The 72,089-nt window shown below is 37.9% G+C and overlaps 2 protein-coding genes across 2 annotated transcripts; one reads left to right on the top strand and one right to left on the bottom strand.

Annotated features, from left to right (window-relative positions):
* Nucleotides 1–15,796: 15,796 nt before the first annotated feature.
* Nucleotides 15,797–33,486, bottom strand: LOC129258752 (sterile alpha motif domain-containing protein 9-like). Its single transcript, XM_054896982.2, has 8 exons — nucleotides 33,256–33,486; nucleotides 31,267–31,548; nucleotides 30,795–30,932; nucleotides 28,869–29,120; nucleotides 26,074–26,370; nucleotides 24,769–24,846; nucleotides 23,220–23,963; nucleotides 15,797–22,521 (listed from the first exon to the last, which is right to left on the bottom strand). Exons 2-8 carry the CDS (start codon nucleotides 31,430–31,432, stop codon nucleotides 17,993–17,995), a joined length of 6,204 nt encoding a protein of 2,067 aa, XP_054752957.2. The 5' UTR covers nucleotides 31,433–31,548; nucleotides 33,256–33,486; the 3' UTR covers nucleotides 15,797–17,992.
* A 10,801-nt stretch (nucleotides 33,487–44,287) lies between these two features.
* Nucleotides 44,288–51,791, top strand: LOC129258686 (ficolin-1-like). Its single transcript, XM_064098011.1, has 3 exons — nucleotides 44,288–44,380; nucleotides 48,032–48,293; nucleotides 48,842–51,791. Exons 1-3 carry the CDS (start codon nucleotides 44,288–44,290, stop codon nucleotides 49,096–49,098), a joined length of 612 nt encoding a protein of 203 aa, XP_063954081.1. The 3' UTR covers nucleotides 49,099–51,791.
* The last annotated feature ends 20,298 nt before the right edge of the window (nucleotides 51,792–72,089 follow it).

The raw sequence follows: 72,089 nt of genomic DNA on the forward strand, positions 1-72,089 counted from the left end.
GGCACTTGAATAGACTCCAACGTGTTTTCGCCCGTCTTCATCTACATGGTTTGAAGCTGAAACCTAGTAAGTGCAATATTCTCAGAACAGAAGTCAAATATCTGGGACATGTGGTCTCGGAGAAGGGTGTATCTACTAACCCAGACAAGACGTCCGCTGTACGAGATTGGCCAGTCCCTAGGACAAAGGAGGATGTGAGGAGTTTCTTGAGATTCACTGGATACTACAGACATTTCATCAAGAATTACGCCAAGATTGCTAATCCTCTTTTTGCGCTAATAGGCAAGAAGGCAGGTTCTGGAAGGCATAATGTCGAATGGACTGCAAGTTGCCAAGAAGCATTCAACACATTGCAAGAGGCACTAGTGTCAGCTCCAGTTTTGGCATATCCAAATTTCGAGCTGCCATTTATCTTTAATTGGACTAGGAGCAGTACTTGCACAAGTACAAGACGGTAAAGAACGAGTTATCGCCTATGCTAGCAGGAGCTTGTCGTCTGGAGAGGCCATGCAGGTATCCGGCCCATAAGCTTGGATTCAGAGCGTTACATTGGGCTGCTACCGTTCAGAGCGTTACATTGGGCTGCTACCGTGAAATTTCGGGACTATGTAATCGGAAGGAAGGTAACGGCAATTACAGATAACAACCCACTAACATACGTTCTCGGTAAAGCTCGTCTGGGCGCTCATGGTCAACGCTGGGTTAACGATTTAGCACAATGTAATCTGGACATAGAATACCGGCCAGGGAAGTCAAACGACAACGTCGACAGCTTGTCAAGAATCTCTTCAAAAGAAGTAAGGCGCACCTTGGACTTCACTACCACTGAACGTGACATTTGTGGAGGAGAGGAAATTCCTTTCCAAGTGACTGAGAATCACAACATAAACGCTACACAAGAGCAGTATCAATAGAATGAGTGTGAAAGCACAGTGCTACAATGACTAAGTTCGGCAGAGATTGCTCAGTTTCAGAAGGAAGATTTCGTCACAAACCGCGTCATTGAGCTAATCTGCTAATAGGAAGTGGCAGCAAGCCTGGATCACGTCAGATCAATAAAGAAAAGGTTCCTGTTAGAATGCTACTCCGAAGCTGGAATAAGCTAGAGGTTTATGAAGGAGTACTGTGGTACAGAAGAGATGACGATCATACACTGGTAGTTTTTCCAATGGGAATGAGGAAAGCAGCTCTTCAAAAGGCACACCGAGACATGGGTCACCTTGGAGCAGAGAGGACTTTTGCTCTGATGCAAGATAGATACTTTTGTCCTGGAATGAAATCCCGTGTACAAGAATACATCCGACGATGTAAACGTTGCACAGTAAGGAAGACGAGCTCAGTCACTTTGCTCTTTCATTTTCGAAATTTCTCAAACAAAAATTAGGCCTATGCGTTCTGCCGGCCAAGGCCAAGCCCAGGAAAATTTACCAATTGCAATATGGCAAACAAATTATGTAAAAGTCTTTAAACATTGATTGCAGAAAATCAATGGTCAAATTAAGATATGGCTGCTGTCTATCAAATCAACTTTCTGCCCAAAATCAGAAATTAAGATATTCTAATCTAGACCCCGGCCCCATCTCTAGTCTAGGCCTACCCTTGCCCGGGGACCTCGACACGTGTTCGGGCTGCCGCAGTAAGTCCTACCCTAACTAAATACTTACTGAATACTTGGTTAGGTCCAACGCAAAACGATAATGGCACTCTGCCAAACGATGTAACATTGCAATCAGTTTCTCTCAATTGGCTGATTTTTCTTAGAAATTATTGAAGAAAACCATGGAAAATGTAGATAGGTGGCCGTTTATTTAAGCTTTAATTTGGCTTTGGAAATTTGGTTGCTCAATCGACTTTCGACGCGACGCAGCCTGGCTGTGCAGCTGCAGCGCGCAGCCAATGCAATGCATCCGATGCATGGCTTTTTTTTCGCCGTCCATAGTCCCGGACTCTAAATTTAGACCCGGATTGGGGGGAAACAGCGCCTTTATTTCTGATTTATAGATTTAAAAGTCGAATGAAATTAAAAATTTGAAATCTAACCTTGAACAATCATCGTTGATAAACATCAGCCCTGAAGCCATTGCACTTCAAATCAGACCAGGCAAATTAGACGTCATTGTCTATGTTGCTAGAAGATCTATGACGAGTCGCTTGAAGCCCCAGCGCATCATCAACGTCACTAGCTATATAGCTAAGCGACCGGCCCAGACTCGGCGCCCATGCAGGCCAGAAAAATGACCTCGATTATTACGGTGGTTGTCTATGCATTTATTAGTGGTGCAGCGAAATTCAGCAGAAGAAAATAAGAGATAAGAGGTATCCTCGTCATAGACTTAATATTCCAAAATGAGGAAAAATGTCAAAATCATGATTATTTAAGCTAAATATTTTCTTTAAAATCAAAAGTAATATTTTTGATATTTCTACCCAGAATACCCATTCTAATAGTTGTTCATCAAAAAATATTTGAAATTAACAAATGAAAAAAAATCAACTCGACAAATTTCCCAAAACCCCACCTTATTTTTCAGAGTGGTCCATAGAGATGTATACTTATTACGCTAGAGTGCGGAGTCGCCATAGGCGCGCGTACTTAACGTCTGTGATTGCGCGGAGCATGGTCGGCCATTGCTCGATAGGTCTAGATTCGCAAAAGTACCCGGATGTACCCATAGCTCGTACGTTGTAACGCTGTGAAAAGGGATGCTGTCTCCGGCTATTTTATCTTGAAGAAAGGAATCAAACCTAATTACAATTGAAAATATGAATGACAAATTACATTTCAATAAACTATTAGTGTGATTACATGGGGATTAATTTGTCCTTTTATCTGGATTCTCGGGATGAAATTCTCCCGGAAAAGGCAGTGCATTTACGATTACCTGCCACATGCCTATTATAGATAATAATAGATAACAATATTGATAATATGACATAAATAAGTAGAAAAAAATAAAACATACAACATTAAAAGTAAATTTTGACAATCATTTCAAAAGACGGTGAATTAGCCCAACTTTCTTGACTTCCCTATCTTTGGCTTTAATGATACATATGATCCTTTGGCACATTCCTTCATCCAAAATGATTCCGTGTTCTCATGAGTTATGATGGATATAATTTTGTAATTTTGATCCATTTCAACTCTATTCGTTTCACTTCACTTCAATTCATTTCATTTTCATTCAAACATAATACAAAATAATAAATCGGATAGGCCCTAGAATTTTACAGATGAACATTCTTATCTCGTAAAAAAACCCAGTAGGCCTATAAAATTGAGCATAAATGGGCAACTACATGTAACTTGCATTAATTTGTATATACTAGTATTTTTAAATGTACAATAATTTGTATAAGTGTTTTGATCTTTGATAATTTTAGCAAATATAGAATATTCAAAGGGCATCTTATTAATATTAGTATTTTTAGGAATGTGGCAAAGTGATGACTTAATATCAGTGTTATCTGAACAAAGATAGGTGATTTGGTAAATAAAGCTACGATTATGAAGTGGTTTCCCAACTTCCTATTTTGGGGGTGGGTAGGATAAGTGGGTAGGGTTTAAATTATTATTATTATTATGGTTGTTATTTTGTCTTTCAGTTGTGTAACTAACTTGTGTTTATGTGATTTGCAATCACCTAATAATCATTTGTGTATTTTGTGATCTATTTTAATTTGCTATAATAAAAACAGAAATAATAATTTTAAAAAATAGTATTTTTAAATGTACAATAATTTGTATAAGTGTTTTGATCTTTGATAATTATTTTATTAGCAAGTATAGAGTATTCAAAGGGCATCTTATTAATTTTACATCATGGTGAGCCTCCCGTTACATCATCAATGGTAAAACTATATTCGGTTTTCAGTGCACTTGTTAATTTTTTTTTTCTCATAGGAACATGATAAATTCCCTAAATCTGCAAGCCTATATCTTACCGAAAATGAAATATTGATTTAGAAAAAATCAAGAATGTCTTTTTATTGTTCATTTTTTTAAAAATACCCTTCTCTTTAAGTTAGAATCGGTTTATTTTATTCGCTTTTTATTGGGTGGGGTGTAATTAAAGTGACATACGCGCCCAAGAAAATTCACAATCAAAATAAAATACAAGTACAGGGGGCTCGACTGGACCCCTCCCTGACAGGTATCACTTGAGGTTAAATTAGGATCACTCAAAAGCCGACAATAATTGTAATGTCTTATTCCAAGTATTTGTCAGTTTTACAATAGGCGTATTATTGCTTAATATGTTTGGTTTTTGTACTTACAATTTTGCAAAACTTTTTATTTTAAGTTTTATTAAGTTTGCAATACATGTTTCTCTTCCAGGATATATGTTATCAATTGGTTTTACACACTTAGTTGTAGTAATAATATTCTTTGTATATTATAAATTATAATTATATCCCACTCCCGCTCTGTTTCTTTTCCTCTCCTCCTTCTTCCTCTCCTTAATTATTATTCGATCCTTGATTTGTTCACATAATTGTCCAATCAAAGGATCATAAACACCAGCGATAATTATGTCAACAGAGTTTTTCAGCCGATCAGCATATTATTTCAGACGGGGGGAGGGGGGGGGGATCAAGTCTAGATTTTCCAGAAAATCAATTAAAGAGAAACTATTTTATGTTGCGTTAAACACGCATTGTATTTTTTTTTATCATGTTATTTGCAAGGCAATACTGTAAACACAATTTCCCCCATTAGGCCTCCTGTACATCACAAAATTGTACAACTGCATGCGCGTTTTTGATATGCAAATTTTGCTGTCAACAAACTTTTCTACTTTGATTTGCACGTAAGAAAGTAGGCCTAATTAAAATGATCGGATGGTTGCCAACATTGGAAATCTAATTATAGATTCATCAGTTAACTGGACCAATGCGTAAATCATTTTCAAATATTATCAATAAAAATTCATTTTTTTTATGACTAACGAGTTATTGTGATGACGGTTACATCGACGTTTAAACCCATGGGGAAAAGGAGTTATGCCCTATTCTGATTTCTATGTGTCGATCTAGTATTTTTTTTTTTTAATGAAGAAATGAATTATCAGCATCATGGTTATGTTCATCCCTTCCAAATCATTAGAAAATAAAAGTCATAAAAATAAATGTAGCGACCTATCGAAATGTTTAATATGACCAAAGCAAAAACAATAGGGGATCTATCATTGGCCTGTACTATGCGCTATTGATATTCCTATATAGGCATTTTTGTTCTCGTTTTCGGTTAGATTTTTTGTTAATTTAAACTTTAATTCAGTATATTCAAAACTATTTAACTTTTCCATTTGCTTTCGCGCTCTTTATGTCATCATTTTGTTCCGTTTCTGTGCTATCACTGCACATGCCCCATAGGTACTGTCGCGCATGGCAGGCTTCGAAGACCTATCGAGTAATGGCGGCCGGTCTCCGCGTAATCACAGCGATTTGACGAAGTACGCCCTCTAGCGTTATTAGTATATATCTCTATGGAGTGGTCACAAAATTCGAGCGGAGTTGACCTTCCTTAGAGCATGCAACACGCTTGTCAGAGTTGTTGCTGCCCTCTACGTTCGTTGCTGAAAACCTTCTTAACGCGTTCTTATCTCTGTAAGGACTGCCTCCTTCTTATCTTCAACACGCCCATTTTTAAGGATATTACCAATCAAAATGCACTTTATATTGGCAGTTTAACCAATAAAAGCAGTCCTGATATCAAGAGAATATCATGGGCGCTGCTGCGCGTACACTGTTTCTGGCGCATTGCGCGAAATAGGCATTTTATACGCAATGACTGATTATTATTTCGAGACACGTGCACAAAATAAATAAAGAAAGAAAGAAAAAAAAGAAAGTGAAAAAAAGTAAATAAAGCAGGTAAGAATAAAGAATAAAATATGAAGAAAGTAAGTAAGTAGGTAAGTAAGAAGACAGAAAAGCGTCAGAATGAAGCAGAAATTAAAAAAAAAAGATGAAAGGAACAAAGCAGAAAGTAATGAAAGAAATAAAGAGTAAACGAAAGTAAGCAAGCAAAAAGAACTTAAAAACAAAAAAATTGAAGAAAGAAAAAATAATAATAAAAGAAGGAAAAAATAAATAGAATGATTATCAATGATAAAGTAAGGAAGAAAAAATAAAGAAAGAAACTAAATGGAAAAAAAAGTAAAAGGACGAAATAAAAAGATTTAAAAAGGATAAAATGAAGTATTTTTTAATGAATTGAAGTAATAAAGAACCAAAAAAGTTAGAAAAAAACCAAATAAAAGACAGTAAGAAAGAAAGAGAAAAAGAAGGTAAAAAATGTAAAAAGTGAAGGAAGAGAGAAAAAGGAAAATTAAAGCAAAAATAAAGACGACAGAAAGATAAAAAGAAAGAAATGTAAATTCAAAGAAAGAAAAGGAATCAAAAGGGAAAATAAAAAGTAAGGAATTAATCAAAAAACAAAAAAGAAAACGAAAAAACATTAATGGAAAGAAAAAAATAATCAATAGGAGAAAGACACAGAGAGGAAAGTAAAGAAAGAGAGTAAATAAAGAATGAACGAAAAAAGAATGAGCGAAATAAAGAATAAAAAACAAGAAAGAAAGTAAATAAGACACAAGAGTTTTTTTTTGATTGACATTGACTTATTGTTCAGACATGTATTATATGTAAATAGTTTTGTTCTGCTCTAAAGCGCCTTGAGCATCTAATCAAGATGGAAAGTGCGTTATATAAATCTTATGTATTATTATTATTATTATTAAGAGTGCCAGGAAGCAGAAATTAAATAAAAACGAAAGAAAGAACAAACGAATGAACGAAAAAAGAAAGAAAAAGAACCCCCCCCCAAAAAAATAAAAATTAGGGGAAAATAAAAATTATGGGAAGGAAGAAAGAAAGAAAAAGGGGGAAAAGGAAAAGCATATATAAAGACGAAAGAATGAAATAAAAATAAGGAAGAAATAAAAAGATTTCAAAAATGTGAAGGGAGAAATAAAAATGAAAAAAGGGATAGGAAGAAACAAAAGGGGAAAAAACAGAAATACAGACTTATTTAAGTAAAGAAAGAAAGGGATAAAATGAAAGGGGAAAATAAAAAAGGAAGAAAGATGAGGAATAAATGAAACAAAGCAAAAGAAAAGTAAAGAAATTGAAATATTCAAAAGAATGAAACAAAAGATATAAATGAAGAATGAACTTAAAGAAAGACAGACACATAGAAAGGAAGAAAGACAGATCTGTAGATAGAATGGAAGAAAAAGAGAAAATAAAAAAATAAATAAAGAAAAAAGGGATAGAAAAAGGAGACGGGAAAATAAAGGGTGAATGAAAGAAAGGATGGGAGGAATACTTGTGGGTACTTGTTACCAGTGGCGGACCGTGACCGGAGGAGACAAAGCATCGGAGGGGCACAGCATTGTTCACAAACAATACAGTGCCCCTGCAATCAATTGTCTCCTCCGGGTCACGGTCCGCCACTGCTTGTTACTACTAGTGGCCATCGATTTTGAGCAAGAAAGAACGCGGACATCGTGAGATGTGATAACCCTCTAGCTATCTTAAATATTATTATAAATATCGTGAAAGATAAGAGAAAAGATAAGAACGTTTTCAGAATACCACTTATCTTCATTTTGTTCTTATCTTTTTAGCGCGCTTTTTTATTATATGCGCGAGTAATACATTTACGCGCTCAGCATAGGATGTTTAGCAAGATAAGAAAAAGATAAGAACAAAAGATAAGAACCAACGAACGTAGAGGGCAGCAACACACAAGCGTGTTGCTCTAAGGAAGGTCAACTCCGCTCGAATTTTGTGACCACTTTAAAAAATAAGGTGGGGTTTTGGGAAATTTGTCGAGTTGATTTTTTTTTCATTTGTTAATTTCAAATATTTTTTAATGAACAATTATTAGATCGGTTATTTTGGATATAAATATTAAAAATATTACTTATATTTTTAAAGAAAATATTTAGCTTAAATAATCATGATTTTGACATTTTTCCTCATTTTGGAATATTAAGCCTGTGACGAGGATACCTCATATCTCTTATTTTCTTCTGCTGAATTTCGCTGCACCACTAATAAATGCATAGACAACCACCGTAATAATCGAGGTCATTTTTCTGGCCTGGGTGCGCCGAGTCTGGGCCGGTCGCGCAGCTAGCTAGTGACGTTGATGATGCGCTGGGGCTTCAGGCGACTCGTCATAGATCTAGCAACTTAGACAATGACGTCTAATTTGCCTGGCCTGATTTGAAGTGTAATGGCTTCAGGGCTGATGTTTATCAACGATGATTGTTCAAGGTTAGATTTCAAATTTTAAATGTCATTTGACTTTTAAGTCTATAAATCTGAAATAAAGGCGCTGTATCCCCGAAATCCGGGTCTAAATTTCAACTCTGAGTCCGAGACCATGGCATGGACGGCGAAAAAACAACCCATCCATCGGATGCATTGCATTGGCTGCGCGCTGCGCTGCAGCTGCACTGTGATGATGGGTTCAGCGAAGAGCTCATAGAAAATAAGGTGGTTATATTCAATCCCGAAATGCTTTGCGAGTGGTCACAAAATCGTCTCGACGCAAATCACCTAATACAGCCGTCTGGTGAAATCGCTGATAACAACAATCACCGATTTGGTAATGATTTTTGTTTCCTGAAACTTATATTTGTAAAGTTTTAAATATCAAAGTATGTTTTTATATGTATGTATATTCCTCAACATATTTTTTAAGTTATCTTTGATATTGTTGTAGTCATATTCTTTCATATTCGTTTTTTGATCGCTACTAATTTGTTGTTGTATTTGATCGGCATTTGATTTCGTTGGCTTGAACACATTTGAACAATAAAATACGCGCGCAGCTCAGCTGCATGCGCGTATCGAGTTGACCTTCCTTATAGCAACACGCGTGTGTGTTGCTGCCCTCTACGTTCGTTGATAAGAACGTTTTCAGAATACCAATTTGAGATCGTGACGTAGATGAGAACAAAATTAAGATAAGAACGTTTTCAGAATACCGCCCCTGGTTGGCAGCGTTTTTAAGACAATTCAAAGGTAAATGCATTGCACTTCAGGGCCCCGTAGCATTTGCCATCTAACGGTATCTTTTATGGAATCCTTAATTTTCATTGGCTGATGAGCATTGTTACCATAGTAACCATTGAATGTCAAAGTTACCATAACAAACTTGTATGCAACAGGGTCCTGAGGGCTATTAGCTATACCAGTTGCGAAGACTGGTCAGTACAAAATAATCCAAAATATAGCATAAGCATGATGAACGGGCTACTCTACCACAAAATACGAAAAAAAAGTTTCATACCTTTATCTGGCACAAAATACATAATTTCTTATGAATACAGAAGTTACAGTGCTGCACTTAACAAAATCAGATTCCTTAATTACTGAATTCAAGCGCATGCAAGATGTACATGTACATGGATTGCCTCTACTCGTTTGATGAATACGCTATTAAGATCCACTAATTTGTTGTATTTCAAGGACCAATTCTGGCTGGCTGTGATCTTGTTTGCACAATAGTAGGATAGAAGAGGCATATATACAATATTTTTTTATGGTTGACTTTTTTGTCAATTCGAGGGTGCTGATTACGAATCAGGAGGATGCCACTCGTGTAACCTTGAGCATTTTCCGCAAATTGGCAAAATCCAATATGCCCGCCAAAATATGCAAATTACCCATGAAAATCCTAAAATTGTCCGCACATTGGCTATGAAATGCATGAAATCGTGTGGCAGGAGTGAAATACTCTCTGGAAAAATAACTTTTGACAAAATATTTATTTTCCTGATATTCAAAATGGCCGCCAAAGGCCCTTGTATACTCTATTATGTACAATATGAATAGGGAAAACTAATTTTCACAAAAAATTAGCACTAAAGTGCAAAAAATCGCGATGTATGAATGAAGTAATATATGCAAATCATCATTACTAACGAGATATATCATTTATTATTACCTATACGAAGTGTTTCTCCGTGGCAATCATTATCCATATTTTGTTTCTCTGATTTCGCAGCGGTCAATATCGTGCCGTATTTTCTCTCTTCTGGGTTTTCTCATTGACCTGTGTGTAAATTTAACAGCGGGCAATATTCGCAAAATCCGGTTGGAACCAGTTTGTGAAGAGACCGCAGTTGTAGCGCAGCGCGGCTCTATACAGCGCAGCGCATAGTGCGATGCGCATGCATGCCATGCACTAGTACATAGACAAATTAATATGTGCATGCGCAGTGTGTACCAGTATGTGACTTCTAAGAGATTCGCTAGCCTAGTTATGGTGCAGACAAATTTGAAAATATAGTGACAAACAAAGACTCTGAAAATACCAAGATGTCTATGAAACAGGCCGTTGCTGTATTCCGTGAGTATCTGCTTGAAAAATCTCTTCCGGGCGATTTCGAGACACTGGATAAAGAGACCCTTGGAAAGATTTTAGGGAAATTTTATGTGTCAGATTTTGGGGAAATTTATCAACACAGATTTTGGGGATTTTTAAAAATCAATTTACTATATAGGTAATAATAAAAATATTAACTGGCATAGAATGAGATACAAACCTATATTTCCCTCTCTGAATCCAATATTGCCCGCGCCTTTGGCTTGGGCAATATTGGATTCACATCGGGCAATATAGGTTTGTATCTCATTCTATGCAAGTCAATATTATATAATTATCACCCGTATCAGATATCTGAGCTGGTCATTTACAAAACCGTATTGCCCTACATTTTCTGGATATCGGGGAGGGATAGGTATATTGTTTGTATTTTCCTCGGTCTCAATGCGCGTATTGACTTTGCTTGCAAAGACGACGCAGTATACCTTTGTATTTTCCCTGGTCTCACATCCGGGACTTTGAGGATGCGTATGAAGAAATACGCTTCATATTGATCCGCGCACCAACAATCTACGTCATACCGTGTTTACACTTAATCGGCAATTGGTTCTGAACCAAATGCCGATGCAGAATCGGCATTTGGATTGCGTTTACACGTTGTTACAGCTCGCGGTTCAGAACCGCGGGCCGATGCAAAAACCTGAAATGATACGCATACCTACAATATACGTCATAATAAAGACAACGCTGGATCAGTGCGCTTACAATTACGTCACAATGGTAAAGTAATTGAAATGCGCACAAATTGCCGGTGCAGAATCGGCTTTCTGTTTACACGTAGTAAAAAAGCCGATTCTGCATCGGCTCGCGGTTCAGAACCTACTACTTTGGTGGTGCAAATTGCCGGTTCTGAACCGCGAGCCGATTCAAGTTGCTCGCGTTTACACGCTATGAAAAAGCCGATGCTGAATCGGCTCGCGGTTCAGAACCGCGAGCCGATTCAAATGCCGATTAAGTGTAAACACGGTAATAGTAAAGACAATGCTGGATCTGGGCACTTGCAAGTACGTCATAATGGTAAAATGCAGAGCCTAGACCCTGATGTTGACATGAGACAATAGAACTCTATTCTTCAAAGAAATATCACGATTATCATGATTTTTGCTCTAGATATCTGATTTGGATGATAATAAAAATATTGACTGGCTCTTCTTTCGGGGAACATAAAAAAGATTGCCCTTAAAAGACCCATATTGCCCTCGTCTAAAGACTCAGGCCAATATGATTCTTTTGCTGGCAATATATTTGATGTTCCCCTCAAGGCCAGTCAATATTATATAATTATATCATATATGGGAACATTTCTGTATTTTGATATCTGAAATAGCCGCCACTGGCCCAAACAGTATTGCGTACAATGGCAATGGGGGCCAAAAATTCACCAAGAGTGATCACTAAAATGTATATTATTAAGATTAAACGAGTGGGATACTGACTAAAAACATAATTGTTAACGAAATATATTATTAATATGCCATGTATGTGATGAATGCTTTATTTTGATATTCAAAATGGCTGCCAAAGGCCCTAAAAGTATTATGCACAATGAGAAAGAGGAGCAAAGAAATCACAAGAGAGAGCACTAAAATGCATATATATGTGATAAATTAATGGGATACTGTCTCAAAACATATTTTCTAACGAAATATATCATTCAGCTTTCAAGTTTGTGTTAAATACTGTATTTTGACTTTCAAAATGACCACCATAGACATTAACAGTATTATGTACAATGCAAAGTGGGAAACCAATATTCACATGAGTGAGCACCATAAATGCACGTAATAGTGATCAATGTGTAAAATATTGTCTGAAAGCGTAATTTCTATTAAGATATATAATTTATTCTGCCAGTAAGGTGATAAATACTGTTATTGGAAAGTCAAAATGGCCGCTACAGGCCCTTATGGTATTATGCACAATGTGAATGCGAACAAATAATTTCAACAGAAATTGGCTTTGCTTGGCCAAATGGTGATGTATGAGTGAAATATTGTCTGAAAACATGATTTATAACAAAATATATCATATCTTATGCAATTTAGGTGATAAAAACTGTATTTCAACATTAAAAATGGCTGCCATATGCCCATTTTGTGAACATTGTTTGTCTCCACTCAAATTGTATATTTTACGATAAGGGCCTATGGTGGCAATTTTCAATTTAAAAATGCAGCATTTGTCAACTTAATTACACATGATCATGATGATATGATATATCTCGGTAGAAACCATGGTTTTAGACAATATTTCACCCTTTCACAATTCACGATTATATGCAATATTTAGAGTCAAGCAAAGCCAAATTCTGTCAAAGATATATTTCCCATGTTACAATGTAAACAATACTTTTAGGGCATATGGCAGCCATTTTGGATTTCAAAGTACAGCATTTATTACCTCCACGACCAATATGTGATGTATTTAGTTAGAAATCGTGTTTAAGATAATATTTTACTCGTATATCACAGTTATATGCATTTTATGTTTTATCCATTCGCATTGTACATGATAAATATAGGGCCTATGGCTGGCGGCCATTTTGAATGTCAAAATACTGCATTTATCACATAAATGGCATATTAATAGCAATGATGTTTTCAGTCAGCTTTCCACTCGTTTATCTTAATAATATGCATTTTAGTGCTCACTCATGTCATTTTTTTTGGCCCAGGCCATTGCCATTGTACATACTCTTTGGGCCAGTGGCGGCTATTTTAGATATCAAAATACAGCAATATCCCCATATATGACATAATAAATGATATATCTCGTTAATAATGATGATTTGCATATATTACTTCTTTCATACATCGCGATTTTTTGCGGTTTAGTGCTTATTTTTGTGAAAATTAGTTTTCCCTATTCATATTTTACATAATAGAGTATACAATGGCCTATGGCGGCCATTTTGAATATCAGGAAAATAAATATGTCAAAAGTTATTTTTCCAGAGAGTATTTCACTCCTGCCACACGATTTCATGCATTTCATAGCCAATGTGCGGACAATTTTAGGATTTTCATGGGTAATTTGCATATTTGGGCGGCCATATTGGATTTTGCCAATTTGCGGAAAATGCTCAAGGTTACACGAGTGGCATCATCCAGATTCGTAATCAGCACCCTCGAATCGACAAGAAACCATCAAAAAATAGTGTATATATAAAAAACAAGGTTTGGTCAAGTTCCTATGAGGCCTATCCTGGACTATGAAGGAGTATTTGTTCGACAGACATCTGTTGCAGCTGTATAGACATTCAGAATCAATAGTAGAATTGAACAGTATGCAATCAGGGAGCCATTGCCACAGCTCAAACAAGGTGTTTAGGGGGTCATTCAGACACTAAGAAATTATTTTTAAAAATAGTCACCGCACAAATATCCCCCTTTTTAATATGTCACTTGGACAGGTCTCTATTTAAGGGGAACTCCATGCTGAATAGAATATGATTCAAACAGAGGAAAAGCAGTAAACAGAATACTAAAATAAATCGGACAAGGAAAAACAAAGTTTACTGTATATGACAAATAATGATTGACACAGTTGTCTTCATGAACATGCAATGGCGAAATTGCTGATGTCACATCCCAACATGTTCTTTTGTATTTTTATTATATGAAATTATGCTTTCCATTTCAAGAATTTGAAAATGAAATGATTTTTAATGAATTACATTCATATTGCTGTAACTTTTTTTATAAGAGAGATATCATACATAATATGAATGAAAATATGAAATTGATTTTGATGAAATTTTCAGCATTCAGCTTGGTGAATTTTACTGAATTTATTTAGACATAATCATTCTCAGCCTGGAGTACGGTACCCCCTTTTAACCAATATCTCATCTGGTACACAGGTTTTCATGGCAGCTTTCCTTATAAATTTGTAAAACTTTGCTTAAAAATTTGAAGGATCAAATATGAAAAAAAAATGCTAAGTGTCACATTCTCACACACAAAAAAAACAGTTTTGCATGGTTCTCTCTCTCCCCCTTCCCTTTTCCCTCCCCCCCCTCTCTTGCTGCCCCTTCTATTTTCCCTACCTCCCGACCTCCCTCCCTCTCTCTCCCTCTCCATCCCCTCTCTCCCTCTCCGCTCCCCCTTCTTTCAATCAAACTTTGTCCTTGTTGAAAATTTTGATCCCGCTCCCTCTCTCTCCACCCCCCTCTCCGCTCCCCCTTCTTTCAATCAAACTTTGTCCTTGTTGAAAATTTTGATCCCGCTCCCTCTCTCTCCCTCTCCGCTCCCCCTTCTTTCACCCCCTATCTACCCCCCTTCTCTCAGACTGGTGATGGGTGGACTTTAATTCAACCTTATACAGTGCGTATCAAAAAAAGTTTACACATAGAAAAAATCCTGTAAAATTATATATTTGTAATATCCTGACGATTTTTCCACATTTTAGCATTGGTACAGACCCATTTAAGCAAATGATGATTTAACTGTCGAAAAATATTTCCGCTTGAGTGAGCACCACTTACTTTTGAAAAGTTGGTGAAAAATGATTTGCGCAGAACTTTGAAGTAGTTATGCGAATAAAATTAGACCTTAATCATGAAGAACACATGGAATTTAGCTAGTCAAATTGATTTGAAGATATCTTTTACCTTTTTAAACTTGTTTCCTTGCCCAAAACACTTCGAAGAGTGCAGTGCGCCCCACCCCACTCACCCACACACTGAGGCCATCGTGACGATATTTGCTTTACACTGAGCTGTGATTTACATGAAATGGCTTAGGCTTGATTTTCATTTTGTTAATCATTGCCAAGCTTGGGAAAAGTGTGGAGAAACAAGTATTAAATGATAAATGAAATGTAAACCCACTTTAAATGATAAAAACTTAGTGAAAAGTGCGGGAGATGTCTGTTATAAACATTTGTTCACTATGTCCTCAGATCCAGCTGGCACAAAAAGCATTTAAGGGTAAAGGTTGTGCTTACTAAGTGTTGAAATTTAATTTGGGCGGGAAAATTGTTACCAAATGCTTGAATGTATCCATTTTATTTCAATTGGCTAAAAGTGCTAGGGAAATTTATGAGAAATGCTTCGCAGGGTAAGTTTGATTTAGCCCTTTCCCCTTGACACAGCGTGAAAACGAGCATTTCTGCGCAAACAGATTTCTGCGAGCTTTACAAAAATGGACAGTGCTCACTCAAGTGTTACATTCTGTCAAAACTTTTACTTTCATTGGATAGATGATACCCAAACCCAAGATTATATGTGAAAAAATTACCCACATGTTGTATATTTTTTAATTCCCAGGGCTTTTTCAAAGTGTAAACTTTTTTTTGATACGCACTGTATACTTGATGACAACACATCTCAACATCTGCAAAATGAAATAATGGGGTAATAAAAAGGCAACTCCACGAGGATCACTGTGAAATAAAAAAAATATCTTTATTCTGATAAAAATTGATTTTCTTCATGTATACCATTAAAACTATATGAAATCACAATAATTCAAATACTAAAAAAAAAATTATTATCTGAATAACACGTGGTGTAGTGATTGAGTCAATTGCATACTGCATGTTAATAACTTCATATACGTGTCACGTATCCAGATATATCAAATAGTTGGCATTGTAGGAGAAAGTCGTATAAAATTGTATTACATTTTGAATAAAATCATGGCTACTTTTTAAGTCACGATGGATTGATTGCATTCACTAATCAACCAATCACTGAAAGAATAAACACACAAATACAAATATCATAAAGATCAATACACTCACAAACCAAGTGGACCTTACATAAGTCTGTATGTAAACTGAAACAGACATTACTCTTATTCTAAAAGAAGCACATTTTACATCATAATACACCCTGTAGAATCTCATCCAGCAGTATTATTCCAACATTAAATAATAGGCCTATACATAAACTGGATAGCCAATAGGCTACAATACATTTGAAATGTAACAGATATCAAAGATGAATAACACTGGATATAAGGATAATAATGACAATATTAACAAATATGATCAATTAAATCCACTCTGTAGAGTTCTAAAGGCATAAAAATGTACAAAAAAAATAATGTTAAAGTAGATAGGTCCTTCTTCTACTATCTCATAACATTATCCGAGTCACAAATGTCCTTCGTGAAGGAAGGCTCAATTAACATGTCTATCCTACTGATATTTGTGGATAAGTAATTATATGCTTATTTTGTTTATTTATTTCATTTGAGCAGACATCTTTATAACAGTGGCACTCACAGTACATGTACTGCGCCCATAATCACATCAATATATTAAAAAAACACACACAAAAAACAATGTAACAAGCTGTAGAAGACATAAAAAAGTACATTGAATTTCAAAATATAAACATCAGACAACCTGTGTTGCAAAAATAAAAATAAAAAGCGGTAGTTGTATGTAAATCTAGTCAGAACATTGACACATGTGTTATATTACTATTTACAATAAATATTTGAAGGGGATGGAAAGTATCATTGACACCTATTGGCAGTTTAAACAAAATCACATATCATTTACAATACGTTTTGGCTATTTCAGTACACGCTTAATATCTGTATACATTGATGAAGAAGATTTAACATAATATACATAAATGTGTTGCTAGTTTCTGCTGGGTAATAGTAGATGTCTAGATAAAAAGAAAAGAACTTGCTACATTTCTGTATCAATTGACAACAATCCACAGTTAATAAAGGTAAATTCACCCCTCTTTGCCAAATGCATAAATTGATTACTGAAGTTCTTTCCTTTTCTCCCACTGAGTTACATAATTTGCTCAGTTACTCTATCATGTCTATATGCATTACCGGCAAGAATCAGTGTTTGAATTCAAAATAAGTTTCTGATCAAACCATTTGTACATTCTAGATATCTGATTGTCCTTTTATGAAACTCTCCTTACATTACAACAAGCGTTAAATCTACATGTAGAATCTGCCTTTGAACCAATGAAATATGCAAGCATAATACTCATTCCAATCTTAAGAAGTATACTAGATAAACATATTTATAGGAATTATTTCTACTTCTGGAATATCTTGATCAGGAACTCAATCAAAATACTTTTTGATGTAAAATCAGAACATTTCAAACTCAAAACACTGTTTATTTCATCACTGGTTTATAAAGTACTATTCCTATAAGACTTTCCTATAAGACTCTATGTACATGTTATGACATTCATTGGAGAGGGGAGGGGGTTGAGGTTCACTAAAGCATAAATTAGCCTTCATTCAATTGAACTTTTTCGTAAACACTAAGTAAGATTGTATTCAGAGTTAATATTCAGAGAAAGCCTGAAATTTCATCGTATTTGCTCACGCCTTAAAACACAGTGAAGTCATTAAGCAAAGGGGACTATGATGGATGACAGGCTAATCATGAAATACAGCATTTACAAATGAAACACTGAAGCAATTTACATAAAACATATTCAGATATCCTTCATCTTGGTTTCTGCTATGCATAACAAGCCATGAAATTATTCACAGAATGTCTACTCTGAAAGACATAGAGGCATGACAGAGCATAGATGTAAGACACTTTTCTCTGAATCTATAGCAGCCCGTGGTTCTGTAACAGAGAATTTTAGAATTCATAGCTACCAGACCCTTCCTCAATATCATGCAGTTCATTAACATAGCTAGGATAGTTTGCAGAACTCTCCTTTGCAATGAAAGGAGTCTCCCTGTTGTCCTTGTACACTACGTCATATGCCAAGGGGCCAGCAAATGAGAACCCTAGGTAGAACTGAACAGGTTCTTGGCTAGGGAGACCCTTGATGGGTAGGGACAGAGGAATCTTCATTGGTTCTTCTCCATCTGGGTTATACAGGACAAAGTGCTTGCTGTCCAGGACACCATCTAACCTCTTGAGTCTCTTCTTGATAGAATCTTCTTTCCATATGTCATAGGTGATCCTTCCAATAGACTTCCGATGGACAAATCGTGACTTTCTGCTCTCGAGTCCAAGATAAAACTCTGTTGAAGCCTTTAAAGGGCTGTGGTTTTGACGAATTTTTGATCGCCTGGGGAGGTTGTGTCTTGAGTCTGCGAACTCCCTATTGCGGTATCGCTCTTTCCACATGATTTCCAGCTGCTTAATTGTCATTCCGATTGGCACGATTCTTTTTCCGGGTGTTCCATCTGGCCAATTCAAGAGCATCTCAAAGAACAAGCCATAGAACCCACTACCCTGTTCAGCCTCCATCGTCTTCAGGATGTTCACTGACTTTCTTGCATCCTCTTCATTTAACTCTTCATTGGAACAGACAGACAAGGCAAAAATGGTAAAGACATAGTTTCTGATGTCAAAGAGACTTGGGCCACCAAGGTTTTGTCTGAGCAAAGCTTGAACGTTCTTAAGTTTTCTTACTTTCTGCTGCGAGGCCATGTCAAAGATATGTTGGTATCCATCTGCATTCATCATTTTCACTTCAGATCGCCTCATTGCATATGCAGTCTCAACAGTGTAATGCATCTTCTCAGATACAGCAAAGTATTGGTTCCTGGTGGTGTAGATTTTCTCCAATTTATCATCATAGAGTCTGTATGAGGATCCACTGAATCGTTGTTGTGCACACTGAGACAAGTAGTCAGTGAAACGGTCAAGTAATATGTCAATCCTCCCGGACAGTGATTTCATAGTATCACTGAATTCACGAAGTGAAGGTAGGTTGAGCTCTGAAGGGATAAATTCTGTCATTAGATACCTCCTCAGAGTCTCCAACCCTTTACTCCTGTAGCAGAAAGGTCTCACCCTTTGTTCCACAATTTCCAGGAGTTTTGAGATACAGAAGATCTCACCTACAAACCCAGCATAATTTCTTCTTCGTGTTTCCTCTTCCATTGCCTTCTGTGCTTTTTGAAATGCTAAACAAGATTCCTTGAAGACATCCAGCAACTCCTGCATTTCATGGTCATTGAAGAACTCCTGGTCTCCCCTGCGCTCATACTTTATCATCTTCTGCCGCAAAATGATCCCTTTAGTGTCCCACAAGTACGAGTTATTGCTAACAATGCCAAGTGCAATATCAATTGCCTTTTCAGCATTATCCGAGTCATCCTCCCTTTTGCTGTGGAGTCGTGCCTTCTGCTGTGCAATGAATGGATCTTTGAATTTCTTGATACCAACTTCCATGATCTTGAATGCCTTCTCTCTATCCTCTTCATAAACATCTTCAATAAATGGTGCAAAGTCAGTATCTTTATCATCTCCATACTCTTTTTTCAGTCTCCTTACCATCAAATCTCGGCAGACCTTCTGAATGTAGCCTTTGCTGTAAGATAAAGTATCCAGTATTGTTGACTTTTCGAGAAGTTCAAGAATCATGTCAGCTGGGCGTTGTTGGAATTGTTCGCCTAGTTGATGCACTATCTCCTTTGCAATAACAGGATGTACAACTGTAAGGCCTTTGACACAGCCATCGATATCTTGAATGAATTCTTCAAGGAGAAGAAGGTTCAGAACTGGCTCCCTATCTTTCTCCCAGGGGCCTACTGTTCGATGCTGACCTGTGGATGTGATTCTATATCGAGTTTGCATGAAACCATCACAGGCTGAAACAGGCATAGCAAAATCAGGGTTGTACAACTGCACTACAGCAATATACTTCAACAGATTGACAGCATTTAGAAGTGACTTGTTGGATTTTGAGTCGACACGTGGGAGGATGGCCTTGACAACATCTTTCAAGTAATCTGGGGCGCATTCCTTTTTCATGACCATGAAAGCAAGAAGGAGTTGAGGAGTACTTTCTTCACTGAACACTTTCCTTTTCTCTAGATCTTTGGTCTTTTCTGTGAACCAACATTTCTCTCTGTTTGTTAGTTTATGTTCGATACAAACACATAACTTCGATTTTTCCTTTTTCAGAAGAAGTTGAGGTTCTGATGTCCTTTTGCAATGGATGAGTACAAAAGCCACTCCATTGTCTTCTAAATACCTAGTTTCTCTTTCCAGGCTTATCAGAAATGACCGCATGATCTCAGATTCCAAGTTTTCAAAGAGAAGGACAACGGGTCCTGGCTTTTGGCCTTCCTCGTACCCATATTTGTGAAAAGCTACAATCTGAGTCACAGTGTCATTGGTAACCCTATTGACAACTGTACATCTGTAGTCTTGGTGGAAGTCCCACAAGAGGTTCTTTGCTACGGTTGTGCCTCCTGCACCTGGTTCATGAAAGACAGTTGCCATGGAAATGTGGTCAACTTTCTTGCCTGGGGAGGCAAGAATTTTCAGAACACTATCATGTAGTCTTGTATAGTTCTGGCGCTTCAACACATGATTGTACCCCTTGCCTCTATTAAACTTATCTTCTGAGAGATAGAAATTCCACCAGTCAACCCCATGGCCTTGGTAGAATCGAGACTCTTTCTCTTGAACAAAATCCAAGAAATTTGGGTTACTCTCATCCATAGATGTGTTTTCACACTCATTTTTTGCTAAGACTGTTATGTCTGACCATTGACTCTGATGTTTCTTCATGAGCTCACACTGTCCTCTACGAACCATTGGAAGAACTGGCAAACCAGTTTCACAGGATCCTAGAAGTCTCATCATATATGTGTTGATCTCTTGCCATTTCACTCCCCCAAGACATCTTTCCATCATAGTCTTGCTTGAAACAATGCTCTGACTTTCAAGATGCTGAATCCACCTATGCATTACACTTCGATCCTCTGCAATGATTGTGAAACGTTTCAGGTCTCGGAAGGATTTGGAAGTGTAGAACTCCCTGAATAACTGAGTCATCACCATGATATCGGAGTATGAAAGAAGAAGGAACACAACAACAGCTCTGCCTGGTGGAATGACACCAGGGTCAGAGAAGAACCGGACAGTGTTTAGGACTGCATGCGATCTCTCTCTCATCCAGTCTATATCTGACAACTTGTCCATTCCCTTCACATTCACATCATTCCGACCGTTAGGGAATACCCATACAGGAATCTCGGGAAAGTCGATTCCCTCTCTGAGCTCATCTACATCCTTGGTCTCTGTGAATTTATCTGCATTCAAGATCTTGATAGTTTTCCTCTGATTCACATACTGGCAGAGCCCTACCTTGTTGGAATCTGCATTGCAATCAAAGACAGCATTCCAGTTGACAGAAGCCATGAAACCAAACTGGTCCCCAACCTCTGCAGAATTCATCAGTTGAGAGGGCGTGTTCACAACCAGAACTGGATAAAAGGATGAATCAAGTTCACCTTTGTCAGACCCAAGAAGAAGATTGGTAAGCCTTTTCTCTGTATTTGAGTTTTCCTCCATCCCTGCAGTCTCAGATGAAGAATGTAGGGTTTCCTGTACTTCTGGATGACCATATAAAGGCAATGTTGAATCTACTTCTGTTGCACTTGTTCTTGAGGGAGTGACGGAAGGGCTGCATCCTGGCTTAATGCCTTGAGTAGACTCTACAGCATATCGAGATGTATCAGGGTCTTCCGTCTGAGAAGCAGCTATTGTGGCTTCTTTCTTGCCTGTAATTTCTAGAAGCCTGGAATCTTCAGGCACTTCTGGATACCCACACTGGGGCAATGGTGAAACCACTTCTGCTGCATTTGGTGGTGAGGAAGTAATAGATGGGCTGCATTCTGGCTCCATGTCCTGAGTAGACTCTCCAACATCAAATGATGCATCAGGTTCTACTGTTTGAGAAGCAGATATTGTGGTCTGTTTCTTACCTTCATCACTGACATTGCATGTTGCTAGTGAAGATGATATCTGCATGTATTCTGATTGCTGAAACTTTTCATTAGCATCTGAGGATATGGATGGAGAAGGGGAAGAATCTACTATGACAGGGCTAGGTACACTCTCCGATGTGCTGTCCCTTGAGTTACCATACCTAATCTTAGAAGATACATATTTGGGAGTGGTTTCCAAACGCATCTGTTCTTTTTCAAGGTAATCCTGCCTCTTTTTTAGCAGTCTTCTATAATACCCTGGGGCAAGCCCATGATCTTCTTTTAATTCATCACTGGTATACCGCACCAATGTGTAACCATCTACCCCTTCAAACTTACACACAATTTCATCTGAAAAATGTACATCAGTTTTCAGCCAGACTGCCACCTCTTCTTCTGTCCAGTCTTCCATCCTTCTTGGTGCTTCACCTATGATATAACACATAAAAAGAGATGTAATTTTAATGTTTAATCAAACAATATTCACGATATATAAGAGCATATAAATTGGAATTGAACTCCTGCATAAATAATGACCTCAATAACATAGGGAGATAAACTCTACAAGCTCTGTGCCATGTTTATCTGGAATATTAGGAGGAAACTTGGGAAAACGATGAAGAATCAATCACAATAACATTTTATCAAATAAAACACATGTAACTAAGATTACAATAAGGTACACCATAACTGCACATCGATTTTCTAGGATTAAAGGGATTTACCATCTTCTGAACATACAGCTTTGGCAAAATCAATGTCTAATCACAAACTGCTCCTTTCAACACATAGCCCAACTGGCGGCAGAACATGATAGGATCAAAATACTGGTAGGCAAATATGAAGAGAATGTCATTCAGAGGACAATGACATTCACATAGCAGGGATTAATTAACTAACCGATGAATGTCCATCTGTAATAGGTTCATGCTGTAACTCATTTAAAGGCCTGCATAAACATGCTTATTCTTAATCCTTTAATTTTTATTAAGGTAAAATCTTTATAGATGTTAATTTGGGGTATCTTTCAAGGCATGCACAAATACATCTGCCAAATGTTTGCAAATTTAGTCTTAACTCTAGGGCACTCTATGAAACACCCCCTTGTGTGAAAACCTTGGTTTTACCTGCTGATGGTGTCTCCACGTGCGTTTCCGCATCTCTTCCTTTCAGCGTAACATCACTTGACATCTCTCGTCTACTTGGTGAATGAAATGGCCTTGAAGAACCTTCTTTGGGTGTTGACAAAGAATCACTACCACTTTGGACTTCAGAATCCTCTTCCTCCTGGTAATGGACAGTGGCTTGCTCAACATCTCGTTTCTCAGATGAGAGGAGATCAATCGGCGGGGCTCTGTCTACTTTCAATTCTTGCCTCGGCTCTAACTCTGTTGACGGACTAGTGTTCGATGGAAGCAGATCATTGACTGCAGATGAAAGGAGATTCCAAGCACCGCCTTCCGAAGTAACATCTAAAACAATGTCTTCTGTAAACTGCTGCTTGGTTTTTTCAGAGAGAAGTACCTTGCCAAGCTCATGTCCGATGCGGCCACTTTGGATGTCCATTTGTAGGGCACGTAGCCCTTTTATGGTATACACCTTCACATGGAAGTGGATAGAATCCACGGTGAATCCAATCAACTTGTACATTCCATCTCGTCCTATGGTCTTCTCGAGGGACTTAACCATAGCTGAGTGACGCTTGAAAAACAGGCTACATTCCTTTAGCCCTTTGACAAATTCTGCTATTTCCCCTCCGGGAGATAGTACCACACAAGTCTCTGAAATACCTGCTTCTAGGACAGCTTGCAGCCTGCCTTGGGCTTCTTCCCTAACCAGCTTGTTGGCATGGGACACATTGAGCTGAACTTCTGTATTTGAGGAGAGGAATGAGAACAAGAACACAGACTCAATAATTCCTGAAATAGAAATATATATATAATAGTAATACAACACTAGAAATAAATACATGTACAAGTACTGCTCTTCCATCACACAAGGAAGTATTGACCATTTTTCAAAATTGAGTTATTAGTTTTATGTGATGTAGAATGCCTCAACATCCTCATCATCACTAAAAGTTGAAATAATTAATAATTAGGACCAAAAATAATTCATATTCATATTTTATAAGTGATAAATGATTAACCGGAATGAAGCCTGAATGGGTAGATTTACTAATGAACAATGAATGTAGTGTTTTTTATTTAACCCACCAGCTTGTAACTAGCCAGTAACTTGCTTGCAGTTTCAAATCTGTGTTGATGGTTTAAATTGATATTATAATAATAACAATAATGATAATAATAATTAAAAAAAACATGCACTTAAATAGTGCTACCTATGTAGACATAATCTATTGAGGGGCGCACTATTATTATTACCCCATTTTTAGCTCGAGCAGCCTTCCAGCGTTCAGTGCATTCAAGGAATTAATCCCGCCGGGTGCCCATTCACCTATCCTGGGTTGAGTGCAGCATAATGTGGGTAAATTTCTTGGTGAAGAAAAACATATCATGGCTTGCATTTGAACCCATGCCCCTCTGATTGAAAGACAAGAGTCGTAACCACTAGACCACAAAGCTCCCACAGATACATGTATTGCAGAAACTGGGAAATTATTGAGGCATTGGCAAATGTTACACACCGGAAGCAAGATAGGAAGCGTTTTCTTACCACCCAACCCCTCCATGTGTTGTTCTTCACTGATGAGCAAGGTCTTGTTCTCATTGGTGACTCCAAAGTGATTCTGGCCTGTGGAGAAATCACAAAAAAAATTTATTACGTTTCAGATTTGGGATTCATTTGATTATCTTATTATTTTCTAATGTTCCAATGTAAAAGAAAAAAGGTGCTTCCTTACAGAAAACAAAAGTAAAAACCGAAGGTACCTTGTGACAATTCACAGCCGGTCTTACACACGGGAATGGAGAATGCAGGAATGCCGCAATGAAAAGACGCAAAGTGGCTTTATTACTTTTGGCAAGGTACCTAACATAAATAATTTGAAGCCACCAAACGTTTTTTTTTTCTTTCTGCTTTCCTCAGTCTAACTGAACAAAGAAAACCTGATCAGAAAGAGAAAATCCAATCTTTTTTTGTTAATCTATGGAGAAAGAAAATAACAATGCCATACAGATGGTGGGGGACTTGGGGGTGTTTGCCCCCAAAATAATTCACGACAAAGAAAAAAAAGAGAAAAAGAAAGAGAGAAGGGTTAATATGTTATTATCTTTTCAATATTATGCTAAAATATATCATAAAATTTGTTTTTTGTAAAGAAAATATAGAAATTCTTGTTTGCTTGCTTTGCTTGCTCGCAACTTTTCATTAATTTTGCCTAATACGCTGTATCCAGCCCCTGCAATTTTTTTTGGCTCATTATGCCACTGAGAAATAAAACCAGCAAGAGATTTCAATTAGGGCAGGATAGAGGAGAAAATCTTATATTTCCTCTTTTGCAATCCTCCTAAAATAGGGACACAAAAAATAAAAACAATAATATTGATAAATGAATAGATATATGAATAATAACTAACTAAATAAAGACAAGTCAGCAGATTAACAAAATAGGAAAAAAAAATAAAACGGCAAAGGACATAAAATCCACTGCCACCAATTCAGGGTATCACAGCGTTATGGGCTGAAAGCAACATTAACCGTTAGTACGCCAACAGCTTCCTGCACCCTATCAAGAGCTATAGTAGGGTATCACGGCAGCCTTGTGCAAAAAAATAAAAGGGCCAAATAAAGCGATACGCCTTGGTTCTCTTGATCTAAACACTATATTCATTTAACAGCCCATTTACGACATGCACGTCTCTTAACATACAAGTACAACGAGCCACCCCCATCTGTAAAAATCAAATCCATAAACAGATTGGTTTCATAAAATGAAATTGCAGAGCACCGTTAGCCCATATCTCTATGATTGTGCTTCTGTAAAACTTGGGAAAACATTATTATGAACTGAAAACTTACGAATCTGGTAAGCTAATTTCTTCTCTTGGCAGGCCTCCATAACTCTTGCAAGAGATTCAAACTGGTCGATCTGAGTAGTCTGCTCCCCGCGCCAGAGCATCATAATTGTGTAGCACGCATTTACAGAATGAGACTTGCTGTCTTCGCGAACATGGCAGATCCTTGAATAAGTCCGGCCAAGTCGGAGACTCAAAGGGATGAGCTTATCGACATGTAATTCCTCCGCAATCTCATGCAACTGGAAGTCTTGGAAATCTCTGCCAAAGAACCCTTGACATATATGCTGTTTCTCAAAGACTGGAGAAAAAACAAACATCAAAATTGAAAAACGATTAAACTTATGCTCTAAGTAAGGCTCTAAAGCTGAAAATATATAATCTTAATACATAGAGTAGAATTCACTGAGCAATATGCCGAAAATTTCATCAAAATCGGATAACAAATAATAAAGTTATTGAAGTTTAAAGTTTAGCAATATTTTGTGAAAACAGTCGTCATGAATATTCATTAGGTGGGCTGATGATGTCACATCTCCACTTTCCGTTTTCTTATGTTACATGTATTACATGAAATCATATTTTTTTCATTATTTCATACTTGTGTGAATAATATGTCTCCCTTATAATAAAATAAGTTGCAGCAATAAATATCTAATGCACTAAATCAGTTGCCAATCCAATTTTTCTAGTTCTTGGAGGAAAAAATTTGAATAAACCTGATTTCATATAATAAAATACAAAAGAACAAGTGGAGATGTGACATAATCAGCCCACCTAATGTATATTTATGATGACTGTTTTCACAAAATATTGCTAAACTTTAAAATTCAATAACTTTGTTATTTGTCATCCGATTTTGATGAAATTTTCGGCATTTTGCTAAGCGAATTATACTCTATTTAAAAGCTATACATGCTTTCAGCCTGGACCATCCCTTTAAGTACTTTTAGGCCCATATTCTAAACTTGTTTATGGGTTAAATATGGACAGGCAATCGTTACATAAAAAATCTCAATCTATTAGCTCATTTGACACTAAACCATTCATGGCTTTTGGGTAAAATAATCATAATATGCCTTCTCACACGGTAAACTGCAGATTCGTCTACTGCCAAATCACCCACTCGTCACATGGCCTACCTTCATTTAGTCTAATGCCATTTTGTTCATCAACATTTCGTCTTACGGCCATATGGTCCAATAATCACTCCTAATCAACAGTTTGTCTATGACAATTTAATTCATTTCATTAATTGCGCCCAATTAACCCTTTAGCCCAATTAGACCAAATGGTAGGGGCCTATACGGACTAAATGGCTATTGGACCAACACAACAGATTGTTAGACGAAATGGTGAGTGGACAAAATGGATATTAAGTGGACGAATTGATGGTACACCAAATGATAGAAGACTAGTTGGTTATTGGACGAATTGGCATTAGACCAAGTATAGATAAACCTCTCATCCCACTGAAGAATGAGGAAATAGAGGGCCTACAGTAGATAAAATGACATTTTGAAATTAAGATATGTCAATATTTTGCTCATTCGCTTTGCTAAACAAATCCAGAACATCTAGTAAATGCCTTTGCCTACTTGAAATTTTAGGTCAATGAACAACTGGAAAAGAGAAAACACACATTCAGAACACAAAAGGTCCTCTGAAATAGGCTGATATATCATATTTTTTCTTCAGCTAAATATGGGGCTCAATTTGGTAATTATGTTAAATATTCTTTTGGTTTGTGATTTTGTCATGCTTGGATTGGGCAGCAGTGACTAAAGGGCCGTCTGCACCATCCCGAGTTTTCAAATTAGCGCGCTATTTCTGATCCGGCAAATTATCCCGATCTGAACAATCTCGAGATTATTTGCAATGGAGACGCAATTATCGCGCTAGTTTGTAGGATTAATCTCGAGATTGCAAAATATTTTATTATTTGCAAAATAGCGCGCTATTTTACGAATTATCGCGCTAATTTGTAGGTGCAGACGCACTCGGGATTATTTATTCACGGCGTCAGGCCATAATGCATTGATGCCTCGCTCGAGCAGGAATCGCTCTTCTTGCGATGGTGGAGACGGGGGTTTCTTGAATCTCGAGATTAATCGCGAAGAGGGCCAATCGGGCTAAAATCTCAAGATTGAGCAAACTCGGGATGGTGCAGCACCGCCTTAAAGGGATGGTCCGGGCTGAAAGTATGTATAGCTTAATAAATAGAGTAGAATTCACTGAGCAAAATGCCGAAAATTCCATCAAAATCGGATAACAAATAACAAAGTTATTGAATTTGAAAGTTTAGCAATATTTTGTGAAAACAGTCGTCATGAATATTCATTAGGTGGGCTGATGATGTCACATCTCCACTTGTTCTTTTGTATTTTATTATATGAAATTAGGTTTATTCAACATTTTTCCTCCAAGAACTAGAAAAATTGGATTGACAACTGATTTAGTGCATTAGATATTCATTGCTGCAACATATTTCATTATAAGGGAGACATATTATTCACACAAGTATGAAATAATGAAAAAAATATGATTTTATGTAATAACATAAGAAAACAGAAAGTGGAGATGTGACATCATCAGCCCACCTAATGAATATTCATGACGACTGTTTTCACAACATATTGCTAAACTTTAAACTTCAATAACTTAATTATTTGTTATCCGATTTTGATGAAATTTTCGGCATTTTGCTCAGTGAATTCTACTCTATGTATTAAGATATAAATATTTTCAGCCCGGACCATCCCTTTAAAGGTCTTCTTCACAGCACCTTGCAGTACTTACACATATCAAAGACCTGGTCCTGGTCTAGCTTCTCTTCTGATGTCAGGACCCTAAAGAGAAACTTGGACTGATCACCTTCTTGGTTCCTGTCCCATACATAGAACATCTTGAAGGTTTTCTCTTCCTGCTGCATACTACTACCAACAATGTTTCCTAATTTTGTGTTAGCGAGACCAAGTCTCAGTCCCAAAGGCAGGATTCGGTGTGGTGAAATGACCTCACTTACTTTCCACAACGCAAGTTCAGTCAGTCCTAAAGGATTATATGAAAACAGGACACCGATGAGCAATGAAATAAGGAAAGACAAAATGAAAATAGAAGTAATAACTCTTGATTGTAACCCTCAGAAGTTGAAACAATGAAAAAAATGAAATTGCTTTAAATATTTTATTTAAGTTCTTTCACGAGAAAACTCTTAAATGCCTAATCACATGAAACTGCATGGAAAGTACTGTACTGGCTCGATTTTGGATGTGCGCTTAAAGAACATGATGACTCTGAAAACAACTAAAATTAATAATTTTCAAAATGAGAGAAAAAATCTCACTCATTTGATAAAAATGTCCTGAGTTTAACACCCTCAAAATGACTGTGTACCTTGACTAAGAAAGTTCATTTCATTTCATTTGTGATATCCAATAACAATCTCATATATGTTTAATTTAATGTGATTAATTTGTTTTTCTTCATAATGAATGAAATATTAATACTCGACCAAGTTAATTGTTCTCAATGACCTTTGAACTTGGCCCAGTGACCTGATATTTTATCTTCCTTAACTTGATTTCATTAACTAATATTTCATGTTTAACATAATTCTGATTTATAATTATTATAGTGACTTTATAATCCCTATGCCAAAGTTTCATTAAAAAATACTATTTTAAATTTATGATGACATTTCGAAAATTTAACTTTGGCTGAGATTTCAATGTTGATACCTAAACACGTCCAAAGTTCTTTAACCCTTAATGGGTGCATAAACTCAACAACTGTGATAATTTTAGGCCCCAAATTTTAGGCATACAATTGCAAATACAGATCATTGGAAAGGCCAATCCCAACAAAATGTTAATGTGAATTAATAGACAAATGACAAATATCAAGCAATAAATTCATACAAATATACACTGAAAAGTTATGGAAATCAGATGCAAAATAAGAAAGCTCTAGTGATTGTTTCATTAAATAGTTAAATGCACAATATGAGCAAATGCAAAGTTCAAACTGTATACCATATTTCTGGAAGGATAATACATGTATACATATTGTAATATAATATTTCAGAAAAAAAATGTCTGATGATTTCTTTAACCATATTCAACTTTTCCTATTTTAGGTAAAACATTAGAAATCTCCAGGAAACTCAGTTATTATAACGAATGCTCATCTTTCTTATACTAATTTTCAAGCGTGCCTTTGATCAGCTCTCGTTGGACAATTGTATTCATTATATAGAAGACTAGAAAGTGCTGGTTTGTGAAATCAATCAAAAGTTTTAAAGGTATCATAATTTGTTGTATTACATCTTGTCCTGATGAGTTTTTCATCAATTTTTTTTTTTCACCTTGTTTTCAATTCACACAGGTGTCGGGGTGAGGGTAAGAAATAATGTTAATTTTTAGGGGCTAAATTTTTTTTTGGGGGGAGGGGCAATTGCAATATTTTGGGGGCTATTTCTTTCATTTCTAGGGCAGTGGTACATAGCAATTATGCAGTAAAAGCAAGTAAAATTATTCTGCCTTAGTTAGCATATTGATTTTCTAAATAATCTAGAATTTTGTTCGTGACAGACCTTGGGGCGACTCTAAAAACAAAAGTCGCCCCAAAATAAATCATGCATTTTTGGGGGGCAAAAATAAGGTGGAAATCGCCCTCATGTATTTCTTAGGCTGGTTCGGGTGGACCTGGCCTTCAAGGACATACCTGGCAAGCTGTCCAGCAAATCCATTTGCACTTCATTGACCCCTGAAGGTTGAGTAACAAGTTGAGCACTGTCGTTTTGGAGATGGGTCATCTTGGCCCTTTGATTCTCGTCTCCTCCAAGTCTCACTTCGGTCATTGCTAAGGGAATAACAAGATCAAATCTAGGGAATGAACTGACGACTTGCCAATGCCACAGGCACTTCCTGAAGTCTTCTGATACTTCTACAAATCATTGCTATAGGGATCACCTTAACATGTTTTCCATCATTCTGATGGGGACTTCTACTACTGGATACATACCTCACCTATATTTACAAAATGTGACTTTGACTTGAATTAGTTGACTATAATATATGAAAATCTGTCATATACAAGCGCGTATCCAGCATCAGATCCTACAAAGCATTTCATGGGCCCAATTGTCTGGGGACGATAGTGACTCTATCAATAGTTCTTATTTATTCACACCAACCTGTGGCTGCATCCATGACAGGAAAAGTTTCTTCTCTGTTTCCCGGTGTCCCTTGGGGATGGGTACTGGGTCCTTTAATGTTCTCATCTTCTGAGTGTGCTGATCTGCACTTTGCGGATGATTTTGGCCTCTTCCTAGCTTTATATGATTCCTTCTTCTTAGGCATGGTAATTACAAGGAGTGGGGTGGGTTCAGATTTCCAGGAACCGATACCAAACCTGAGTTTCCTGGTGAACAGTCATCGATGGTGTTCTGCTGAAGCAAATGCCAATTAGTGGAGCTCTGCAAAGACAAGGAAAGAAAAAGAGAGGGCTTCAAGATTGGGACAACACTCATCTACCCATAAACAAGGGGCACTGCCACAATATTTTTGGGCCCTGGATGGGGGGGGGGGGAAAGGATGCCTTTAAAGTTTACATCATTTTTTAAATCATAGACATCAACCCCTTTCTTCTTTTTATGTACCTCAGGCGATGGTTCGTGTAGGCTCCACTACACTTCATTACCGCTACCCTCCACTCCACCTACCTGAACCGTAAAAAAGGCACCACATAAAAAAAAAAAAGACATTAAGTGTACTCTGAAGTGACTAAACTCACATTGGACACTAACTCACTCCTTGTCCTTCAAAAAATTGGTGAGTTGAAGCCTGTTCGCAATTCCTCACACATAATAATTAACAGCTGACTGCAAAATGGCGAACGCAAATTGCCCTACCACACTACTCTTACTGTACAATTAGAAAAAAAAGTACTAGCTCATAGGCTTATAGAATTCTTTTTATGGAGGGATGGGTTTGTTGTGTCAAAAATTTGGGTCTCAAGACCATGAAGCTCACTGACTTTCATTTAGGTTGGGAGTACCTTTTCAGGATGGACAATTTTTTTCAAAGTTCACTGCTATTTTGGTCCATCATGCAATTCTGACAAGCAAAAGAATGGTTATCAAAAATCTATGGGGGGGGGGAGGCACTCTGCCCCTCACATTATACTCTAGTGTCAGAGGTAGAATTGGTCAAAATCTGCTCTTCAAGTGAAAAGTTGACAAGCAAGAAAATTGGAATGCAATACAGCTAACCTTACATGGAATACAAAAATTTGACTAAAGAAAAATGAGCAATTGATTGATTGATTAAATTTCTCATAATAAAAACAATACAAAATATGTCAGAGTTTATTTTGAACACAATGTATTGAATGATTCTATTTCCTTTACCTTTCCTTTGATCTCACCACTTCTTCATGTTCATTCCATGGTTCAGTTGATTTACTCTGAATGGTTTAGCCTTCAGTAAAAGTAATGTTTATTCATAGCAGCTCATTTATATTCATTTGAAAGCCTTTAATATTCATGTATTTTTTTTTATTTTTACAAATGATCTGATTTGAATATTTATGTCAAACAAATTGTTCATGCAAATAAACCCTGAGGTTGAGGTTGATCCACCACAGGCAGATTACCACAGGCAATCAAGGAGTCAAGTCGTGTCTTGTAATAACTCTGTAGGTATATAACACGCCCTTATACTCACTCGTCCAAGTTCACCCTACATAAAAGCATAATAATTGAATGAAAAAATATAGTGTATGGTATATGAATTTGAAATTATAAAACTTATGTTGTAATGAAATATGGGAAAAACCAAAAAGCTGCAAGGAGCTTGAAAGGGGTTATCCCAGTTCCAGAATACGATTGCGGAATACATACATGTATACATAACAACATACAAAAAAGCACAATTATAATCTAACTTGCCCCGAACTTGCCCAAGAGAAATCTTGAACTACCCCCCATTATAAAAAAGTTGCCTTTTTTTCCAAATAATATTTAGCTAGAATCTGATTTTTTAAAGAGATTTTTTTTTAGATTGTTTGATCTCACACGGAAGTGAGTGCAGACATCGGGACCCCTATGTTTATTTTGATTTGAGACTAGAATACAATAAAACATCCTTTTAAAAAATGCATGACATGTCATGAGATTATTTACCGTTTTCTTGTTCAGTGTTGGGCCGGTGCCGTCGGTGGCTTGATTGTCACTGTCTAGGTCAGGCTGAATAGTTGGAAGTTGTCTCTTTCCATTCTTACTCCTATCCGAACTAGCTAAAAATATTGGGGGTGTGCTGGCACCGTACTCCGTTGTGGATCATGTACACATCTGTATTGCCATTCATTGGTACAAATTGGTCTCGACTGTTGCCGCCTTGATATACATGTATATTATACGTAGGTACACGCATAATGGAAGACGGGGAATCCCCATACCGGCTGCGCGCGCTGGATCGTGGGGAAAACCCACAGCCCATTCATCCTGTGGGTAATCCCAGTGTTTATATGATAGTCTGCAGACTCAGACACTATATATGGAGCTCAATTCAATAAGAAGGCCTTGTATACACAAAGCAATAAAACAAAGTAAAACAAAATCCTCCCATCAGACGGGTTTCAGCTGTCTAAATGAAACTTGGCTGTATTTGTAACTAGAAGATAAAAATTTGGTTGAAAAAAGAGACATTCATTGCTACAACTTATTTTATTATATAACGGGGACATACAGACACGTATGAAAATGTGACCAAAAAATTATGACTTCATGTATTGTAACAATACAAGAAAAGGGAAAACGGGCTCATGACATCATCAGCCGACCTAATGAATATTCATGACAACGCGAAACGCGTTTTCATAAGATATAGTTTGTCATTTTTTACAGATTTTATCGGTCGTTTGAAAATATAGTAATTTGGTTAGATTTGTTTCAATAAAACATGTAAATATGTAATAAAAGAATATTGCTTATATTTAAAAACTTTAAACTTTATGTTTTTGATAAAATTTTCAGCATTTTGCTTCATGAATTTTATTCCATCTATATAGATATAATAATTTTCTGTCTGGAGCACCCATTTACTACTGAATTTGGGAATTACATTCATTACGTTCATTATCGTCACCTCCACTCTGCCATTTGCCTGATGGTCACGTGGTCACACCGCACTTTCCTTGGGGTATAGTCAACAACAAATTGCATTCAATAATAACAATAATAACAATAATGATAATAATAATAATATAATAACAATAATAATGATAATATTTAACAATAATAATAATAATAACAATAATAATAATGATAATAATAACAATTATATTAATAATGATAATAATGATAATAATAATGATAATAATAACGCAGTTCTTGTATAGCGCATATCACATTATGTCATAACGTCGCTATGCGCTTCCATAGGACTTGGATATTATTACCCCGGCTTTAGCCCCGCAGCCTCTGGCTTTTCAAGGAATAATTTCCTGCCAGGTACCCATTCACCTCACCTGGGTTGAGTGCAGCACAATGTGGATGAATTTCTTGCTGAAGGAAATTACACCATGGCTGGGATTCGAACCCACGGCCTTCTGTTTCAAAGTCACAAGACTAATCCAATGGGCCACAACGCTCCACAATAAGAGAAAGGCCTATACTAAGTGAGCTATATACCGGTGTAAAGCTGAGATTTTCCCTCTTTGAGCAGTGATTTGTAACTGAAAGTTCATATCTGGCGACTTTTTGTGGGTTTTGCCAAGCATGACCACAATTTTGGTGAATTAAAACAATTAACAAGTAGGGCTTGCGGAAGCGGAGAGTGCATTAGTACTATACACTGTAGCAAAAAAAAAATGGTAAAAGTGCTCTATGAGGGTAATTATGTGTCCAACCAACATTGGACATTTCTTTTGGGCATTTTTATTAATCCAGTGTGATGAAAATTGTGCCCATTCTAAAATCATCGCTGCTTATTTTTTTAATCTTACTGGACAATATGCTTCCCGCATAAAATACTGCCCCAAATTGGTTCGACACATAATTACCTTCGTCCTGGTTAAAATTTTATCCAATTTTTTTACAGTGTATATTAGTAATGCTGGGTACGACCATGACCACACGTCAGTAATATTAAAAAAAAACAAAAAAAAACATGAACAACCCGTCCACTTCACTATGTCAGGCCCAATGAAAGATGGAAAAATTGAATGGTAAAATGATTATGGCACAGTTGATGTACGAGGGGTGCACCGGTCACTAAGGGGGGAGGGGGATGTTTTTGTCACAAGGCTCCATAATTTTGTCTTGCCAAAGGAGCAAGGGGGAATGGGGTGGGGGTCATTATTGGACCCTGCCCCTCCCCCGCTTCCAACGCCTTTATGACTCTCATCATTGTCAGTATGCTTGCCTAATTTCACCGCGTGGAAGTGTTGCAGGGGTGGATCCAGCTTTCCCCAATAAGGGTGGGGCGGCGGGGGGGGGGGGGGGCAAAACAAATTTTCATCCACATTTTCCTCGATCGACCGCTCAAAGCTGATTTCTGTTGATTTCTTTGAGGGGTAGACCTAACAGTTACTTTGTGTCTAAATCACAAAAGTTTTCCGCTCGCCATTCGCTTGCCCTTTGCTTAGAATGTCATTTTTTAGGTCGGAATTTTGACATGTTTAGCTCGCTGTTGACGCTCGCATTATTTGATTGTTGAAATATGTATCGTCGTGATGGGTATCTGCAAACAATCCTTAACAGGTTCATTTTCAATCAGTTAGCGCTTCGCGCTCGCAGTAATTATCTAGTTATATACACATCTTGCTCATGATCGCAATCATTGCTCAGAATGCTCCATTTTCAGGACAACCCCCCCCCCCCCACACATACTTTTTTCAACATGTTTTTATTATAAGGATTTCATTCAAATGGTTTACATAAACTCAAGATAAATACCAAAAAAATCTTCATTTTATATCAACAAGGATGTGCAAAAAATATTTACCGAAAACTAAAGCAAATAAGGATGTAATGAAATGCCTTAAAAATATACTTTTAGATTAAAAAAACAAAACAAACTTAACTGAGTTCCCAACTCTCTATGCATTTTACAAATAATTAACATTGAATGATTGAATGATTTGCAGGAAAACAAAAATCAATATATTATCATTGCATCTCTAATCCTATTTTACATTAAGCTTCAACATACATTTACATAATTATATACACACCCACCCTAAAACACCATGCCTACGTAAACAGACATAATATAATTATACAAATCTGCATATGATTTTGCGAAATAGGATACAGAAAGAAAATAACCTGCAAATCTGATTGAGACAAGAGAAGGGGAAATTGAAAAGAACTAGTAAAAAACAATCATCAACATTCACACCAGGGCCCCGTCTTACAAAGAGTTACGATTGATCCAATCAATCGCAACTATGGACGGCCAGCAACGTCAACATCTAATATGCATGTTTGTTCAAAATATTTTCCAGTTATGATGAATATTAATGCATTCATTTTTTTTCTTGAAAACTCACTGCGCTTCTTTTTGCGTACAAAGGACATTGTACACATTTTTCGAAGGAAAAAATTATGACACTGATGGGTTTCCATAGAGTTACGTTGATCGGATCAATCGCAAATCTTTGTAAGACGGGGCCCTGGATTCACACATACTATTAGGATTTTCTTTTTTACTGGGGGTGCTGATGTAAGTTTGAAAAGCAAAAAAAAAAAAAAAAAAAAAAAAAAAGGTTTCTACTACAAAATGGACATCAAATTGTTCCCAAGAAATTTGCAAAGAAAAAAAAAAGGGGGGGGGGGACAGGTTTTCACTACGAAATGGAGATCAAAATTGTTCCATACAAATTCGAAAATAAAAAAAAATAGAAAAAAGGTTTCACTACAAATTGAAGGCCATTTTGGTGACATTTGCCAGTTTTAGACATCTTCAAGACTACCTGGGGGTGTTGCCTATGGAGAATAATTTATTTATTTATTTATTGGTATATGCACATATATTGACCAGCAGCAGGGCTGAAAGGGTCAATTTACATTATCAATAGAAAGTACAAAAAAACATAACAAGTACAGTAATTATAATTTTGGCCTAATGATTGAATGGCATTATGAAAATCAATTTACATGAAGATATAATTATGTATTTCTTGAATACAAAAGGATAGATAAATTGAGAGAGCATGGAGATAGAAGTAAAAAATGTATTACAGAAAGAGAAACCTGAGACGGGGAAATAGAGGGAGGTCAGACTGAGAGACTAAAGAGGAGACAGAAACCAAGAACATTATAAATGTTTTCAAAAAAGGTGAACATTTTACACATTCACATATATAATTATCATTATCGTACTTTAATTATCTGTCTACATTTCATGGCAAATATTAGAGTAAACAAGGAAAGATATAAGAAGAATGGGAGTAGAATTAAATTAAAGAAGAAGGAGACAGAGAAGAAAAAGATGAAGAAGGAGAAGATGAAGAAGAGAGAGGGAAGAAGGATGGTGTTGAAGGTGAAAAAAGGGGGAAAGAAAAGGAAAGAAAGAGAGGAGGAAGTTGACGAAGAGGAGGGAAAGTCTGAAAGTAAAAACAATTCATAACAATTTTAAAAAGTAAATTAAAAGGCATGCATGCAGTTAAATTTGTCATAAAAATCAAGTTTGTAAGTGTCTTGACGAAAAGGGTATTGTTGGTTTTCGATATCTTTCGGTATTGCATTTGATGATACTTAAACCAGACATGTTCCTTAACTGTCTCCTACATTTACTCGCCTTTGATGGTGGAAGCAAATGCCTATGTCGTACAGAATTTAATAACTTCAATCCAAACTCATGAAGAAGGGCATCCCGTCGACTGCGGAGTGAGGGCAGACCACACACATCCAATGCACCATTTCGGCCCAAGATGATCCGAAGTGCTCTCATATTTAATTTTACCTGCTAGTTTTTCCGTCATTGAGGTATGCCAAACTGGGCATGCATACTCGAAAACTGGCCTAATATAACAAGAATAAACCGTCACCATGTCTTTAATTGGTGTTTTGTACTTCCTAAGAATACACAAAGTCCCGGGGGGGGGGGGGCACTTACATTGACGAGTGGATACCATGCGCGACCATGGGGTCTTGAAAAGCACCCTAAACACCTATTTTCCGTATTCTGAAAAAGCACCCCTTAACAAGTATTGGCGTCTGAAACCCTACCCTTAACAAGTAAAATAAGTAAGTAAAACGATACTCTTGGCAAGAAATGAACCCCTAAACAAGTACAGCGATATTTTATTGTTATGTGCACGGGCCCGGTCACGGGTACGTCGGTTGTACGGCCACACCTTGCGCAAATCGGACTCTAAACCCGACTCTAAACACGTACACTGTAAAAACTGTGGTGTTAAAACTGACACCAATTGGTGTTAATAGAGGACCACACCCTGAGGTGTTAAAATAACACCCTAGAGATTGAACATAACACCAAAGAGTGTAAATGTAACAACCATAGGTTTTGTAATAACACATATAGGTGTAAAACTAACACCACCAATTTAACACCGGTGTAAAATAAGTGGTGTGGTCCTCTATGTACACCGGTTAACACCACAGTATTTGCTGTGTAGTGTTGGGGCAAAAAGAACATCCTTTATACTACATTTTACTTTTGTTTCATCATCCCCGCAAATTTGACCCTAAACACGTACATGTAGATTTCCTAGCGAAATAGATACCCTTTTTTGTGTTTTTGACACCCTTATCATGTTACGTACGTAACGTGCCCTATCTTGAAAAAGACATCCTTTTTACGTGTTTTGGGGGTCGCGCATGGTATCCACTCGTCAATGTAAGTGGCCCCCGGGCACAAAGTATACAACTTACGTACGAGATGCCTTTGAAACTATATTTTCCACATGGAGATTCCACTTCAGATCATCTTGGATGGTAATTCCTAGCAATTTCATATGTTAAACAGAATTAAGGTACACATCATTCAATGAGAATCTGTTCGGGGATTCATTTGTCTTAAAAAACACACATTCATCAAGTTACATATGGCAGGTTTGGGAAGAACATCAATTTCAGTGCACCAATATGAAACACTATCAAGAAGGTTCTGGAGGGTGGGGGCTTCGTTTCGCCTAACGACCTCTCCAATCGTAAGAACGTCTACATAATTCCACCTATTTTCACTTCACTAGCGGGGTCATTAACAAAGATTAAAAATAAGATGGGACCTAGCTTTGTGCCTTGCGGCACACCACAAGATGTAGACATGTAGTTAACAAATGTGAGATCTATCTTGGAACTTTGGGTTCTGTCTGAGAGAAAGCTATAAAATAATGACGGGTATGATGCTTCGGCGTACACCAATATTTATCATGTTCTTAACCAGCAGGTTATGGTTGAACAATCAAATGCTTTAGTAAAATCAATTGTAGCCAAATACATGTTCCCAGGTTTATCAAGACCTTCAAGTACAAATTCCAACAGGTCAACCAGGTTATGTACAGTAGACGATCCTTTAACATTACCAAATTGTTTGATATCAATGTGTTCTGCAATATCATCAACTATCCACTTAGCAAGAAATGACACAAAGTGGGTGTTAGATATGGGTCTCAGTTAATCAAGAGTGATTATTGACTTTTCCTTGGGAATTGGAGTAATTGCAGCCGTTTTCCAACTGTCTGGGAAAATGCCATCTTGAATGCAACTATTGAAGATATGAGTTAAAGGTTCAGCCAGCTCTATGCTGAATTCTTTAATCAACTTCAAAGGAAGATCATTGGGGTGTTTGGATTTTGACATCTTGAGCTTCTGCAATGCCTTAAGTACCTGACCTTGATAAACAATTGGAGGTGGTTTGGAAAGGTAAGTTTGCAGGCAATGATGTCAAATCCAATGAAGGCAATTGAGAACATATCGCCGCAAAGTGGGTGTTGACAGATATTGCAGTTTCTAAAGGGGTTAGTCTCAGCACCGGGATTTGGTACATGCTTTGTACCTAACTTACATAAATAAGGACAAGTCCACCCCAACAAAAATTTGACTTGAGTAAAAAGAGAAAAATCAAACAAACATAACGCTGAAAAGTTCATCAAAATCGGATGTAAAAAAAAAAAATTATGGCATTTTGAAGTTTCGCTTATTTTTCACAAAACAGTGATATGCACAACTCAGTGACATGCAAATGGGTCAGTCAATGATGCCCATCACTCACTATTTCTTTTGTTTTTTATTGTTTGAATTATACAGTATTTCATATAAAAAAACAGATTTGACAATAAGGACCAAGTTGACTGAACCATTTAGCATTATTAACAATTAACAATGCTAGTTCCACATGTTCAGGGAGGAATTGATCAATGTTTCACTTGACAATGGGGAGAAAATTAGAATATTTCATATTTCATATAATAAAATACAAAAGAAATAGTGAGTGGATGATGTCAGTCTCCTCATTTGCATACCGACCAGGATGTGCATATAAATGTTTTGTGAAATTAAGCGAAACTTTAATATGTCATAACTTTCTTACTTTACCTCCGATTTTGATGAAAATTATACTCTGAGGAGTTAAGAATATATCCTGATCGGCTAAGCACGTGTAAGATGCAGAGCTCTGAATTTAGTTGAATATTTTTTTACGTAAAAGAGTTATTTAAATTCACATTTTAAATCTAACTCGAGAGTTCGACCAGTCTAAAGCAGGAGCCAAGAAGGATTTATTTTAAATCCCTGACTGTACATTTTCCTTGCTATTTACCTACTACAGTTTGTCATCTTTAGTATTGTGAGATGAAGCATTGAAAGGGATGTTTAGTCGGACATCAGTTCTTGCCATCATCATTTGGTTTATCATCATGATGAGGCCATGTAAGTAGTGACGTTTATTTTTTCCTGGATGTACCAAAAATAGATTTTTTTTTTAATTTTAGAAATTATTTCAAACCCTTTTTTTAAAGAGACAAGTCCCCCTGGGACAGCTTCTCCAATCTTGCCAGTGGCCTTGACTTCCAGAAGAGTTTCCTGCGAGAAAATTGTCCTCCGGGGCACTGACGTACCGAGGATTTTCCAGAGGGGGGCAATTTTTTTTATTTCGTCCGCCAAAAAAATTGACAAGCAAAAAAATAAAAAGTCTTCAAGCGAAAATCAAGGATTACTGACCAGAAAAAAAAAATCATGGATCAGTTGTGACTCCTCGGGGGGGGGGGGGGGGGGGCAGGGATACGTCCCCTGCGTGAGTTGTGACTCTTCGGGGGGGGGGGTGGAGTCTGCCCCCTGTTAGGTACGCTAGTGCTCCGGGGAGTTGCCCTAATAACACATAATCTGTCTGAAACGCAGCTATTTTCATAATGATGTATAAGAATCTAATTCTTGAATTATGTTAAATAATTCCCTTTTTAACTCACCCGCTTTAGTAGTAGAAGCTGCAGGGATAGCATTATAAAAGTCGTTATCATTATGATATTTTTTCAATATGTTTTCCCCACAGTTCTCCTTCATTTCTGTATTCTTATTTCTCTAAACAATCTATTTTTGTTCCTCCCTTTTTTCAAATCCATATAACCCCTCCTATTTAAAAAACAACTGTGCTGGAAAACTTCTGCGATGAAAATTTATTCCCTTTCTCTCTCTCTCATTTTCCTTTCAAAGCAAGGCTTAATGATATGAAGAGCTAAAACTCCGCATTTTCTTTCATCCTCCTTTTTATCAATTTCTAGTTCTACCACAAGGCTCGCCTGATTGGCTTAATCATCGTATCGGTAGTTGCAAACTCGTCGTTCCAAAAGAAACAGACGTTCAGCTTATGTCCTCACACCGTGTAGACAACACAAATTTATTAGACAAGCATGGGAACGAGTCTCACCCCGTTCTACGAAAACGATGTATGCCAATATGTGTGAGAATGACAGCGTCTCCAGGTAAGCATGGTTAGTCTAAAAAGATATTAAGGGTGTGTTCAATGTTGGTTTTCAAATTTGAACGGAAACATATGAATCATGATTGAAAACGTGATTACAAAACGTGGATATAATGAGACACGAAGGATGTGTTCAGATTCCTCAATTCCCGGTCGTAAAGTAAACGTCTTTCAAATCATGAATCGGAGGAAAATCCACATTGTTCTTTCTAAATAACTATAATTTAGAAATTAAAATAGAAGAAGCGATTCGTTATTCTCTATAAAATTCCATTTTCGGTCATTTTCAATGGCGTTAAACAATATCCTTTTCCCCTTGGAACAACGGGTGAACTAGAAGAAACACTATTTAAACCAAGAAAATCATGTCACCTCAGTGTGCTTTTGCGTTGGACGTACGAACAAGAAGGTACGAAGCACTTGCATGAGATACGATGGTTGTACGTATCACGTACGAGCGTTATTTGTTCGTATTTTAGAACACGCACTGCTTGTTGTTGCGCTAATTGCGCAATTCGTCAGCAGCAGTGTTGTTCATGCCGGTGGAAGTGAGCCTTTAGCACCTTCAAGATTCGCTTGGCCTCCTTTTTAGTCTAGTAGAGAGGGGGCTTTATTCATAATTTTTGGTGGGGAAGGTTTAACAGGCTTATCCGGGGTAAAAATGTAAGTCTTATTGAACGTACTCACGACATTTTAACCTTTCGGGGTTCAATTTTTAACCTTTATTTCTTAGTGTGTAATGCATAACTGCGCGAATGGTCAGTTTATGTCTTAAGTACCCAAAATGACCGTCATAGGTAAAAACTGACAGAATAAATTATATGAGGTTGATTGTTATGATCCAGTGCACATTTTGAAAATAAATGTGGATTTCTAAAGACATCCAATCTTTGTTCTGATCAATGTTTTTAACACATTTAGGACAAAAAAATCATAAAAATTGTCATTTTTGATCAAAACATGGCCAAAATGACCACTTCTAGTGTAATTTGGCAAATGAAACTACTTTATTTGGAATCTGGGTGAATTTTTGCTTAGGATGGACCCTTTTAATTGGATGTTGTTACAAAAGCATTCTGTTAAGAGACCATTTTTCAAAGAGTGGTCAAATTGGTCATTTTTGGTCAAAAATTGGCCAAAATGGCTAAAATGTCGTGAGTACGGTCAATAACACTTACATTTTTGGAATCAGCACACAATTTTACCCCGTATAAGCCAGTCATACCTTCCTCACCAAAAACTCTGAATAAAGCCCCCTATCTCCTAGACTATACTGTATATGTGCCAGTGCAAAAGTTATGTAAAGGACAAGTCCACCCCAACAAATAGTTGGTTTGAAAAAAAAAACAGAGAAAAATCAAAGAAGCTTTACACTGAAAATCTACGAAAATCGGTTGTAAAATATGAAAGTTAATGACATTTTAAAATTTCACTTAATTTTACAAAAAAGTTATATTCACATTGACATCAGTAGGCAAAATGAGGAGACTGAAGTATCATCCACTCACCATTTATTTTGTATTTTTATTCCAGGGAATATAAAATATTCTTTTTTCCCCTAATTGTCATGTGAAATAAGGTTTTATTCCTCCCTGAACATGATTGTGTATCAATAAGCGAAACTTTGAAATGTCATAACTTTCTTATTTTACATCCGATTTTGATGAACTTTTCAGTGATATGCTTGCTTGATTTTTATCTTTTTATTCAAATCAATTTTTTTTCTGGGGTGGCCTTGAAAGTGGGCCTCTATCTTTTCAAGAGAAATTGGACATTCAGATAAAATGATGTATGATTTTCCCTTCTCAATACGCCCGTAGCAGATTCCAAGTTCAGTTTTTCAAGGCTCGCTTCTGGGATCGAATGTTGTAATTATGGTGGAATAATTATAACTTTAGTTGAATCCTTGCAACGTATAATTATTAATAATAATAATAACAATAATAATAATAATAATGGCAATACTTCTACTACTACTACTACTACTACTACTACTACTACTACTACTACTACTAATGATAATAATAATAGCAACGGTATATTTACCAAGGGTAGCCACTTCAGTTCCCAGCGGGCCCTGCTATTATTATTAACATCGGCTAAGCTAATTGAATTGTTGCCAAAACTTGCCAAAAATGGGTTTTTGTTATTTGTTTTTTGTTTGTTTGTTTTTTACTTTTCTGATACGACTGTAAAGACCGACATCCAGTATTTCCAAGTTCAGTAAGGGATTGTGCCGATTGGCAGGCAGTTGGTATGACTGTTAGCATGGTTAGTGGAATATATGGCATTTATCTTGAAGGAAGCGGAAGGTTCGTCGACGCTTACTGCGACATGGACACAGCTGGCGGTGGATGGACAGTGAGTTGATTGTTAAAGTCCAACAATATGAGTTTGATTGTCATATATGTGTCGATTATTATTTTTTTCTTTTTTGTCTCGCCTGCATATAGCAGAGCGAGACTATGACCCCGCTTTTCCGATGTGGCACAGTGGGCCGGGGTGAAACAAAAGTGCGCCAAAAGTCATTTTGGACAATTTCAAATTTTTAATTTTTGTCATGCCCAGCTGATAGACAACACTTTGAAGAATACTTCAGCAAAATATTTCATTCGGGAATTTGCATTAAGGTTGTTAATTTCCTACCTCAAATCGTAAAATGTGACATTTTGCGAAATGCCGCGTATATGATAACTTAGTTGAAAAACAAGCCATTTCACAGGAGGTTTTTCATGTAGGAATCTGAAATGGCAACTACATAATCCTGATATTTATTCTTTTTTCGTGTGAAAGGGTTCAAAGTAGATAAAAGACACATTTCAGGATGCTTATAGGATAATTATTCTTCGAAATAGGCGGATAATCTATGTTTTTTGCATTTGCATAAAAAACGTTAAGATTTCCGTAGATTTCCGTTTGAATTTTATCATCATCATTTTTCCAGATGTCTAAGCTTTAAGTCGATACCAAATTTAGCTGCCCGTTTTTGCCCGTTTTCATGTTAGAGCCGATTTTACTTGACACAACACCCCCAAAACCTGTTTAAAAACGGTCATTTTATACCGAGCAGTCATCGCAGCGCACAGTGTGGGGTGTACATTGCCGTTCATTTTTGCACGGCGAGGACGATTCCCCTCCATGAAAATGACATGAATTCCGAGCATAATGCAAACAAAATAAAAGTTGATAACGCATATAGGGTTACCCGCCCCTCTTCCAGAGATAAAAGTTACTTGTAGAATAATTTCAGCCCAAAACCCTCCTCATAGTAAAACATTCTTGGTGTTATATATTCTGCGTTTTACCCAAGCCTACACCGCTAGATAAAGCACGGTTAATATTTTTTCAGATTTTTAAGTATTTTTTTAATCTAATGATTCTTTTGATGCCATAAAATTATTTTCCAGATCTCATACACAATTTTTAGGCATGTGAGAAGCATAAACCAACATTCACTCTAGTCAATCATCAAGTGACACATAACACAAAGCTTATATACTGCACATTGTTTAGCGTAATTTGTCTTTCACAGATAGGTTTTTAGTAGCCAATCAAAATTTGGTATCACAGTGACGTCATATCGGCTTTAAATTATGTTCAGTCGATTCTACGCCCAAAATTACCCTTAATCAACATGTTGAAGTAAAAATATAACACGGAATATAATTTTGGCGCACTTTCAACTCATTCTGGCCCACTGTGCGGCGGCGTCAACATTGAAATCTTAATCAAGGTTGATTTTCTGAAATATCATTACAATTTTGAAATCGTATGGACCTATTTCATGAAACTTGGCCATGATGGAAAGGGTATGTGGGGTATCAACAATTAAAACCTTCACTAAGGTTGAGTTTGAAACGTTTACGCCAACATCATGGCTCGATTAATTCTCCTACTTATCACCGACAAAACAACGAAATGGCGTCGGCATGTCATCGAGACTTTTGCCAGGTTCCTGTGAAACTTCTTGTCAAAGGTCTGTTCATGTTCTAGCAGGAATCCTAATTTCCACATCGGCTGTCCTTCATTCTCCATTGTTCTTGTCTTAGGATGAAGTGCGAAAGTTGATGGGTGAAAGGCTGCGATTCGTGTATTGCCGCGCAAAAGAGGCAGATCTGATTTTATCAAGGAACCCAAGTCTCTTGTTTTTCCCAGACATATCTTTTGCTTTTGTACATGCACTTCTTTCGTCGCCGAAAATACAGCACATTAACATTTACCAGAAATGAAACGTCTGCACCGTATACTAGACCCCTTTTACATAGGATTTCCTAGGTAGTCTCGGGGCGCCCCGAGACCAGTCTTGGGCAGGTTTCTAATCCGGTGTTAACTCACAAACCTACCCGAGACCCTTTCCGGACCGGATCTCGGACCACCTCGCGATGTGCGCCGGGACCGGTCTCGGGGCTCCTCGAGACTGCTTTGCATTTGGTGTAAACGCAAACCTGCCCGAGACAGGTTCGCTTGGTGCGCTACACGTGGTACGATTATCCGAACAACAAACACAGCGCGCTCTTGGCGCCCTGCCAAACCTATCACGGACAGCTTTGGTAATTCGGTGTAAACGCACAGAAAGCTGTATCGGGGTGCCCCGAGACTCGTTACGACTCCGGTGTAATAGGGGGTCAAAAATTAACGTCATTTTTTTTTTAAAACCCCGAGATTGCATGGTCTCGGGTAGGAAATCCGTGCCGGGGTCCTCGTCTGGAAATTATGAAAAGTAGGCCTACCTATACAGTGCGTATCAAAAAAAAGTTTACACTTAGAAAAAGTCCTGTAAAATTATACATTTGTAATATCCTGAAGATTTTTCCACATTTTAACATTGGTACAGATCCATTTAAGCAAATGACGATATAACTGTCAAAAAATATTTCCGCTTGAGTGAGCACCGCTTGCTTTTTAAAGTTAGTGAAAAATGATTTGCGCAGAACTTTGAAATAGTTATGCGAATAAAAGTAGACCTTAATCATGAAGAACACATGGAATTTAGCTAGTAAAATTGATTTGAAGATATCTTTTACCTTTTTAACTTGTTTCAAAACACTTCGAAGAGTGCATTGCGCCACACCCCACTCCCCCACACACCGAGGGCCATCGTGACGATATTTGCTTTACACTGAACTGTGATTTACATGAAATGGCTAATTAGGCTTGATTTTCATTTTGTTAATCATTGTCAAGCTCGGGAAAGAGTGGAGAAACACGTACTAAATGAAAAATTAAATGTAAACCCACTTTAAATGATAACAACTTAGTGAACAAATGCTGGAGATGTCTGATATAAACTTTTGTTCAGATTCAGTTATTTCCGGCTGGCACAAAAAGGGTAAAGGTTGTGCTTACTAAGTGTTGAAATTTCAATTTGGGTGGCAAAATTGTTACAAAATGCTTGAATGTATCCGTTTTATTTCAATTGACTAAAAGTGCAAGGGAAATGTGTGAGAAATATTTTGCAGGGTAAGTTTGACTTCGCCCTTTCTCCTTGACACAGCGTGAAACAAGCATTTCTGCGCAAACAGAATTTCTGCGACCTTTACAAAAAAATGGACAGTGCTCACTCAAGTGTAACATTCTGTCAAAACTTTTACTTTCATTGGATAGATGAGACCCAAACCCAAGATTATATGTGAAAAAAATTACCCACATGCTGTATATTTTTTAATTCCCAGGGCTTTTTCAAAGTGTAAACTTTTTTTTGATACGCACTGTATAGAGTTATAAATGAGTTTTCGCAACCACTGCGCAGGCGCCCTCTGGAAGTTTTTCTTCCGGTCTGAATCTTAGGACGACCCACTGTCCAGGTCCACCAACTTTGGGCAAAACCTTCTCAATAAAGTTGTCAATTGGGGTTCAAATCGCATTTCCAATAGATTTGCCACGTTACAGAGCCCCCCCCCCCTGTTGCAATTGAGGAAACCCCTATTTATAAAGTCGAGTACAGCACAATGATGGCCAAAAATGCACAGGGAGAACGATAACAAATACAAGTATTTATCTCTCTCATTGAAGGTTATTCAGAGAAGAATGGATGGTTCTGTTGATATCGATAAAACGTGGGCAGAGTACAAGAAGGGCTTCGGGAGCGTTTCAGCAGAACATTGGCTTGGAAACGATAACATTCACTTCCTGACGAGCCTGAAGACCTATCGGCTTCGGATCGATCTTGTCGATTTCTACGGGAACACAAGTAACGCCACTTACAAACCTTTTCGTGTCGGCAACGAATCAGTGAATTATAAACTGGAGATCGGGTCTTATTCAGGAAGCGCAGGTAGGCCTATTTGGGACTGTATTGTCCTTGGATAATTGTCCGGAGTTTTCAAGAGCACAGTTATTGCACAGTTAATGTATTGCCACAGATGTTTTAGCACAGTTAATGTATTGCCAAATGCCGGTCATGACAATGAAGAACCAATAAGTCTTTGTCAAAAATTGGTGAATCAAAACAAACGTTTCGTCATGGACTCTGGAAGAATTTTTTTTTTTTCGTCAGCTCCGAAACTTAGGCCGAAACTGCTGTCATAATGGCAAAGTTACAACAGCTGCAAGTTCTTTATAAAACGGGCCTCAGGACTAGCGTTTCATAAAGACTTGTTATAGTGACAAATGACAGGTTCAGCCAATCAAAGTGAACGATTTCAGTAGTTTTAAACTGCTATTGCAAATTTGTGCTAGTCATGACTCCTATAACACTCGTTATATAGTGTGCGCGTTCAATACTAGCGTTCAAGCATGAGTCCGATTTATTGGATAATCCCGCCCGGATATTATATTGAAATCAATACATATTTTTTTTTCTTTTGCTTTTGTTTCTTGAAGGAGATGCTCTTCGAGTTCACCATGGAAACGGATTTACTACCAAGGATCGAGACAACGATTTATGTATTCACAATTGTGGCGTCCTATTTAATTCAGGGTGGTGGTTTAGAAAGTGTCTTACGAGTAACCTAAACGGGATCTACACGGACATCGGGTTGAGTACCAAGCAATATGAAGGTCTAGCATGGACGACCTGGCCAGATACATATTTCATAACATGGACTGAGATGAAAGTACGCCCTCTCCGGGAGGATTAAACAGCATATTAACGACAAACGTGGGAGATGGACGCATCGCGCGCAAGCGTTGTCTAGCTCGTTTCTCTTTGGTTATTTTGCAGCCACCATATGAGCAATTTTTCAAGTTTTAGCCGCCATGTTTAGCCTAGAGCTTGATCAAAGTAATGTTCTTATCTTGTATCTAAAATTCGTTCTGTAATTTAATGTCGTACTGGCAACTGCTGGCTCCGACGCCAGCTTTTCAGCCGCACTCGCGCCTGCAATTTGAAGCCGCCTCGAGATCATTTGGCTACACCTCCTGACACACATTTTCCGAGGCCCGCAATTGTCATGATTGTGTTTTTGCAATAAAACCAGCTTCATGACATATATTTACGAGATTCAAGTCACCCGACTTTTCGTGTTTATTTTTCTTGCACTGTGCATTATCTAAAACTATTGTAGGCCTACGCTATTTCTAGTTCATTGGTGAAGCCGGCCTGAATCCTCTGGGCGTGCTAGACATTCATTCATGACTCTCTTAAATTATCTCTTATAACCGACTCTAATTGACAAACCCTTAATCATAAAAAAACACCAACCATCCTTCCCCGGTTTGGTCGCTTCGCTCCCTCGACGAGGATCTCAAAATGTAACGAAGTTATGAACCCTTCAAGTGTCTGTCCTCTGCAAAGCAAACAATGACAACAACAACAACAATAAACAAACAAACGAAACTAAGTGTTCCTGACCAGAGCGCCTGCACGGAGAGAATAAACGAACGCTTAAAATTCGTAGTTGTCGGTCAATTTGGTCGAGGTTTCGTAAGTGCAATAGCGCCATCTTCTAGATGAAATCTGAACTTTCATGTCGCCCTTGGCAGAAAAACAAGGCGAGTCGCTATATACTCAGTCATTCGCTTCTCAGTGATCAGATACAGACGTTCGGAGTTCGAAGAAGGTTGTGGTTAGATCGTTTATATCGTTAATAATGATGCGATTACTATGGTGGTGGTGGTGGTGGTGGTGGTGGTGGTGGGGATGATGATGATGATGATAATGATGATGATGATGATGGTGGTGATGATGATGATGATGGTGGTGATGATGATGATGATGATGGTGATGATGATGATGATGATGATGATGATGATGATGATGATGATGGTGATGATGATGATGATGAAGATGGTGGTGATGAAGATGATGATGATGATGATGACGATGATGATGACGATGATGATGACGAAGAAGCTGACAATGAAGACGACAATGAGGAGAAACTGGGAATGTAATGTGGTTTCCTACGAAGGTGCACATGCATAATACTATCCGTAGTGAGAATGATGATGATGATAATGACGATGGTTGTGATGGTAAAACAGGAACATAATATAATTTCCTGCGAAAGTTCCAAGGCGTAGTGCAATCCGTTAAAGCAGGAACGTCTTTGATCAAATATAGTTGTGTAAAATGCTGTGGCGATCAAATGCAAATTTTATTTTGATGTAACGTTTTGTCTAAGTTTGTCTTGTTAAGGACAATCTAGTTTATTTTGGCGTCGTTTGAGATACGTAACAAAGTATAGAAAACTATTTTACCTCCCCGCTGACTAAGTAGTCTGGTTACTATATCATTTATTTACTGCTTATGAATGGCCTGAAAATCTTTGTATACGTACATTTCTAGTCATATTGAATTATTTTAATATGGTTGTATAATATATTTTCATCCAACAGCTCTAATTCACTGAATCTTTGTAAAATATTTCACCGATATGCAAATTAGCTATGTTAGGCAAGGCCCATACGGGTAGGCGCGTTAATTAGCGTCACTTTAGCGTGACTTTGAAACAGAGGGTCGTGGGTTCGAATCCCAGCCATGGCGTAATTTCCTTCAGCAAGAAACTCATCCACATTGTGCTGCACTCAACCCAGGAGGTGAATGGGTACCTGGTGGGAAGAAAGTCCTTGAATGCTTGAGCGCCCTAGCAGCTCAACTAAAGCCGGGGTAATGATGATACCAGGGCCCGCTGGTAGAACAGTTTTTGAAACCGAAGTGGCTACCCTGGGTAAATATACCTATATTATTGTTATTGTTGTTATTATTATTATTATTATTACTTGCATCTTATTAGCCATCGAGAGGGGTTGTCTTTTTGGCTTTACCAAGGCCGTCCAGTTTGTACGTGGCAAGCTTTACTCCTTTATAGCCCAAGCCACGACAAACGTCAGAATTGCCGGTCTGCAGTGATCAACTCTATGCATATCCTCCCCATGACCATATAGGGTGAGTTTTATTTATTGAACAATTCTTTCATAGCGCAGTTTAAGATTAATTACTATGTCTCATGTATTTAGGAGTAGGAAACTATGAATTATACATTTTTATGTAATAGAAAGTAAAGTAGCAATACTCGTATTGATGTATTTTTATAAAAGAAATACAGGTGATAGCGATTTGTATTATAATGCCAATTACACCTTATTACATTTGGTGGATTATCAAATCAATGTGATATACTGGTTAATTTGTTTTTTCATGGATTTATTTCTTCGAGTTAATTATTGAACTGCATTCCAATTTACAGAAACATTCGCATTTTTTCTTGACTGATGCCATCCAATAGTAATCACTTTATGACGATGAACTTATATTTCTTTGTATATTTCTGTACAATGCAGGGGGTTTCTTTGGTTTCTACTATAAAATAAATCACCACCCAATGAACGTACTACTACAGCTTTTGATGACTTCTTTTCTTGATTCTGTGTCGGGCGTATAATGAATGAGGAGCCTGTAGGTCCCTTCAATGCCAACTATAATCGAAGCGATTGGAGATTACCCCGAGCAAGTTCATTTTAACAACGATTTCAAGAAAATTTCATACAGTTTAAAAAAAAAAAAAAAAACAACGTAAAGGTGGAAAAACTCGAAAAGTATTATAATGATGATAATGTTTACTTGATAGATTCTATAATTATTTAAAGCATATTTAAAAGTGAAACAGTAGATCTTTCAGCCTAAAGGCAACCGCACACCTTACGACTGTTCGCGATCCGATTTTGGAACAAATCGCATTTTGCTCGTTTTCTGAAAATGTGAATGGAACATATCATTTTATTTGAGGTTAAGATTAATTAAAAGAATACTAATATAACCATTTTTAAAGATTGCAAGCCTTTATGTTCGAGTAAAGGCCAAATTAGTTTCAAATCGTAGCCAGTCTTACGACTGCTATGACGTCATTACGACTAGATATTAAATTTGATTTTATTCTAAGAAGGATGATAGCATAGTCACAGATTTGAACATAGGTATTCGTGCGATGATTTGGAACAAAACACAGTAAGATATTCCAAGTCTCAATTTTAGCATCAAATTCTACTACGTTTTATTCCAAAATTGAGTCGCAGACCAATCGTAAGGTGTGCGGTCGCTTTGAAGCGCAGCACACACTATGAGATCCGATGCAACGCGATTTTTAAAAATAAATTGCATTTTGCATTAATGTGACATTTTCAAGAAGCAAAATTATTTCATTTGAAGTTCGACATAATGTTAGGAATAATAAAATCATAATTTTGCTTTGCAGCAAGCTCTGTGTTCGGAGTAAAGTCCAAATCGGCTTCAAGTCGCAGGCGATGATGACGTCATCGGGATTTGGAATTGATTTTGCTTTTTTGCTTTATACCTACAGGGAGGCTCGAACTTGACTGAATTCCTATTTTAGTATAGTGCTATCACAATTCTCAATTCTGATTGCTAAGAATCTAAGACTTTATTGGTTGGAATGTTCATATCAAGTGTTATTGCATTTTCGTTGAATTTCGGATCGCAACGAATCGCATTATAGTGTGCGCCGGATTTAAATTTGAGGGGCACCAACGAACATGGACGTATATGAGGCAAACATTTAAAAAAGTAGCAAGCGAGCGAGCGAATCAATTTTAGACTTTTTGGAATGGAACTCTAATTTTGTGATGATTTTCCTGTTTCGTTCCTTCATTTTTAATTTCTGTCTTGCTCGTAATACATTTGAGGTCCATTCCCCAACGCCCCTTCTTTCGTATATACCTCCGCCATTTTCTTATAGTTTGGTTCTTCTAGTTTATTCCATTGACAATTTTTTTTCTCGCTGCTGCGTGAACATGGTGGTAAACGTTTTTGTAAGGCAAGATAATCACTTAGTATGCGTGCCATTCCAGCGCTTGGATATCATCTTATTCCAGCAACCACGTGCTTGGACCACTGGTTGAAGATGAAGGCAAATTTGCCTTGCATTTTTGAGGTGGCCGAGAAAACGGGCACGAAATGCATTTTAGGAGTGTGGGGTGAAATGTGCCAAACATGCGTTCAAATGTTTGATTGCGTCTTCAGACGTTTCAGTGTTACACAAGTTCTCGGGATCGCGCGAAAGGGGATATCACGTAGCCGTAACACAAAGGTTAACGATTAATCACTGAATGAAATGGCCTATCAAGATCAACGTCGTATGCGCATTTTGCTCAGTAGACTGACTAGGAACCAATCAGAATTGTTCTACCAAATTAGGGATTAAGCGCTAACCTTTGTGTTACGGGACGTTTAGTCAGCCTGTTTGTGGGTGTGTGTGTATAATTGAGATTTTTTCAGACGTGTATCAAACAGATGATTATTACGTTTGGGACCGACCTTTGACCTCACCATCCGAAAGACATGACCAGGGCTCGAACCTGTGTATCACTTTGTAACTTTCCCACGTACGTAGCTTGGAATACCTACGTTACAAAGCCCAGCGTATGCCGTCTTACTGTAGGCAGCGCCAGCCGTTTTCTTCTTTGATTCATGATATTAAGCGATCCATTGTGTATATCAGGAATTGCATTTTATTAACAGCAGACAAAAAAAAAGAACTCAAAATTCTTTATGAAGAATCACATGTATTGCATTTGTATATCAAGAAATGGGAAAACAGGTTGTCATTGCCTAACACAGCCCATTCACGACGATAAATGCATTTAGCGACATGATGCTGCTACGGTGTGCTGACGGGAGAGAGAGAGAGAGAGAGATAGAAAGAGAGGGGGGGGGGGGTGGAATATGTGGGGAAATATCAAGGATTTATTTGTCAGTTTCAATTTTGTCCTCCATAATTATGTCGTGTATATATTTAACTATAATTGCCTTTTTAGACAAAATTTTGAATGATCTTTTTTAAAAACTATTTCATTAATAAGGAATACGTGTATGGCTTTTTGGGAGAGCAGGTAATATGTGACATCACTATAGTCATAGATCAAAATAAACCACATATTTGTTAACAGGAGAAGGCGCAATTCATTGAAAGCAAAAAACAAAACAAATAAACAATACGAAAAAGGAAGAAGGGCCACATAAAATGCAAAGAAAAGAAAGAAAAGGGGAGTGGTCAACATTCAATTCAATTTGCAATAAAGCGATTGGTTCATTCAAGTCATTACAGAAAAAAAACATGCTACCTAAGAATCGGGTAACTGCTAATCAGGAGTTGGAATTTATTTTGAAAATGATAAAATGATATTTTGTCCAAGGAAACATCTCATCGTTTTTCTTCACGCAGTCACCTATTCTTGAATATTCATTTGTCTCTCATAATAAATATTGTGTGTCTGTGTGCGTGTTTATATAGGAGTGTGTGTGTCACTGAGTTATGTTCATTACATAGCTAACTATGTTGTATAAAACTTGACTAAGATACCTAGATAATAGTACATTTTTTTGTGGACATGATTATAACAGACCTGTGATGTGTTGGTTCGTGTGGCTCGAGTGTAAGGATGCATGTCGATGGGCGTGTGTTGCGAGAGGGAGAGAGACAGATAATAAAAAAGAGAAAGACGGGCAGAAGGGGTGAGAGCGAAACACAAGAGAGAGAGAGAGATCGAGAAAGGATCAAAGAGATTGAGAGAGGGAAGTTGAAACGAAAGAGAGAGAGAGGGGGAGAGAGAAAGAAAGAAAATAATATGAAAATAAAACATTATGAAGGAACATCTAGAGAGGTCGGGGCCAATGAACCGAGACTCTGGTTGAAGAATCGAAACATCTCGTGATGAAGGGGGCTTCGATCGCCTGAGATGAAGGGTTCTCCATTACGGAAACAGGTCATAAATAGGGCAAAAGAGGGGTTGAGTGGGTCCCCGTATGTGACCAAGGCCCCCACTGGATGCATGGGCAATCGAATGGTGTATTACTTGAAGCTATGGCGTATCCAGAACTAATCACTATCGTGTTGGAGGGGGAGCGGGGGGGGGGGGGGGGATGGCGGCGATTTCTTGATTCCTTAGGTGCAAATCCAAGATTTTTACTAGGGAAAGGATTAATAAGAATACCCTTTTTCAAATGCAGGTACTCTCATATTTTGTTTAACCAACCTAAACATTTATTGATATAATATGAACCGTCCAACTAATCGTTAAAAACATCCTATTTCATTGTGCATGCAATTTTGTTTAAACCAAGAGTTGGTATGTTAATTTTGAACTCACAACTAGGTTGGTTGACAAAATACCCCCCCCCCCCAACTGTGAGTGTGGTGTTGGCGGTGATGGTTATTTTTCCTGGTTTATCCCTCTTATAAAGAACACAGTGTGATCACAGTTCGTTCAAATAAATTATAAGTGAAAATATTATACACACTGTCAAAATGCTCAGATTCAACAGTGTGAAGATATTTTCACACTGCGGACACCTCGACAGTGTGACTGTTAACAGCGTGTTCACATGGTCGACTTTGTGAATATGAGAGTCACACTATTGAATTGCGCAAAATTTAAGAGTGTAAGATGATTTCACATTATGTTCCACACTGTGAACACACTGTGTTCTTTCCATTAAGGGATGTGACAGTCTTCATCTGGTGGACCGACACATTTACATCCTATCCGATGGATCCGGTACAGTAACTGGGGATCAATAGGCCTACTTATCCAAAGGTCACTACACGCGTCTATCGACTTGACTTATAGGGACCCTTTGCAGATGAAGCTGTCTTCAAAGTCAAACGGTAGCTTGAATTAAAGATCCGTTTCATTTGCAAATCTTTCTTCATTGTGGTGAGTCTGCAATTCAATGGTAAATAATATAGGCCTACCATGGTAACAGTAGCCAATCAAATTCAAGGATTTCGGGGAAGTTACAAATGGGATGCACAGTTACCATAAAAGTAACTTCCACAACAGGGACCCGTTCTTGGGGTCTAATACAAGTCATAAGCCTAGTATAGTGGTCTTGGTCTAGTGGTTATGAATATCGTCTATCAATCAGAGGGGCGTGGGTTCGAATCTCAGCCATGACGTGTTTCCATTCAGTAAGAAATTTCCCTACATTGTGCTGCACCCGACACAGGTGAGGTGAAAGGGTACCCGGTAGGATTTTTTCCTTGAACCCTTTAGCGCATTGATGGCGGCTCAGCTGCAGCCGTGGTTAATAATAATGATGATATCAAGCAGTATGATACATGAATATGCATAATAGTAACTGCGCTATGTAAATTGACAATTAAATGAACCATAATTATTATAGTTAGATGCGGAATAAGATGAAACCAGTGGCAAGTTATGGGAGGGGTTCACCCCTCCCACCCCTCATAGCTTAGAGCGCCCGCTACATGCACATCATGATATCATCATCCCATATACCTTTATCATCATCCTACCTCGCCAAAATGTGACTCCAAGCTGTCATTTTGAACGATCGATACCATCAATCGATCGCCCATGCCATGTGGCAAAGGGCGAATTGTGGAGGGGAAGGTGGTGACACACTACTCGAGCGCCTCCCGGGGCCCGCAGCGACCCGGTCGAGTTCGGCGAGCGACCCGTTGAGAGGGGCCAGGTGCCGTATTTCCAGAGCCTCTCGGTGGACCCAGCAAGCCTCGTCGCCCGTGCTGGAAAGCGGTCATGGGAGACACGAGTACCGCCTCGCACTCGCTTTCCCGTGCCTCGTGTGTGAGGGTGCGTGTGTGAGGGTGTGTAAGGGTGTGGGTGTGTATGTGTGTGGGAGAGAGAGAGAGAGATAGAAGGAAAGAGGAGAGGGAAGGACATAAAGAGAAAGGCACAGTGAAGCACATAAACGAATAAAGAAAGGGGATAAGATGCCTCGTGTGTGTGTGTGAGGGTGGGTTTACGTGTGTGAGAGAGTGAGAGATCAAGATACAGAGGAAGAGAAAAAAGAGAGAAGGACAGAAAAAGGAAGGGATGGTGAAGCACATAAACGAAGAAAGGGGATAAAAACTTTTAAGCATTATGATACAGAGAGAGAGGGAGGGGGAGAGAGGAGAGAGAGAATTAAAGACGGGTAGCATTATCGGCGATCAATGGCTAATCTCAAACAACGATTGTCATTGGTTGATAGTGGGTATGTCCTAAAAGATGCGCATGCAACAGTGATGGTGATTGGCTATTGTCGCTTAATGGTTGATTGCAAACGGTTGTTTTACGGGGTCGTGATCTAAGTTAGATGTGAATGTCGTTTCTTCGGATATTCCTTACTCTTTTATCATTGTTTATTCTAAGCGAGAATGAAGAAGCCTTTATTATAATTTCTGTTTTACATAATTTTACCCCTTCCCCTATCTCTTTTCTATCCAACTCTCTCTCCCTCTATCTGTCCCTCTCTTTTCTACCCCATGCATTCTTTCGTTTTCCCTTATATTCTTGACCTCTTTAACCCAATGTTTTTTTTTAAATAATAAATTAGTTATCATCATTTGAAAAAGTTTAATACCACCTGAAAAACTGTCTGTATAACACATGTACATGTATATAATTGTGCACTGTAATAGTTTAATTAAAAACCGTCCTATATTTTATTTGTAGGAGTTGATTCCGTGTTTGATTTGATTGGTTAAAAGGAATTCAGTTTAAAGAAATTGTCCGATAGCTTGACTTGTACTTTTGATTTCCAAAGTATTTTCATTCAAAATGGGTTTTTTTCTCAACAAAAGGCTATTTTCTTTAAACTAATTCAAAATGATATCACCCAGCCTCACCAACACACACGCAGCCCCCATACACCCTCACACACCCTCGTCTTACTACGCGCCCTTGCGCACACTGTTATATTGAAAGAGAGAGAGCAAGAGAGAATTAGAGAGGGGGAGGGAGGGGGAGGGGAGAGAAAGGGGGCGGGGTGGTATGACACTGGGGAGATGTATACAGTTTGGTATTGAAAGGGGCATGATTCCGATGTTGGAGGTCCTAGGAAATTTGTAAGGAAATCGATAAAGAGAGAGAGAGGGGGGGGGGGATAATGGTGGAGAATGAGATGAGTGGGGAGATGTATAAAGGTTGATACTGAAAGGGGCTGGAATCCGGTGTTGAATTGGCATAGGAAGATTGCAAGGAAGGCGATAAAAAGAGGGAGAGAGAGAGTGGGTGGATTGGTATGACATGGGGGGGGGGGGTGTATACAGGTTGGAATTGAAAGGGGCATGAATCCGATGTTGGAGGTCCTTGGTAAATTGTAAGGAAATTGATAAAGAGAGAGAGAGGGGGGGGGGGTGGATAATGGTGGAGAACGAGATGGGTAGGGAGATGTATACAGGTTGGTACTGAAAGGGGCAGGAATCCGGTGTTGAATTGGCCAAGGAAGATTGCAAGGAAGGCGATAAAAAGAGGGAGAGAGAGAGTGGGTGGATTGGTATGACATGGGGGGGGGGGGGGTGTATACAGGTTGGTAGTGAAAGGGGTATGAATCAGATGTTGGAGGTCCTAGGAAAATTGTAAGGAAGTCGATGCAGAAAGAGAGAGATAGAGGGGGGATCAGAGAGGGGTCGATAATTAATGGAGAAAGAAATGGGTGGCGGAATGTATACAGGTTGGTACTGAAAGGGGGCAGGAATCCGATGTTGAACGGTCCTATAGGAAAGAAGTCGACATGGAGGGTGAGAGAGAGAGAGAAAAAGAAAAGGATAGGGTGGTATGGCATGGATAGGGGAGATGTATACAAGTCATGTTGGTATTGAAATGGGGCAGGAATCCGATGTTGAATGGTCCAAGGAAGAGCGTAAAGGAAGTCGATAAAGAGGGTCCCGATCTCCAGGGGGTTGCTGGCACGAGGGAGCGGAGTGGGGGTGGAGGCTTGAATCATGAACGAGGGAGTATCATAATTCATCCCCGATCGATCAGGGGTGATGCCCGGTCAAGCTGCGATGAAGACATAGTGGAATAAAGAAGTGAGGCAAATTCGCTACTCTGGATATGATGGTGGGCAGCTTCGGGGGTAAGGAATTGGTAAGAGAGGAGAGTTGAAGGGGCACGTCTTTAGGGTAGAGGGGTATGCATTCAAATCGAGAAGGAGGAGGGGAACGGTTGGATGATGGAACGTTCGAAAGGGGAAGGGAGGTCTATACCCATGGCTACTGAATGAGAACAAATGGGAAATGGAATGAAATGCAGAGACGAAGACAGAAAGAAGAACTTGCAATTGGGGTTGGAACCCCCTTTTAAACGATTTCTTAAAGTCTAAATTAAAGTATAAACATCTTGTAGAAGGCATGTGAAGTGAAGTGGGGTTACCGTCAGTGGATGAATTCTCATTGACATTATAAAAATGAAATTTAAAATATATGTTAATAACTTGTTTGATTGGTCGGTTTAAACTAAAAACTTTAAACAAAAATGAACTTGAATTAAAATAATAAGGGTCCAAACATTGAGCCTTGGGGTACAATAGTTTTAATTGCCATGAAGAACAAATTTACGTTCTACTTAGTAATAACTGTCATCTATGAAACGTTATCGGAGATGGACATCCCTCTTACTCTAATCCAAAATATCGCCTCTTAATCGACATTTAGTTCATTTGTTTCACCATATTCCATTGTGTACCTCAATAACTTCCGTGTCTCTCGAATAATCATGACGACTTTAAAATACAGTTCATTGCAACAGAAAAGCTTTAGCGCAGCCATTCTCAATTACTTTTTTGGAAGTGCCACATTTCTTGTCGAGAATCTGTAATGCTCCACTATCCATTACGCAAACCAGCAATGTATCAGCGGAGGGGGTCCAGAGGTCCCTGGTGGGGGTCGAGGGGGCAGAGCCCCCAGAAGTTTTGGAATATGAGGCCTTTTAAACTGCCCAGATGGGCTCTAATTAATATCAACAGAAGAAATACAAATGCCAACAAACTACACAATATTAACATTAAAAGAAAAATGACCAGAACACCATCGATCCTCCATAATCCATAATAGAGGTTATCGAGTGCTAAGTTGGAAAAAAAATGAGGAAATAAATTAGCAATTAAGTGTCAAGTAAAGATTTTTTTTTTTTCTTTGTATTAAAATGATCACCAAATCCTTATTTCCAAGTTACTGGTAGATACATTTTTTTCTCCCCAATGTTTCCTTGTTTTTACTTTTTTTTTAATACCAGCTCCCAAGCGCCACTCCGCAAGGCTCGGTGCGCCACAAGTGGCGCGCGCGCCACCATTTGAGAATCCCTGCTTTAGCGTCTTAAGATTATTACTTATTTTGAAAAAATGTCAAAAGCTACCACTTTTCCAGAGAATCAGAAATAATGGCCCTGTGGTATAGCACCTATACGCCTGTCCTCTCAAACTAAGGGACATACATTCCAGGGGCCATTGGATCTTATTTGAAAATGGGAGGGGCTGTGAACACGTATACCACCACAATTTAATGGTCATTTTCAGCCCGATTATTGCATTGTGGTTTACCTTTCGAGGCCTCCAATAATTTCAGGCTCCACTTTTTAGATGACAATCTCCCACATTCCATATGTATTGTGCTATTTCTGCTCATATACATGCGTTAATCAAAAAGAGAAAATGTTTAAGTAATAAGTATAACTATGTTTTTTAAATTAGAGTAATGGTATTGTCAATCATTATGTTTTTGCTTATTATGTAATGTTGAAAGTTGATTATACTTAGATACTTTGGTAATTGGAATGTGAAAATAAAATTCCAATAAAATCAAACATTGGGCCAGAAGGTTGTTTTATTGGGGACTAATTTATACGTGGCCTAAGACGGAAACTTCTACGCTACACCTGGCGAGAGTAACCCCTCTCGTTCAATCTCATGGGCAATGAACAAATAATCCTAAAATAGTGATTAGATCGAGAACAGGGAAAACGACACGTTATAATGAAAATTCATGGTAGCCGCTTAGCTTAGCTTGAGCAAATACGAGAGGAATGGATCTGAAGTGGGACCGTTAAGAAGGTTGAATGGCGCTCAGGGCAGGTAGGATTACCAAAGTTAGATACCGGCCTAATCGAGTAGAACCTGGGCCCCGTCTTGCAAAGTGTGACGATCGATCTGATCAACCACAACTACGGAAAGCCAACAACGGCATCATCTAACATCCACGTTTGTTCACAATCCTTTTTTTTTTCTTTTTTTTTTCATAGATATAATGCATACTCATTCATCGTTTTCTTGAGAATCCAGTGTGCTCCTTTTTGTTTACATTGCCCCGACATCGTGTGGCACAGTGTGTTCACAGTGTGTGAACCACAGTGTGAAATCACCTTCACACTTTTAATTTGACCATTTCAACAGCGTGAATCACATATTGACATAGTCGACCATGGGAACACGCTGGGAACAGTCACACTGTCGAGGTGTCCACAGTGTGAAAATATCTTCAAACTGTTGAATTTGAGCATTTTAAGTGTGTGAATCGCTTATTCACATAGTCGACCATGTGAACACGCTGTGAACAGTCACACCGTCGAGGTGTCCACAGTGTGAAAATATCTTCAAACTGTTGCATCTGAGCATTTTAGCAATGTGAATAATATTTTCACATAGTCCATTGTGTGAACACACTGTGATCACACTGTGTTCTATCCAGCAGGGAAGGACATTGTGCCAATGTTCCCGAAGCAACAAATTATGACTATGATGGATTTCCATATTGTTGAGGATGATCGAATCAATCGCAACTCTTTGTAAGACGGGCCCTAGGATGGTCATGGCACGGAATTATCTCAACAAGTTTACCTAAACGTGTCCGGAATAACGGTCCCAGGCGAAGACTTCTATGTAAGCATGCGAAGGCTGCAGGAATTAGTACGGTAACCGTACAAAACCATTATGACTAGGTCACAGTTTTTATTCTTATTACTACCGAACAATATCTGGCGCCATTTTCATAAAGACTTAAAATGATCGTAACTTTGACATTATTGTGACTCCCATGGACTCCTTGACTGTGATTGGCTCTGCCGAGTCCTGTTACCATGGTAATGCCAATGTTACCTTTTGTTGTAACTCTTTGTGAAATGATTCTCAGGTCAGACGTGAAAGGAATCTTCCGGAAGAAAAAAATATTAATGTTAGAATTATTTAATTTGGTCCAAATCTAAACACTAAACGTACTCAATGCCATAAAGGGAAACAGCGGATTAACCTACTTCAGTCCTTCAATGACATGAGCGAAAGCAGTGAAATTAAAAAAGAAAATAATGGTGAAATTCTGACAGAAATGTATAATTTTTCATTGTTGTGGATGTTTGAAAAGTGACGTAATTATATACATATGATTGCACTTAAATCATTGATAGGTTAGTAGGAATTCGATTATTTTTTGTGAGCGACAATAAAAAATGTTATTCCATAATTGCCTTGGAAATGCTATGATTGATGCAATCAATTAAGAAAATGTATCCGTTACGGTGAAAATGTGTAGGGTGCGTACTGTATCAAATCAGGATCCCATGACATTTGTTCCGGCGACAATTGCTCCTCTGTAAATTTCACACACTAATGGAATGTCCAGCTTCATCCCCGGACTTAAAGGGGAATCCAGCCTTGGCCATTAAATGTTGTGTTGGGAAGGAGAAAAATAAATTAAACAGAATGGTGAAAGTTTGAAAGAAATCAGACAAGCAATAAGAAAGTTATAGCTGCTTTAAAATGTAGATCACTAATACTATGTAGATTTCAAATTGGCAACTGGGTAAGTAAATTATGACAAGGGGCAAGGACAACTTTCCCATAGGCCATGTACTTTATTATCAGGGATTTGTGGTTTTCTCCTAAGTACCCATTCCCCCGGGGCAGTAATCTAAATATAACCCAGGTATTATATTTTTGTATGTCATCATGAAGGAAAAATATAATTTGAAATAAAACTTTTGGAAAAAAATGACATTTTAGCCATAATATGTATTGGAGTACATGGAAGAGTAGTCCTTGCCTTACATCACTATGACATCCCATATGCGGCCAATTTGAAGTCTCCATGAGTATAGTGATTACCAATATTTACAACTTTTAAAAATTCATAACTTTCTTGGTGTTTGTCCAATATTGTTCAAACTTTCACCCATCAACTTGTCTGATATTTCTTTTCCTTATAAAAACAAGTATTTATTTGGGTTGGATTCCCCTTTAACACTATACCCTATCCTAATCCGAACCCTGAACCTGTTTCTTAGACGAATTAAAGCCCGGAGCAATTGTCCCAGGGGCAGATGTGGTGTCACCATCAAGGAGATAGGATTATTTACGTCTGGGACCGACCTTTAACGTCACCATCCGAAAGACATAACGACGGCTCGAACGGCATGTATTGTAACGTCTTCAACGAACCTTGGAGCACATGCGCGCGCCACAACACCCAGTTTCGCATTGATCGGCAAACATCGGTCGCCATGGTCGTAGATGGCGCTTTTGGCTGATGAACGATATGCAGCTGACCAAAATTTTCTTGATGTTGATATTTCTTTATTTGCTTACACTTCCACTTCTTTAAATGTATGATCCATTTTCCCCCAATTTTGTATAACATTGAAATATTTTATACTAGGTCCTGCATCTTAACAAGCTTGTTTTATGTAGGCTCCAGCATATATATATTTTAAACTCTTTTTCGTGTAATATTATTTGAATGTTTTCATTCTTTCGTCAAAGATATTGCTGCAAATAAATGACTAGTTTTAGCATGATCGGCAAAGATCCCTGAAATCCTCCAAATTTGGTACTACTTTTTTTAAAAGGAAAATACAATTTTAAGAAGTAATTAAGATAACAAATAATCTATTCATCCAAATTAGCATCAACGACTTAAATAGAGTCGTCCGAATTGTGTATGTAGCCCCCTTGACGTTTTTTTAAATGTCACATCATTTCGATAACACAATCATGTTGGAGGAACCAACTAATATTACATTTCCTCAAGAGCAAGGGAAAACTCTTTACGGATTTCCAAATCGCGAAATATGGATGCAGTCCTTCGTCTCGTCACGGTACAGCGCTTTGCCGATACTCTACACCATCAACATTAGTATTGGAATCCAACTCTTTGCGCTCTCTGAGAGGCGAAAACCAACCCCAAAGTAGTTCCACATCCCTGCCACTGAGCAGCAGTCAATGACTATGATGATTCCGTCAACGACGGGGGCTTCGACTGCGGTCGGGATGATTTCGCTTTCTGCAATTCCACACAGCGTGTCACCGTGGAGGTAAGGTTACGTTGGGAGAAGTTGGAAGACTAGATGATGGACTCGACAAATATTATCACCCCCTGGTTCCAATGGGCATTGCGTGGAGGATGGGTTTAAGACGGTAACACAGAGCGATGTTTTCAACGCATGAGCGCCAATGTTTGGTATCCTTTACACCTCTTGTGACGCCATTTTGGAAAGTAAGAGGCAATTGCAGTGATGCTCCCCTTCCTCGTCCCATTGTCTCTCTTCCACCATTCGTAATAATTTAGTTCAATATCAATCTCCGTCTGCCCATCTTCTCTCTCTCTCTCACCCCATCTAATGTCTGCGTCTCTTTATTTTCTTTATCATTTTCTGGCTTGTCTTATATTTTTGTCTCTTGTCTCTTTATTTCTGACCAACCGTCCGCCTGTCCATCCGTCAGTCCGTCCTTCACCCTATCCCACTTAGCTCCAATGATTTTCACTGTATTCATAAATCATTTCATCGATCACTATATACTTTGCTCCAAAGTTCCAGGTAAAAGCATTTTTAAGGTGTAGATAGTAATGATAACTTATTTACGACCGATATAGTTTAAAGGCCATCCAAGATTTTAAACGACAAAGAAAACAAGGGGGAAGAAAGGGAAATGTGTTAATTTTCTTGATTATTTTTCTCAATATTATGTCGAATTCGATCACAAAATTAAGTGAAAATGTCCAGGATTTTACTCGTTCGCCTTGCTGGGATAGTGTTCCCATCAGACATTGTAATGCCCACTGAACTAGAAATACGTATTTCTAGTTCAGTGGTAATGCCACAAAGATGATTTTCGCCCGGCGATGTGAGAGGGCGTTGTTTCCATTATTAAAAAAAATGTATGTCACGATTTTTTCTCTCTCTCTTTTTAGTAGTAGTAATAATAATAATTATAATAATGATAACAATGATAATTATAGCAATGATGATATATACATTTACATGGCACCACCTAACTAAAAATATTATATTCCGATGCGCACAAAAGAAAAGGAAACCAAAGTAACTTTTTAAAAGAGTTTGGATGTGTGTTTTAGTGCCAAACCCGTGAACAACCGATACTTTAAAAAAAAATAAGACTTTAGCCTAGATTTGAAAGTCTCTGATGATGATATGATTCTTAAATTCAATGGAACACTATTTCAAAGAGAAGGTGCTGGGGCAGAGAAAGCTCACTCATCGTCGGAAACACGTGTGTTGGGAGTCTTTAAAAGAAACTGGTGTGATGATCTCAGGGTACGAGCTGGTATATAAGGCAAGACAAGGTCTTGTAAATAGTTTGTTGCCATGCCGTGTAAGGTTTTACAAGTGAAAAAAACCACCTATTTTTAAATTCTATTCGCATCCGGATAGGCAACCAACGTAACTTTTTAAGAACTGGAGATTGTGTTGATATTTTGATAAATCGAAAGCAATTTAAGATCAACAACAATACAATCAAAATATAACATTAAATTACAAGCTCACCAAAGTAGGAAGTAGACCGAGAAATAAGTGATTTTTTTAATGTTTTGCTTCGTTTCACACAAGAGTTATAAGAACGGTACGTGCTGTATATACACACTAATAAATTCAATTGTGTTAATTGATATAAAATATGAATTATGTGTCATTGTTATCGTATAGTGAAAAAATATGGTGAAAACTCATATATTGTATAAACCTATCTTGACTGACTGACTGAAAAGCTATCTAATTTTGAGTTCCATTGTATGTCTAATGGTTACTGAATTTCTTTTGCAAATACATTTTCCAAACATAAGCAAAATTTTGAAGAGTAATATATATTTCTGTTAAATGATACGAAAAAGGACTTAACATTGATGATGAAGTGGAAATCTGGTGACATCGTTAGTTCTTTTGGTAAATGTTTTGCATTAGCTTGTTGTTGTTAAGCAGGCCAGACGAACGGACGGACATACAGACAGAAATACATACAATAAACAAACAGCTTTAATATAATGGAGCCAGTTTTTGCGGAGAAGGGTGACACCATGGGATAACCAAACTAATAATTATACTTTCAACGAAACATGACGAGGTAAATAAATAGGTGAAGATGATATTCCTTTCCAAAACCTATAGCACTCCTGACGAATGCATTAATGCTTTCAGAGTCTGAAACCCAAAACCGATGACCTCACTTTTCCATAATTCAAAACCATGGCAAGATCTTCTTGACGAGCCTCCATAATGACCAACAGGACACGAACCCTCTTCAGAAAGCTTCGATTTTGAAGTTATGGAAACATGAAGCCCGCTTAAAATTTCGTTATTCTTTGCCTATCATAGTTTTGAAAGACATAACGCCTCTTAAGAGGAATCCATTTAAGACGAGGACTTGGGCAGGGGGATGAGGCTGCCCGGGTAGCGAAGAGGAGTGCAGCCACTTCGCCAAAATCCATGAGAATTATCCGTCTTTTAGAGCTGTCAGGTTGGAGCTGGAGAGAAGTACTCCCCCTAGACTACCTCGCATGATTGAGCATGCCATAAGCCTCACGTTTGCGACTGTAGCATCCGAACTCAGTTTTCATTTTCTCCGATCTGGTTTTGTCTCTTTACTTCAATACCGGTTCCGTACCACTGGGAGAATGAGAGGAACGTTGGCTCACGCAGCCTCGCTGAATGAAACCGAAACGAATTTTAATGAGTATCCACCGATTTGACAGTGATGTTAATTGCGATGGAGAATGATCCTTATTTTGACAGCTAGTTTCACTACAATATAGGGTGTCAAAGCCCGGTAAATAGCCAGAAGATCTACACCTACTTTGTCGACTTCCCATTTTGTCTTATCCCACCTGGGGCCCGTTTTATAAAGGACTTGCAACTGTTGTAATTGTGACATAATGGCAACTACCATGGCAACAGGGCTCAGTAGCCATTCAGAATTAAGGTTACCATGGTAGTTTCCATAATGGCAAAGCTACAACAGTTGTAAGCTGTTCGTAAAGTTACGCACAACTTTACGCACGAATGGAACATGATCTTAGGTGCTAAGTGAGCTACATTGGGATAATGTGGCACCAGAAAGGGTCACCAGTCGTGCGTAACTTTACGAACAGCTTTATGAAAAACCCAACTGGTCTGATCCGTTGTCGTCTACAACTAGTTCGTCTAAATTTGTCTCATTGCCATTTTTAGTTCACTTACCAATTTTCCGAATTCCAGTCATACATTTCATCGAATATCACCCGCGCTCATGTGGTCTACATCCACTTAATCTGTGTAGGCATGCTTGGGAATTGGAACATCCGGGCATTGCAGACTAGACATGCTAGAAGACTGTTAGACCGAGTGAGTATAAGACCACGTGATAGTAAGACCAAATTGATAGTAGCAATGATGGTGTTACACAATCAGGGAACTAGACCATCTGCTAGTAGAAAACAAACAACAAAGTGCCCCACTTCGGATCCATGTCCAAGCGTCTGGCAAAAGACGAGTAGTCCTATACTTCAGTTCAGACACAATCGTGGACAAGTATTAAACACTCAAATCATATGGTTTCATGGTTTTAGTTCAGGTCCCTCCGTCGTGGTTCCCAGTCTGAGAACAGCCGTGGAGTTCTGTCAGACGACACAATCATGTGGCCCTGGATTTGGCAAAACATGGTCTTACTACAGACAAAAGACGTGTTTCTATCTCAGACGATGCATCAGGGGTCCGTTGCAGAAAGAGTTGCGTTTAAACGCAAGTCAAAAATCAATCGCAAGTCCCAAATGTGCGCTGTTGATTGGTTGAAAATCAAGTTGCGCATGATTTTAGAGTTGCGATTGGTTGCAACTCTTACTGCAACGGGCCCTGGTGAAAGACTTTGGTCCGACGTCCGAAAATCCCCATATGGTCATATAATTACGTCAGACACGGTCCATGGTCTAGCACGGTCCTGAATTGGGCAAAGGATATGGTCCTAAATGTGAAAAAATACATGGTCCTTAGTCTCCCATCCACCACCCCAGAGAAGGACACAGCCCGTCGACTGTCAAAATGCGTGCCCCGAAACTTACAGAATGGTACGTAGGCCTAGTCGTATACGTCACAAAGGCATGACAGAAGAAATGGCAACCGTCTGACACTAGAGACAAGGGTCCCATGCCGACAGACGACATTATTATTATTATTTTGTTTGGCGTCACCTGTGCCTGGGAGGCGAAATGCGAACTGAATCACTATGACCCGCAGGTCTCTCCTCCCGATATAACTGATTGGGGGGGAATGCAGGTGGACCACTAAACCGGGGTTTCCCCCTACTCTTATACGAATAGTGCAGTGGGTTCTTAACGTCCAAAGGTGATGACTCTCCTCTACACGGGGCCTCCATTTAACGTCCTATCCGAGGGACGGAGTGTTTTCCATTGTAACATAGCCTGCATCTATGAAACATGGGAGAGACGTTTACACACAATGCACTGGCTTCAGTCATCCGCCCGGGGTGGACTCGAACCCACGATCTTTGGTTCGACGGGCAGACGCGTTACCGACTGAGCCAACACCGCTCTCGTAACCATACGTCAGAACCCCAAACCCGTGTAGGCCGGTGAGAAAACAAGCCATGGTTCTCACTTTACCTGATAGATTAAAAAAAAATGGCCTAAAATGATTATTGTTACGGCTACCGTCGTGGCCGTAATTAAAGGTCAAGTCCAGCCAAGGAACAGGTCGATACAAATCAACAGAGAAAAATCGAACGAGCATAACGCCGAAGATTTCACCAAAATTGAATGTAAAATAAGGAAATGATGACACTTTAAACGTTCGCTTATTTCTCACAAGACATTCATTTGCACCACTCAGGGCTATATTTAAATTAGAAAGTACACTGTAAAAAAAAAATTATGAATCAGTAGTTAACACTTAATGAATATAAGTAGAATTTATAATTTGTAATTATTTTTTATTTTTTTAAGTAGTTTTAACTTGTCTTTTAATTTACTTGATTTATTTGGGTTCAATATACATTTAAGAAAATTCACGTATTGCTGGCTTGCTTTGATTGAGTAAATCTAACTAAATTAGGCTAAGATGATTATTACTTATAAATTCTTGTTGAATGTACTTATATTTTTCAATTAACGCCCTATTTAAATAATGCATGAATATTCATTAGACATGTTAGAGCAAGTAAATGTTTGGTTTTTTTTTAAATAACTGTCATATCTATTTGTGTTTGAATTTTTTTCGGATAAGGGTGTGCTAACTTTTTTATTTTTTTTCTTGAATCAAAGGAAGAGCAACATTAAATAGTCATTTAGCAGAAAATTTTCAGATGTCTTTTTAGGTTTTCAGAAAATGATTATATTGTTCTCACTGTTTTATCTGTAAGAATGAAACGATCGCGTATAAATATCAATGTAAGTACCTCTTTATTATGTAACAGGTAAGTGAAAATGCACAAAGTCTAATATTTGGATAAAAGATGTCTAAGATGAAAATGATGCCACTAGAGTAAAAGTGGGACGATGGGGGAGTGGACTTTCGAATAACGAAAGTCCACTCCCCCATTTGATTTTTTCAAACATTTTAGTGATTTTTTTTACTAAATTGAATTAAGTTAATGTAACTTAATTTTCTTGAGTGAAATGGATGCAAAGAAAATAAGTAAAGTTTACTTAAACTGCCAAACTCATAATACTTAAAAAAATTAAGGCAATCTGTTGAAACAATTGTATTGAGTAATTTCAACAATTTTTGTTTACAGTGTAGATGATGTTCCTCAATAACTCTTTCGTTTTTTAATGTATGAACTATACAATATTTCGATTTTTACATGTTTGACAATGATGACCAACTTGACTGATCCACGAAATATTAAAACATTAGTAATTCCACATGTTCAGGGGGGAATACAACCTTTCTATAAAACATTTTTATACAAGGAATTACAAAAGAAGTAGTGACTGGCTGACTTCAACAGTCCCTCATTTGTATACCGACCACGATGTGAATATAACTGTTTGTATAATTAAGCAAAACTTTGAATTGTGACTTTCCTTTTTTACACCCGATTTTGATAACAATTTTCAGCGTTTTGCTTGTATGATTTTTCTATATTGATTTAAATGATCTTTTTGTTGGGGTAGACTTGTATACAAATAGTTTGACGAGAAGCAGGCTACTGGATATTTTAAACCTATGCAAAATCCGGCTGTCCAATGAGTTTGCTCTTTTATTTCCTCTTTCTTTCCTAGGTATTCATTTTACTTCCTAATGTTCTTGACGAAGACCGTTGAGAATCGGACCGAATATCTACTAAAAAGACAAGTCAACCGCAACAAAATGTTGGTTTCAATAAAAATAGAAAATCAAACAAGCATAACACTGAAAGTTCCATTAAAATCGAAAGTAAAATAAGTTATGACATTTTAAAGTTTTGCCTAATTTCACATAATAGTCACATCCTGGCCGGTATGCAAATGAGGGGACTGATGACATCATCCACTCACTCAGTTCTTTTCTAGTTCATTACATGGAATGTGAAATATTCTAATTTACTCCTAGTTGTCATGAGAAACAAAGTTTTATTCCTCCCTGAACATGTGCTTTATCATTGGTTTTATAACATTTTGTGGTTCTAACAAGAGGGTCAAATCCGTAATAAAAAAAATCGAAATGTTGTATAATTCAAACAATACAAAACAAAAGAAATAGTGAGCGAGGGACATCAGCCAATCTTTCACTTTGATATCACCATGATCACTGAGTTATGCATACAACTGTTTTGTGAAAAATGAACGAAACTTAAAAATGTCATAATTTTCTTAGTTTGCATCCGATTTCGATGAAATTTTCAGTGTTATGCTTCTTTGATTTTTCTCTTTTTCTTCAATCAACTTTTTTTTATGGGGGGAATCGACCTTTAAGCAAACTGCCAATATAGCCGGCCATCATGGCTTTGTGTCTAGCACCCGTACAGTCACCCCCGTCACTGACAAGAAGAAAAAAAAAAATATTGGGCACTTTGTTTTCGCCCGTTATCTTTCCAGTGTGCCATCCTTTCTTTCGTCTTAAGTTTGTTCTTCCTTTCTTCCCTTCACCCCCATTCCTCGGAAAGAATAGACATCACGGATGTCAATATCTTTAAATGATTCATGTGTTTTTCTATGTGCTTCCCGAGCCGACTCGGGGTTAATCTTACAACGTTAGGACGGTTCTGTAACACGTTGAGCGGGTCGTAGATAAACATGGCCTCGTGAAGGTCTCGGTTAAACTGATACCACGTCATAACAAACTACACAGGTTGAACGACCGAGGGGAAAGGGCTTGACAGGGTAACAAGAGCGCGGTTGTCACATTTGTTATATTCTTTAGTGCGTTCTTTTTTCCGTTTCTTTCAACGTCCCCCTTCAAAGTGGACGGCGAGAACACGAAGAGTCGGCTGGGAAATTGTGAGGCTCTGAATGAAATGTGTCATCGAAGCCCAATGCTGAGGTAGGAAAAAAAAAAGGAAGGGAAAAAATTCTCTAGTAGCACGCTCGAGTTGTAATGGCGCGAAAGAGGTTTCTCACTTTTCGCGCGCTGCGAGACTGTCGTCTGCTGCCGTCCAACGCTACGCCTTGCTATT

Source organism: Lytechinus pictus, chromosome 4 (assembly GCF_037042905.1).
Source record: "Lytechinus pictus isolate F3 Inbred chromosome 4, Lp3.0, whole genome shotgun sequence".
Lineage (NCBI taxonomy): Eukaryota > Metazoa > Echinodermata > Echinoidea > Temnopleuroida > Toxopneustidae > Lytechinus > Lytechinus pictus.

Coding starts and splice junctions, on each gene's coding strand:
- LOC129258752 (XM_054896982.2), bottom strand. CDS start 31,432: ATGCCTAAGAAGAAGGAATCATATAAAGCTAGGAAGAGGCCAAAATCA. Junction 26,371..28,868: donor GGACCAGGTCTTTGATATGT/GTAAGTACTGCA, acceptor TTTTTTCTCCAG/TCTTTGAGAAACAGCATATA. Junction 23,964..24,768: donor ACACATGGAGGGGTTGGGTG/GTAAGAAAACGC, acceptor CCTCAAATACAG/AAGTTCAGCTCAATGTGTCC.
- LOC129258686 (XM_064098011.1), top strand. CDS start 44,288: ATGGTTAGTGGAATATATGGCATTTATCTTGAAGGAAGCGGAAGGTTC. Junction 44,381..48,031: donor CAGCTGGCGGTGGATGGACA/GTGAGTTGATTG, acceptor CTCTCATTGAAG/GTTATTCAGAGAAGAATGGA. Junction 48,294..48,841: donor GTCTTATTCAGGAAGCGCAG/GTAGGCCTATTT, acceptor TGTTTCTTGAAG/GAGATGCTCTTCGAGTTCAC.